At 30.5% G+C, this 72,089-nt stretch overlaps 5 protein-coding genes and 1 long non-coding RNA gene across 7 annotated transcripts; 5 read left to right on the forward strand and 1 right to left on the reverse strand.

Annotated features, from left to right (window-relative positions):
• The first annotated feature begins 1,427 nt into the window (after window positions 1-1,427).
• LOC100266592 (probable glutathione S-transferase) lies at window positions 1,428-2,459 on the forward strand. The gene is made up of 2 exons (XM_003631967.4): window positions 1,428-1,778; window positions 1,903-2,459. Exons 1-2 carry the CDS (start codon window positions 1,464-1,466, stop codon window positions 2,269-2,271), a joined length of 684 nt encoding a protein of 227 aa, XP_003632015.1. The 5' UTR covers window positions 1,428-1,463; the 3' UTR covers window positions 2,272-2,459.
• Window positions 2,460-15,502: 13,043 nt separating this feature from the next.
• Window positions 15,503-35,525, forward strand: LOC100256292 (glutathione transferase GST 23). Of its 2 annotated transcripts, none has more exons than XM_059736905.1 (2): window positions 15,503-15,843; window positions 34,996-35,525. In XM_059736905.1, exons 1-2 carry the CDS (start codon window positions 15,529-15,531, stop codon window positions 35,362-35,364), a joined length of 684 nt encoding a protein of 227 aa, XP_059592888.1. In that variant the 5' UTR covers window positions 15,503-15,528; the 3' UTR covers window positions 35,365-35,525. The 2 variants fall into 2 exon arrangements, with proteins under 2 accessions (XP_059592888.1, XP_002285212.1); XM_002285176.5 differs by lacking the exon at window positions 15,503-15,843 and adding an exon at window positions 34,448-34,871.
• Window positions 17,087-20,099, reverse strand: LOC132253714 (uncharacterized). Its single transcript, XR_009465598.1, has 2 exons — window positions 19,727-20,099; window positions 17,087-17,238 (listed from the first exon to the last, which is right to left on the reverse strand). It is a non-coding gene; the product is annotated as an uncharacterized LOC132253714 (long non-coding RNA).
• An 8,448-nt stretch (window positions 35,526-43,973) lies between the features above and the next one.
• LOC100251134 (glutathione transferase GST 23) lies at window positions 43,974-44,950 on the forward strand. Its single transcript, XM_002285178.5, has 2 exons — window positions 43,974-44,326; window positions 44,451-44,950. Exons 1-2 carry the CDS (start codon window positions 44,012-44,014, stop codon window positions 44,817-44,819), a joined length of 684 nt encoding a protein of 227 aa, XP_002285214.1. The 5' UTR covers window positions 43,974-44,011; the 3' UTR covers window positions 44,820-44,950.
• Window positions 44,951-56,014: 11,064 nt separating this feature from the next.
• On the forward strand, window positions 56,015-56,774 carry LOC109122546 (uncharacterized). The gene is made up of 2 exons (XM_019219700.2): window positions 56,015-56,314; window positions 56,402-56,774. Exons 1-2 carry the CDS (start codon window positions 56,102-56,104, stop codon window positions 56,528-56,530), a joined length of 342 nt encoding a protein of 113 aa, XP_019075245.2. The 5' UTR covers window positions 56,015-56,101; the 3' UTR covers window positions 56,531-56,774.
• Window positions 56,775-68,420: 11,646 nt separating this feature from the next.
• Window positions 68,421-69,583, forward strand: LOC100245995 (glutathione transferase GST 23). Its single transcript, XM_002285184.5, has 2 exons — window positions 68,421-68,844; window positions 68,970-69,583. Exons 1-2 carry the CDS (start codon window positions 68,530-68,532, stop codon window positions 69,336-69,338), a joined length of 684 nt encoding a protein of 227 aa, XP_002285220.1. The 5' UTR covers window positions 68,421-68,529; the 3' UTR covers window positions 69,339-69,583.
• Window positions 69,584-72,089: the final 2,506 nt, after the last annotated feature.

Raw genomic sequence — 72,089 nt, forward strand, 5'->3', positions numbered from 1 at the left:
CAAATGAATACTTATTAATAAAATTAAGCAAGTAGATTCAACTATTGAAGATCCTAAATTTTCTCAAAATTAACATTACAAGTTGTTGAATTTATTAGAATAATAAAAAAAAAATTGAGTGGTGGTTTGGATATATGCACTTTTGTTTTTTATTTTTATTTAAAATTAATAATAAATTTTATATAAAAATATAATAATTATTATATAAAAAAAATAGTTATATTGTATATTTAAAAAAATTAAATTTTTTAAAATTTGAGATAATAAGTCATTTTTAAAAGTATTGAAAAGTAAGTTTGAAAGAATGTTTACACTTTATAAACGGTTTATTATTATCATCATTTTTATTTTTAAAATAGAAAATAAAAATTGTATTTAAACAAAACCTAAAAAAAATATATTATATTTATTTTTTGTGAAAAATTAGAACAAGAAGGGAGGCATATTACATGCGTAAGCCATTGCGTAAGTGGTGGTCACCATTCATTCATAACACGGACTTTTAACCCTGCTTTTTTTCCCTCTGTCAATCAATCATGCTTCCATTTTTTTCCTCTTCAGAGTCATCACAGCCGTCGTGGAACTGTGGAAGATATAAAAAGCCTCCGACCATGGGAATTTGCCTGCAAGATAATTAGTTTTAAATGAATAATGGATAATTGTAATTAAACAAACAATTTTGGGTTTATATGAAAAAAGAAAATAAAATCGGATAAAAATAAAAATGAAATCAGTATAAAATTTGTAAAACATATTTATTATAACGATATTGTTTTATTTTTAACAAATTATTAAAAATTAAATTCACTAAATTTGTAAGCTCCCTTATGAATATTGATTTTTACGGATATAAAAATAAATATGATAATATTTTAATATAAGATGAATATTTGTATTATATTTGACATTTTAATTATAGCTTAAACAAAGGTATTATGTAATTGGATCATGACCAATTATAAAAAAAATTGGTTAATTATATGAAATTAAAACTATGTTACATTTAAATCCTGATATATTTTATATAACGTTAATTATAATATATTTGAATATAATTATAAAAAGTATATACACTCAATTTCGTTGATTTTAGTATGACTTTCAAACGATATTGTTACTTTTATTTCCAGAATGTGAGATTGAATAATAAATTTTTTTTTGGGATTAGAATAATTATATTAAAAAAATCAAAAGCTAGGCTTCCAATCTCATAATATTATTTTGATATTACCGCCCCAAACACAAGTTTCCAAATTTGATAAGTTGTTTCTAATTTTTTAATGACTCTTGACGAGTCATTTTATTATTGGGCAAAAGTGGTTAAGTACCCCAAAATAAATAGTGCAAGGGAAAAATGAAAAAGAAAGGGTGGAACGGTCCCTCCAATCCAAAGAGTCAAAAATGGCGTCTGGTGGTAATAAATATATTTCATTGTTGGCAGTGAGAGCAGCCAGAATCATCTTATGGCGCAGCAGGAAGTAAAGCTTTTGGGGTTCTGGGCTAGCCCGTTTGCCTACCGGGTGATATGGGCATTGAAGCTGAAGGGGGTCGATTACGAGTACATTGAAGAAGATATCTTCAACAAGAGCCCTCTTCTCCTGCAACTCAACCCCCTTCATAAGAGGGTCCCAGTGCTCATTCATGGCCACAGAGTCATCTGCGAGTCATATGTTATCGTCCAGTATATCGATGAGACCTGGCCTCAGTACCCATTACTCCCACAACACCCTTATGAACGAGCCATGGCGAGGTTCTGGGCTGAGTTTGCTGAAAGCAAGGTAACTTCTACTGCAACTCCCCTAATTTATATTGTTTTCCATCTTTCTAATAGTTTTCAGGAGGTTGATTTTCAATAGAAATTTCGAGTATGTACTGAATGATTTTTGTTGGTGAATGGGATAGCTGTTGGAGACTGCATGGATGGGCATATGCTCTCGAGGAGAGGAGCGAGAACGGGCAGCGAAGTTGGCGATAGAGGCTGTTGCAAAGATAGAGGAATTGGTGAAAGGGAAGAAGCTGTTTGGGGGAGAGAGCATAGGGTATCTGGACATTTGTTTGGGATGGATCTCTTACTGGCTGCCTATTTGGGAGGAAGTTGGGTGCATGCAGATCATAGACCCCATTAAGTTTCCTGCTACCAGTTCATGGATCGACACAGTTCTTCATCACCCAGTGATCAGGGACAACTTACCTGCCCGCGAAGCCATGATCGTGTATGTCCAGAAACGCAGCAAAGACATATATGAATCACGCACTGGTTTAAGGGTTTAATCCGTCTGCATCTTCCCAACCTGAATAATGTGGTTTTGTTTGATAAATCGGATAAAATTTTATGTAGCAGACAGACTCATGTTCCGCCCATACAAATAATATCTTAGTGGGGCCTGAATTTTCAATTTCAAGGGGTGAAAATATGTGATTTGGTGTTGGAATTGCGGGTGTATTCCTGTTTTCTTTCATCTTCGGGCATTTTAATTTTTAGTGTGAGCTTACTGTGTTGAAATCTTTCCTTCGAATTCTGGGCCTGGTTTTAGGAGAGAGTGTTGGTTATCTTGCCCATTAGAATATACATTTTTAGGGTGTTTTCAAAATCAAACCAGTGATCAGTTCACAGTTATACGGTCTGATTGATAGTTTCACCGCATAAATATATAATTTATGTATTATATAAAATTTAAAATAATTATAACAAGTTAAAAATATATATAATTACAAATTTTAATAATATTTAATTTTTATATTTGATATATCATAAATGTATTGATATTATAAATTTTATTAAATAGAACATATATAATATTTAAGTATAAAGATATATTTAAAATGAAAAGAAATTTATAATATTTAATTTTATTTATATATCTTTATATTTTACTATTTTAAAAATCTTATATTAATTAATTTATATTATTTTTATAATTATTATAAAAATAAATGCCAAAGGGTTTTATACAATAAAAATTTGAAGAAAAAAAAATTCTTATAATGAAAATGTTTTATAGCTTAACAGTTTAACTTCAATTTTTTTAATTGAAGGTCCCAACTCAAGCCCTCTAGCATGCAATTTTTTTTTTCCTCACTAACTAAATCCCACATTGAAGATGGATAAAAAATATGTAGGGAGTATGAGGTATAAAAGGCATGCAAGAATCTTTGACTTGCAAGGCCAATAGGCTTAATGACAAATAGTCTAAATGAGCTCCTCACATGGAATGATCCTTAGGGTTTTGGGTTTGGCTAGTTCGAAAGGAGCCAATCAATTTGAATAGTCCGACAACCAATCATTAGTCCGAACGATTCAATACTTCTAATTGGTTGGACTGACTAGTCCAATTCAATTTTTAAAATACTGCATTTTTATGATCTCGTCTCGAAACATTTTGGGTTGTTTGGTTAAAAGGGTAATTGAAACCCAAATTTTGAAATTTAATTTTTCATTTTTTTGTCTCATTTTAATAAAAATGTTCTTATATATATATATATATATATATATAGATATATATAAAATGATAAATAAAATTTATGTTCAAAGTGGGTTACTTTTCAAGTAAAGATATGAGAAGGGATAAATTCACACATTGGGGATTATTTCATCCATGTGAACTAATTAATTCAAACATTTATTTTATCTATCTTAAAATTGTGATTTTAGTATAACTTTAAAAATCTTAATTTTGAAATTTTGAATATATATTTAAAATTTATATTTACAACCTATGATTTTTAATTTACATAGAAATCCTATTTTCAAAATACCATTTCAAACTAATTTTAAAGAATAAAAATAAAAAAAGATTATTTTGAACAATAATTTTAAAATATATTTGAAATTTACATTATCCTTTTTTACCTTTTGCTTATTTATTTTTGTTCACATATTATTATTAAATTTTAAGAGAAATAAAAAACAAATTTGTACAAAACCCAAAGCTATCTTTTTAAATTTGAAGTGACAAGAAATGATAAAGTGATGAGAAAGGTATGTTTTAAGCTGGTAATATGGAAAATATGAGAAATGGGAAATCGCCTTTTAGGTTTTCAAGATAACTATGCTAATCCCAAAAATAATTTGGGATGTATGCACTCTCAACTTAGTTATTATTTTATACTCAATATGCCTTTCTCTTTCCTCCTATTAAACTTCCATGTCTAAAAAAACCAAAAAAAAAAAAGAAAAAACTTGAAGAACACCCTCACTTTTCTCTCTCTACTCGACACTAGTACTGAACACAAGACTCCATCATCCATTTGTTTCATCTCCCTCTCCAAACCCAAAAATCTAGAGACCTTAACACCTTCCACGTCTTGATCTCAATATGAAAAATTCAAATCCTTGCAAGTTTGAACAAAATGTGAGAAACTTCAACAGTGATTGTTTCCGCTAGAGTAATGCATCTCGCATTTTTCAACTTAAGAAGTAGCTTATTGCATTGCAGCAAGGAGCCCTCGATATTAATGCTTATTATACATGATTCAAGATCATTTGGGAAAAGCTTAAGAATTTTCACCCCCTACTTGTTTGCTATTGTGGTGGAATGCAAGCTTGGTCAAGCTATCAACAATAAGAATATGTGATCTATTTTAATGGGGTTAAATGATTCTTATGCCTAGACTCGGGATCAAATTTTGATGACGGAGCCTCTTTTGCACATTTTTCAAAGGTTTCTGCACTTGTGATTTGAAAGAAATGACAACAAAATATCAATTATGGATCCTCATCTTTTGGGGATCCTCTAGTTTTGGGTGATTCCAATTCAACTTCAACAAATGTTTATACTAGTAGTGTTTTTTCTAAAGGGAAGCAAGAGTTTCCTTAATGTGTCCATAGTGGTCTTCAAGGACAAATAATCGACAAGTGCTACAACCTTCATAGCTATCCCCCTAGATACAAACCTCAATCGAAGGATTCAATGGGTCAAGCTTAAGCCCATCAATCTACTTTAATTATATCCGGGGATACGAGCCCTGCTTCATTAGATGTGACATAGGGAGCTCTTTCCTCCAGCCAATGTCAACCACTTATTGTTTTGTTGAGTTTATAGTTGCATCAAAGCATGACTGCCATTCTGAAATCGCAAGAGCAAGGAGCCTCTTCAGTCTCAAATTTTTTTGGTAAATATTCTTTCTCATCTTCCTATTCTCATGATTTGATTCCTCCCAATTCTTAGGTATTGAATACTGGTGCTACACATCACATGTGCACTTCCTTGCACCTGTTTAAAACCTTTCTCCCTTCATAAAATTCTAATGTCACTTTGTCGAACGGTCACTCTATTCATATCACTTGAATTGGGTATTTTGAATTGTTTAGTGATCTTTTTGTTGATAATGTTCTATATGTGCCTCAATTTCAATTTAATCTTCTTTCCATTAGTGCTCTCACCCAATTTCACTGTTGTTTAGTGCACTTTCTCTTTGAATCTTGTCTTATTCAGGACCATACGTAGGGGAAGATGATTGGGATGGGTAGCTGCCTTGGAAACCTTCATATCTTGGATCCTACCAACCTTTTCCCTATGTTTTCTCACATCTCAACTATTTGTAATAATGCCACAAAGTCTAATTGTTAGCTTTGGCATAGCCATTTAAGACACCTCTTGTCTGTGTTTGTGAGGCTTAACACTTTGAGAAATGTATAGAAACTCAAGGATTTAGTTATCCATTCTTCTCATTGTAAAGTTTGTCATTTGGCAAAACAAAAACAATTACCATTTCTTGTTTTTAATGTAGTTGCACATTCTCCTTTTGAGTTGATTCATCTTGATAATTGGGAACCTTTTCATCATCTTACACATGAAGGATACCATTATCTTCTTACTATTGTGGATGATTTTTCGCATTTTATTTGGGTTTATATGTTGTGTGCCAAATTTGATGTCATTAGCATCTTTCCTGATTTTTACAAGTTGATTCAAACTCAATTTGGTGTGGATATCAAATTTGTTCGTAGTGACAATGCACCTAAGTTATCTTTTTTTGATTTTTTCCGAGGTAAGGGAGTAATGTCTTTCCATTCGTGTGTTGATACACCTCAATAGAATTATGTAGTTGAACGAAAACATCAACATCTTCTTAATGTTGCATGTGCACTCTTGTTTTAGTTTAGCATTCCATTAGACTATTGGAGTGGTTGTATTCTTATTGTCACATATCTCATTAATTGCATTCCACCTCCAGTTTTGTTTAATAAAACAGCTTTTGACATTCTTTATAATAAGATTCCCTCCTATTCTCATTTACATGTTTTTGATTGTTTGTGCTATGGTTCAACTTTTGATCACCATCGCACTAAGTTCTCTCCTAGAGCTATTCTCTTTATTTTTCTTGGTTACCCGTCTAGTTATAAGGGATATAAAAACTCTTAAACTTGTCAACCAATGTCATTTACATTAGTTGGGATGTTATCTTTCATGGATCAATATTTCATTTCCAATCCACCAATTCCACTCTTGCTTCTAGGAATTTTTTGTTTGAGCTTGTGCTTCCATCTTCATTTCCTCATACTTTTCATCAACCCTTTTCACCATCTCATAACCTTATATCCCCTTCTCTCGAAACTTCTGCACTTTCTCCTTCATCTCACTTTCGCCTTGTTCGTGTGACCCGACCTCCCTCATATCTCAAGGATTTCTACTACTATTCCACTACTTCTCACTCTTCCTCTCTACTTATCCATTCTTTGATGTTCTTAGATATGCTAAACTCTTTTCATCTCATCATGCCATCATCAATGTCGTTTCTTTTCATGTTGAGCCTACTTTCTCTTCACAAGCTGTTGTTTTTCCCAAGTGGTGCCAAGCAATGCAAGTTGAACTTTCGGCTCTTGAACAAAATAAAACTTGGTCTTGCACTACTTTCCCACCCAGTAAACATCCCATAGGCTGCAAGTGGGTATATAATCTTAATTTCCAAGCTGATGGCTCTCTTGAGCAACACAAAACTCAGTTTTTTGCTAAAGGTTATATTTAGCAAGAGGGTGTTGATTATCTTGATACTTTCTCTCACATGGCGAAGCTAGTCATAGTTAAGATTCTTTTAGTCTTGGCTACCATCAATGGTTGGTTTCTTGTTCAATTAGATGCAAACAACGTTTTTCTTCACAATGACCTGGCTAAGGAGGTTTATATGTGTTTACCTCTTAGATATTGATTCGTGCCCAATTGGTGTCTCAGCTGATTCGTGTCCAGTTGGTGCTCCTTGATTGAGGGAGTAATCAACAAAATTTATTACCTATAACACCATACACTAGGGTAGCAAAGAAAAAGCTACTATAGTATAGTGGCTCTAGAGTCGTTCACTGGGAATGATTAACAAGCAATCAATGATACCAATTCCAAGTGAATTGGTCTTGTTTCATTTCAAGGTTAGCTTAAGAAGTAAAACACAAACTTTGATTGGTAAAGGTTTAGACTTAAACTAACTAACATAATAGAAGTTTGGAATAATTTAGGAAGAAAAGCATTCCCTGGAGATTTAGGTTCACTGGGGTGGTTCCTCATGCAAAAGACATAGCTCCGGTCAGTTGGTTTATTTCCTCGCATTAGAGATTCAACCTATAGTCAAGTCTCTAACCGGTGTTGTACAGAGACTCCTTCAATTAGATTTCACTTTAATTCTCTCACTGATGCACTTTGCAATGGTTTAAGCCTCTCACTAAGCCTTAACCATTCAAGGTGATCTTTAACCTTGGATTACCCGTCAAAAGCTCGCAAGAGATAACTAATGGATGTCTCCTAGGAGTCCAAAAGCTTACCAAGTGTTGGCTATTCTAGAAAATCCTACCTTGAAGTCACCTCCCAGAGGCTCGCAAGGGGTAAACTAGTGCATTTCCATGGTTGGAAATCACTTGCCTTACCAAGTGTTGGCCCAGGTGACTTTAAGGTGTTTTAAGTTAACTAAAAACATAGAAATCATTAAAGGATTTCACTTCCTCTTCATTAATAGCTAAAACCACAAAGCTTTGCATTCTTGCACTTGGAACCTTCCCCGACAACCTTAGCTCCAAGGAATTAGAGGTTTAGTTACTCATTCTCTAGGGAAAACTTCTCAGAGAATTCATAACTTAGAAATGAAATAAAAATACAAAGTGAGAAGGTAAGGCAGTAGAAAGAAAATAGACTTTACTTGCTTACCCAAACATTTACAGAAGGAACTCCTCTCCGAGAACAGGCTCCCGAGAGGTATATATATGAACATAATATAAAACTAATTATTACATAGATATTTAGTCTTTTTACTAACTTAAAAACTAAGGAATCATGTAATTGGTGGTTTACAAGGAGTATTTTGGGATTTAGACAACAAAAATCTAATGGAAAATATCTCCCAATGTCGGTAGCAAATATCGGGAGGCTTCAGGAACCATTTTGCAGGAGAAAAATGGTGTCTGCGAGATTTCGCAGACACTCAAGAGGGCTGCGAAATAATTTCGCAACACCAAGCTATCTTCACAGGGCTGCGAAGTTTGCTTCCACCTTGAGGTTCCAAGCTTCCTTCTCGCGACATAAATCGGGCATCGTCAGAAGGAGAAACACCTTACTGTACAAAAATGCTGCGAAATCACTTCTCAACAAAAGGGTGATTTCGCAGCACTTTGCAAAATGCTTCCTTCAACTCGGAGTGATTGGCTTGTAATGGCTGCAACTTCTTCGTTTCAACTCTGAATTGCACACCGTTTGAAGCATTGGATTGTTGACTTCTTGAGCTTTGAAATGGTATATAACATGCATCATTTGGACTTCAGAAAGTACTCCAAAAGTGGCTGCTACGACTGTCATCAAGAATATGCTTTATGGCAGATTCTCTTTGCTTTTTCTCCTTGCAATCCGGATTCACTCTTGGCAAATGACTTCTAAGCTTTGCCCAAGATTCCTCATAATTCTCCTCAATCTTGACTTGATTTGGTGATCAAATTACTAACAAAAACACCAAAACTTGCACAAAGTGATTAAAATTGCTTTAAAGGGTCCTTAACATGCCAATTGAGTTAAAAGGCCTAAACTACTACTCAAAAGTGTTTAAAAGGATTAATTATAGGCTATCAAATAGCACTTTTTGAGTAGTAATCAGATATCACCATGAGAAGTAACAACTCACGTCTAACACTATTTGTCGATTATGTAAATCAATCTATGGGCTTAAGCAAGCCTCTAGACAGTGGTTTGCCAAATTTTTAGGTGTGATATTGGAAAAAAGGTTCACACAATTTGCTATGGATCATTCCTTATTCATAAAACATGAAGGTAATTCCTTTCTTGCGTTACTATTATATGTTGATGACATTGTCATTACTAGTAATAATGCAAAACTGGTTGAAGATCTCAAAACATTCCTTGATGGTAGATTCAAACTCAAAGATCTTAGACAACTCAAGTAATTTCTTGGCCTTGTGGTTGCTAGGTCGAGTAAAGGGATTTCAGTTAGCCAAAGGCATTATGCTCTTCAAATATTGTTTGACATATGGTTCTTGGCTTGTAAACCTGCAAGCACACCTATGGAAGCTAATGTTAAGCTTTGACAAGATGATGGGGAATTGCTTGAAGACCCAGGATTGTATAAACAATTGATTGGTAAGTTTCTTTACCTTATAATCACTTGGCCGAATCTCTCATACTCATCAATCGTCTCAGCTAGTTCCTTGTCAATCCAAGATCTAGTCATCTTCAAGCTGTTTATCGAGTTCTGCAATATATTATAGGATCAATGGGATAGGGTCTCCACTATTCTTCCTCTTCAACAACTCAACTCAAGGCCTTTGCCAATGTGGATTGGGCAGCTTGTAAGGATTTGAGACGATCTATTAGTAGATTTTGCATCTTTCTTGAGAACGCTCTAGTTTCATGGAAATCCAAGAAGCAAAATATAGTATCACGATCATCAGTTGAGGTCGAATATAGAGCAATGACAAATGTGACTTGTGAACTTGTGTGGTTATTATCTCTTCTTCGAGACTTTAGCATTGAACACAAGAAACCAACAATTTTATATTGTGATAATGAAGTAACCCTTCACATTGCAACCAATCTGGTGTTTCATGAGCGGACCAAGCACATTGAGATAGATTGCCATTTTTTCAGAGAAAAGTTACAAGCAGGTTGTCTCAAAACACTCCATGTCTCTTCTCAAAACCAGATTACAAATTTTCTCACCAAGCCACTTTTTTCAAACTAGTTCAAGTTTTTTTCTTCGCAAGATTGAAATTCACAATATCCATTCTCCATTTTGAGGGGGGTATTAAGGTAGCATGTTATTTTTTTTGTAATAACTTGGTCCTTACATAACAAATTACCCTTTGTGAATTTTTTATTTTTTTTTGATACGTTGAACTGTATATATAGTTGGTTAGGAGAAAGTTTCAAAACTCATATAGCTCCTTTTGTACTCTGTGTATTTCTTCGATTCAATCAATGAGAAGTCTGGGTGAAACCAGTAATAGATATGCAAATAAATAAATAAATAATTCAAAATTAAGAATAAGTTAATTATTTTAATTTAATATTTAAAATTATTTTTAAATTTAAGTTGATATTAAGTTATTTTGTCAAACATATTTAATCTATTTAATAATTTAAATTAAATTATATTAAATCATTAAGTTGATTCACTAAGCATTCTTTTATAATATATTTTTTATTTTTAAAATAAAAAGTTTTTGGATAAAAATACAACATCACATACAAGTATTATAAATTCACTTTATATCTTCAAAAATCACTTTAAAAATTTTAAAATTTGAGATGATACAATTCTTTTGTTACATATTTTTATATTTTTTAAAATTATTAATTTTTAATATAAGATTAGTTATCATGTTTTATATAAAATTTATTATTATCATTTTATTTTAAAATTAGAAATAAAAAAATGTATTCAAATGAATACTTATTAATAAAATTAAGCAAGTAGATTTAACTATCCAAGATCCTAAGTTTTCTCAAAATTAACATTACAAGTTGTTGAATTTATTAGAATAAAAAAAATATATTAAGTGGTGGTTTGGATATATGCACTTTTGTTTTTTATTTTTAAAAGCAAAACTAATAATAAATTTTATATAAAAATATAATAATTATTATATATAAAAATAGAGTTCTATTATATTTAAAAAAAATTAAATTTTTTAAAATTTGAGATAATAAGTCATTTTTAAAAGTATTGAAAAGTAAGTTCGAAAGAATGTTTACACTTTATAAATGGTTTATTATTATCTTATTTTTATTTTTAAAATAGAAAATAAAAATTGTATTTAAACAAAACCTAAAAATATATATTATATTTATTTTTTATGTGGAAAATTAGAACAAGAAGGGAAGCATATTACATGCGTAAGCCATTGCGTAAGGGCTGCTCACCAACACCATTCATAACATGGACTTTTAACCCTGATTTTTCCCCTCTGTCAATCAAATCATGCTCTACTGTTCTATTTACTTAACGGAAAATTCTACCGTACCAAAATATTTCCAAGCCGTTGGATTTCCAAGATTAGGTCTTGGGCATCCATTTTAAATTTGAAAAAAAGAATAACAAGATAACCTGTCAAAGGAGTAACCGGTTCTCCCATTCTCTTTTTCCTCCGTCCTTTCTCCCTCGTGACATTTTGTCGTAGCAGCCGTGGAAGATATCAAAAACCTACGACCATGGGAATTTGGCGGCAAAGATGAGATAATTAGTTTTAAATGGATAATGGATAATTGTATTTAAACAAACAATTTTGCGTTTATATGAAAAAAAATAGAATCGGATAAAAATAAAAATGAAATCGATATAAAATTTGTAAAGCACATTTATTATTATGACATTGTTTTATTTTTAACAAATTATTAAAAATTTAATTTCACTAAATTTATAAGGTCCCTTATGAATATTGATTTTTACTTATATAAAAATGAATATGATAATGTTTTAATATGAGATGAATATTTATATTATATTCGATATTTTGATCATAGGTTAAACAAAGGTACTACGTAATTGGATCATGACCAATTATAAAAAATTTGATTAATTATATGAAATTAAAACTACATTACAATCAAATTTCGATATATTTTATATAACAATAATTATAATATATTCAGAATATAATTATAAAAAGCATATCGCTTAATTTTGTTGTTTTTAGCATGACTCATCAAACAAATATTGTTACTCTTATTTCCGGAATGTGAGATTGAATCATAAAAGAATGTGTGGATCCCACATTTTGGCTCAATACATTTCCCACTCGATGGCGAGCTCGATTTTTATTTGAAAATGATTTTTATTTGTTAAAAAGAAATGACTTGGAGTCGCCACTTATTTTTGTTTTATTTTTAAAAGGGTAAACAAAATAAGAAAGAAAAACTCTAAGTGTGACTCCTTATTTGGAAAAGGTGATCTACGAAAAACCGGATCAGGTTCGAGGGTCAGGTTACTTATCGGGAAGGTACGGTAAAGACCGTAACACCCCTTTAAGTCCCTAAAGTCGGGTCTCTACTAATAAAATGAAGCAATCATGACAATTGATGAGGGAATCAATGAATACTCAGAGTGATCATGCACATGTGAGAATCTAAACATGCATATAGAAAAAGACTTGAGCGGGTGTGGATGTGTACCTGGGCAGTGATCCATAAAGTGCTATCAAGAAATGAGGTTAGCGCACAATTAAGGAATAATTTCGAGCATGTCATAGAGCAGAATAAAATCGATCATGCATGGCAATTAAATCAAACAAACAATCAATCAATCATGAGGAAATCACATGTGTTGGGCCCCCATCAAAACCCGTTTGATCTTGCATGAATTAATCTCACAAATTCCATTATTTTGGAATTATGAAAATTCATTATTCTTGCTTATGTAAAACCAAGAAAAACATAAGGTTTGAGAATCGGAGTAGAATTAAAATTGTTCAAGTGAAAATTGGATTTTTGGAATTTATTTGAATTGGGGCTTTGGGAATTAAATTTGAAAATTGGAATTTTGGAAATTAAATTTAAGAATTGGAATTTTGGGAATTAAATTTGAAAGAAATTAGAATTTTGGGAATTAAATTTGAAATAAATTAGAATTTTGGAAATTGGAAATTAAGTTCGAAAATTGAAATTTTGAGAAAAAAATGTTTAAAATGGAATTTTAAGATAAATGAGTAAATAGAATAATAATAATCATAACAAAAAATAGTAATGATGAAATAAACGAATGTGAATATTAAAATTTTGGAATTGTTTAAAATGAAATTTTAGAATAAATAAATAAAATAATAATAATTAATAGATTAATGTGAATGTTGGAATTTTGGAATTAGCGGAAGTGGAAATTTTAATGAATTGTTTAAAATGGAATTTTAGAATAAATAAATAAAATAATAATAATTAAATAAATTAATGTGAATATTGGAATTTTTGGAATTAAAATTGGAAGTCAAAAATTTTATTGAATTGTTTAAAACGGAACGAAAATAATGATTAAATAAATAAACGTGAATTTTGGAATTTTTGAAATCGGAAGTTTTAAAGAATAGATTAAAAATGGACTTTTAAAATAAATGATTGAAATATTAGTGATTAAATAAATTAAAGTGAGTATGGGAATTTTCGGAATTTAATTCGGTAATCGGGAATTTTAAAGAATAAATTAAAAATGGAGTTTTAAAATAAATGAATAAAATATTTATGATTAAATAAATTAAAGCGAGTATGAGAATTCGGAAATTGGAATTAAACGTTAAAAATCTGAATTTTGAGGTGTCATTTGAAGATTGAATTTTTGTAAGTTGGGCTTGGAAATTAGAAATTGGAGAGTTTATTGAGAAATGAGTGATTTAGAGAAAGTGAACTATATAGTGGAAATAATCAGATGGGCCAGCTTGAAATGAGTATGGGCCAATCTTAAAGTGGATAGACAAATCATGGGGGCCTTCCATCATCAAGCTTGGATTTGAGCTTCATCCCAAGCCCACATCCATTAGCAAAAGGACCCAAGCCCTTTCACCATCATATTTGGGTTTGGGGCTTCATCTCAGGCCCAAATCCACTAGCATGGTGGCCCAAACCTCCAAGACCAATAGCAGCTACAGGCACCTCTCCATGCGAGCTTGCAGCTTGTCATCCTCCTCGTCGCCGCCGGCGAGGAGCTCCGGCTCAACGTCACTAGTGGCGGTCGCTTCCGAGATTTGAAGCAAATATAATATGAATGGGAGAATCATGTGCAAGGGTGTTAAAAAAACTATAAAATGTTCTTTATTGGCATTTCATCAAACAGTTCATGTGCATCAATCCTCATCCCGTATTTTATTTGCATCAACAAGAACTTGTTCCCCAAATACTCATCTGGACCAAACCCACTACTGATCATATAATTAGACATCTTTTCCACCCCTTTAATTGATCTCAATCCAATACACACACTCTCTAACGCATCATATGTCTAGCTATCCATATAATAAGCACCAAGCAGGAACCGAAATTAACAAGAAATAGAGTAAAGCAAACTGAAATGAAGTATGTAAAATATGCAGAAATCTTACCTGAACTGAAGCTTCAAGCTCCTCCTCAACTCAGCTTGAGACGCCCATTTCCACTCTCTTCCCAGCCTACAGGCCCGTGTTTCTCCACAGCTTCGGACCCCAAAAAAAATTCCGACGCCCCCCCTCTCCCACTCTTTCTTTTTCCCGCTCTTTTCATTCCCAACCCTCACCTACTCTCTGCATTGCCGTCCTATCTGGCTGCCCCCCATCAGCTTAATTCCTGGGGTGGTCAGAAGAATAATCATGATAGAAAATCACCCTCAACTCCTCCCCGGGAGGGGGTCTACAGAATGATATAGCTATTAATGCTTTATAATAAAAATCATAAAATTGTTATATTTTGATCATTTTTATGATTTATATTTTTACTTCAAATAACAATAAAACAATTTTATTGAGTCAAGAATGATGGAATATTCAAAGAAAAAAATTAAATTGAAAAGGATATAATTTATACCCTCCTCACATTTTTCTTCAAAATTTATATTTAAATAAAAATTATCAAATATCACTTTTGACACTTGACATCCTTCAATCTTTTTCATGAAATGCAAAATTTTTTATTTTCTTTTTCAAAAAGTTTCGAATTTGATTTTCGAATTTGATTTATCAAAACACATCCTATGTATTTTCTAATATTGTAATTGAAACTATTTAATTTTTATATTAAATTAGTATTTTTTTGTTTATATATTTAAATAATGAAAGTATAAGAGTAATTGATAAGATTTTCAATGTTAATAAATTATATTTAATATTTAATAATAAATTATAATAAAGTTGTAATGCTTACGTATGTATGACAGTACGATTATTTCACACCAATTTTAATGACACGCACTCTACACGAGTCATTTTTAAGTACCCCAAAATAAATAGTGCAAGGGAAAAATGAAAAAGAAATGGGTGGACCATTGGTTCACCTAACGGTCCGTCCAATCCAAAGAGTCAAAAATGGCGTTTGGTGGTAATAAATATATTTCATTGTTGGCAGTGAGAGCAGCCAGAATCATCTTATGGCGCAGCAGGAAGTAAAGCTTTTGGGGTTCTGGGCTAGCCCGTTTGCCTACCGGGTGATATGGGCATTGAAGCTGAAGGGGGTCGATTACGAGTACATTGAAGAAGATATCTTCAACAAGAGCCCTCTTTTCCTGCAACTCAACCCCCTTCATAAGAGGGTCCCAGTGCTCATTCATGGCCACAGAGTCATCTGCGAGTCATATGTTATCGTCCAGTATATCGATGAGACCTGGCCTCAGTACCCATTACTCCCACAACACCCTTATGAACGAGCCATGGCGAGGTTCTGGGCTGAGTTTGCTGAAAGCAAGGTAACTTCTACTGCAACTCCCCTAATTTATATTGTTTTCCATCTAACTGCATGGATGGGCATATGCTCTCGAGGAGAGGAGCGAGAACGGGCAGCGAAGTTGGCGATGGAGGCTATTGAAAAGATAGAGGAATTGGTGAAAGGGAAGAAGCTGTTTGGGGGAGAGAGCATCGGGTATCTGGACATTTGTTTGGGATGGATCTCTTATTGGCTGCCTATTTGGGAGGAAGTTGGGTGCATGCAAATGATAGACCCCATTAAGTTTCCTGCTACCAGTTCATGGATCGACACAGTTCTTCATCACCCAGTGATCAGGGACAACTTACCTGCCCGCGAAGCCATGATCGTGTATTTCCAGAAACGCAGCAAAGACATATATGAATCACGCACTGGTTTAAGGGTTTAATCCGTCTGCATCTTCCCAACCTGAATAATGTGGTTTTGTTTGATAAATCGGATAAAATTTTATGTATCAGACAGGCTCATGTTCCGTTCATACGAATAATATCTCAGTGGGGCCTGAATTTTCAATTTCAATGGGTGAAAATATGTGATTTGGTGTTGGAACTGCGGGTGTAATATACTACAAGGAAAAAGATATATGGTGACATTTATAATAAGTCACTATAAATATAGGGTGTCACTACAACATAGCGTCACCTTATCCACTGACACCATAGAGGGTATTAATTGGTGACGTATTTGGAAACGACATCAAAGTAGATGAATGGTGACATATTCAGAAGAGACACCATATATTTTTAGTGATGCTTAATTTGATATAGAGTTGTATGAGATGTATAAGGTGTCATATTAAATGCATCATCTTTGAGTTATGGTGTCACGTTAAATGTATCACCTTTAATTTATGGTGTCACATCATTGTAAATGATTATGAAAGATATGGTTGTTTTTTGTTAATTAGTTTGTAGATTTTTGTAATGCTTATTAATAAATAAGACTAACCTGTGTAAATTGTCCATAAATATAATAATCATATTACATTTAACTTATATTTTCATAATGCTTATGAATTAATTTGTAACATATTACATCATCCAATAATATTTGTATATCAAATGTTCACAAAATGATAGTACATCAAACACATCAAACCCACCAAAACTAAAAAAGAAAAGTGAATGCACATTAAAACATGATTTAGAAATGTTAAGCTTCCTAACATTCATGTATACTTGCATTTCATATGCATAAAACCGGCTAACCATAAAATGACACAAGAGTTGCATCCAAAAACCCAAAATTCTCAATTCCAAATAAAGTAACATTTATGTCCTATAATGTATGACATAAGAGTCATATCTAAAAACCTAAATCTTGTTGCCTCTTTCTCCTTTCTTTTTATTCTTCATATTGTCCTCCCAAGAGTGTATACCTGCATTTCATAATTTAATGAGTTTTAGAGTTTTTATTGAAAATAAAAATGTGATGTTATAAACAATAAACAAATCTAAGTACTAATGTTTTCTTTTTCTTTTTCCTTTTTCTCATTTTGGTATAAAAATAGTTCGTAAAGAATAAGTAATGTTATACAATATCAATGGAAAATTCAATCATATAACAACTAAGGAACTTACCATGAATGATCACGATACATCAATATGATTCATGATTAGTTATAACACAAAAGTAATCTATTTTTCTCTAATTTCATCAAATTCTACTTGAGAATATGTTTTATTTGTCATCAAACGGAAATCAAATGAGAATAACATTAATATCACAATAATTGAAAGTATGAAATTATGTACAATTCATTAAACGAGTAAAACCTTTGATGCAATAACTGTAAAATCAACAATTATTTCTTTAATGAATCTCATAACAAAGTAGTCATATTTGAACTCAGTATTATTTTTTTACTATTAAATTATTTTTAAACAAAATAACAATTATTAATATATTGGTTCATTTTTAAATACTTTCATAAGAATATATTTTAACTACAAGTTATTTTAATTTATCAAAAGATTTTTAGGAAATGAGCTATTATCCATTTATTATTTTCTTATTTTTCAAAAAATATTTTCAGTCATTTCATACACGTTTTCAACTACTAAAATTATTGTTTTTATATAATAAACAAAGAAGCATACACTTCTCCTCCACTCACTAAGTCAACTATTACAATCACCATAATATTTTATTCACCTACCAATATCTCATTCCATTTAGATAACTCTCTCAACAAAATCATTTCTACAATACTTTTTACTCTCCTATGATATTGAATATTTTATTCCATTTAAGTGACTCTCAACACAAAGAAAAGTAGGAATGTCTTCTTAGGTTAACTAAACAAAGACTTTTTTTTTTACTTTACAATATGTATAAAAAAAAACAATTATTTATTACAAGGAATGTGGTAGAAAGGTCATTTCATTTTTAAAGAATTTTTTAGAATTTCTTAAACATTTACAAAAAATAGAATCTAACAATTTTATTTCTAAAAAAATTGATCAATTCAAAAAAGAAAGAAGAATGTTATTTTTTAAGAAAAGTTAATAAACCACTTTATTCTTGAATTATCTAAACAAAACTTACTAAAAAATATTTTATCCCAAATTTATTTTCAAAACTTTCTTATTGAAAACTATCCCATATATAAATTATTTTATTATATAGAGAAATTCTTATTTTATTCTTTTTTTAGAGAAAAATTCACTTGTTTATTAAATATCAAAGAAGTTTATTTTTATGTCTATTATATATATATAATAAATTCTCTTATTTTCATACAAGAAATTTCCATTTATGCCTAAAATACTTTTAGAAAAATCATTGCCAACAAAATTTTATTTTTAAAATTATTTTCAACATTCTTATTTAAAAAAATTATCATTGGATTATTTTCAAAAAGGACAGTCCTAAAAAAAATTAACCATTTATAACCCAATTTAAACTCAAAAATTATCCCCAATGTTATTTTATATTCCTAAATTATTTTCAAACAAAATAACAATTATTAATATTTTGATTCATTTTTAAATACTTTCACAAAAATATATTTTAACCACATATTATTTTAATTTATCAAAATATTTTTAGGAAATGAGTTATTTTCCATTTATTACTATCCTATTTTTCAAAACATATTTTCAGGCATTTCATTCACATTTTAAAATTTCAAATACTAAAATTATTGTTTTTATAAAACAACAAAGCATGTAAATTTCAACTACTAAAATTATTGTTTTTATAGAATAAACAAAGCAACATACACTTATCTTCCATTTACTAATTCAACTATTACAATCACCCCAATATTTTATTCACCTACCAATAATTCATTCCATGTAGGTGACTCTAAAAAAAAAAGTCATATTTATAATACCCTTTACGACTCTGATACCCAATATTCTATTCTATTTAGGTGACTCAATACAAAGAAAGTGGGAATGTTTTCTTAGGTTAACCGAAGAAAACCCTAAATAACTTAAGTGCTTTTGGATTAATTGAGTATCATCTTGTAGTAGATGTCAATCTCTATTGTTAGACTTCACCAAAAAGCTCCTAGCACGGTGGAAAAAAGTATCAAATATAGTCAAGTCTTCAATAAAATACTATTTCATGCGAAAAATTACTACAAACTAGTGTATCTCTCATTCTCAATTAGACAAAATTTTAAAAAATAATTCATTTTTCTTGTTTTCATTTGTTTTGGGGCTTATTAGCAATGAAACAAAAAATATGTTAGAATGTTAAACCTAGTTTTTACTTCCTTGGAACTCGATAAAAAAAACCATTTACAAAACCCACATCATAGATATACTAAATCAAGAGATATAAAACAATTATACTAACAAAGTTTTTTGCATTAATAAAAAAAAAATGAAGATGGTAGATAAGAGATTTTGACTTACCCGAGATTTTACGAAGCAAAGAATATCAATTATGGGTGTGTCGACAATGGGTGTGAGAAGAAGGAGAAGAAAACGATGGTTAGGGTTAAGCAATAAGATCTTTTATATTAGTTAATGTATATATGGAAACAATGGACTTTTCATAAATTGTTCCTACTCACTATTTTTAAAAAGGGCCCATTGAGTTATAAAATTTAAAACTTTTTATTTCATATGGTGTCACTTCCAAAAAATGACACCGTAAATCTAAAATTAGCATCATCTAACTATCCTAATTGAAGATTTTTTATATGATGTGTCACCTTTATAAATTTTAAGTTCAATGGTGTCATTATTTTAAATGCGACACCATAAATAGTGACATCATATATTATTTTTGTAGTAGTAATCCTGTTTTCTTTCATCTTCGGGCTTTTTTAATTATTAGTGTGAGCTTACTGTGTTGAAATCTTTCCTTCGAATTCTGGGCCTAGTTTTAGGAGAGAGTGTCGGTTATCTTGCCCATTAGAATATACATTTCTAGGGTGTTTTCAAAATCAAACCAGTGATCAGTTCACAGTTATATGGTTTGATTGATAGTTTCATAGCATAAATATAAAATCTATGTATAAATATAAAATTTAAAATAATTATAACAAGTTAAAAATATATATAATTACAAATTTTAATAGTATTTAATTTTATATTTGATATATTATAAATGTATTAATATTATAAATTTTATTAAATAGAACATATATAATATTTAAGTATGGAGATATATTTAAAATGAAAAGAAACTTGTAATATTTAATTTTATTTACACATCTTTATATTTTATTATTTTAAAAATATTATATTAATTAATTTATATTATTTTTATAATTATTATAAAAATAAATGCCAAAGGGTTTTATACAATAAAAATTTGAAAAAAAAAAAAATCTTATAATGAAAATGTTTTATAGCTTAACAGTTTAACCTCAATTTTTTTAATTGAAGGTCCCAACTCAAGCCCCCTGGCATGCAATTTTTTTTTCCTCACTAACTAAATCCCACATTGAAAATGGATAAAAAATATGTAGGGAGTATGAGGTATAAAAGGCATGCAAGAATCTTTGACTTGCAAGACCAATAGGCTTAATGACAAATAGTCTAAATGAGCTCCTGACATGGAATGATCCTTAGGGTTTTGGAATAATCTTTGACTTGTAAGATCAATAGGCTTAATGACAAATGAGTTGGATGGGCTCCTCACATGGAATGACCCTTAGGGTTTTGGGCTTGGTTAGTTCGAAAAGAGTCAATCAATTTGAATAGTTCAACAACCAATCGTTAGTCCAAACGATTCAATACTTCTAATTGGTTGGACTGGCTAGTCCAATTTAATTTTTAAAACACTGCATTTTTATGATCTAAACATTTTGGGTTGTTTGGTTAAAAGGGTAATTGAAAACCCAAAATTTGAAATTTAAAATTTCATTTTTTTGTCTCATTTTAATAAAAATGTTCTTATATATATAATGATAAATGAAATTTATGTTCAAAGTGGGTTACTTTTCAAGTAAAGATATGAGAAGAGATAAATTCACACATTGGGGATTATTTCATTCATGTGAACTAATTAATTCAAACATTTATTTTATCTATCTTAAAATTGTGATTTTAGTATAAATCTAAAAATCTTAATTTTGAAAATTTTAATATATATATTTAAAAATTATATTTACAAACTATGATTTTTAATTTACATAGAAATCCTATTTTCAAAATACCATTTCAAACTAATTTTAAAGAATAAAAATAAAAAAAGATTATTTTGAACAATAATTTTAAAATATATTTGAAATTTACATTATCATTTTTTACCTTTTGCTTATTTATTTTTGTTCACATATTATTAATAAATTTTAAGAGAAATAAAAAACAAATTTGTACAAAACCCAAAGCTGTCTTTTTAAATTTGAAGTGACAAGAAATGATAAAGTGACAGGAAAGGTATGTTTCAAGCTGGTAATGTGGAAAATATGAGAAATTGGAAATCGCCTTTTAGGTTTTCAAGATAACTATGTTGATCCCAAAAATAATTTGTGATGTATGCACTCTCAACTTAGTTGTTATTTTATACTCAATATGCCTTTCTCTTTCCTCCGATTCAACTTCCATGTCTAAAAAAACCAAAAAAAAAAAAGAACCTGAAAAACACCCTCACTTTTCTCTCCCTACTCAACACTAGTACTGAACACAAGACTCTATCCTCCATTTGCTTCATCTCCCTCTCCAAACCCAAAAATCTAGAGACCTTAACACCTTCCACGTCTTGATCTCAATTTGAAAAATTCAAATCTTTGCAAGTTTGAATAAAATGTGAGAAACTCCAACAATGATTGATGAGGAAATATCATTTACAACCACACTTATCCAATGTAATTTCAAGACCTCAACTAGTAAACCTCCCTAAAACCATTTCCAGATGATTAGGGTTTTTGAATGCAGACTAGAAACTATCCATTTTTTGCAAGCTACTAGTATACCTCTTTGGCACTCACAATCCTTTAACTTGCATTTACTTGCTTCTTATTAATGTTGTCATCGGTTTTTATAATATTTGTTCACCATCTCAAAGGAAAACTTAACTTCATTAAAATTCCTTATAAATGAAACTTAACTATAATATATTTCAAATTGTGACTGAAAATTTAACCTTATTTAGGTTTTTATTAAATCAAACTTAACTCCTATGCAGCTGAAGTGAATATCTTTAATGAAAAAATGATCTTAGTAAAAGAAGTGAATTGAAAAAATAAACATATTATAATAAAAAGAAATGAAACAAAAAAATGGGAATGTGATGTTTTTGAAGGCAAACAAAGTAAAAAATGGTACAATAGTTTAAAGAGAGTCATTTTTTAACAAAATTAAAGGAAGATGTTATCTTTACAATTTCATAGTTATTTTGGGTCATGCGTCCAAATCACCTTTCTTCCATCAAAGGTTAAAGATCACTTCCAAGAGTCTTCCATCTTTCCTTCTTCTTCGAAATCATTACATTCTCCATTTTTTTCCTTTTTTTTTTTTTTTTGTTGAGGATTTTTGTAGTTTTTTTTAGTTAGGATTTTTGCATTTATTTTTTGTTAGGGTTTGTTATTGTTGTCAGTAGGGTTTTTTGGGTAGTTTTTTTGTTAGGGCTTTCTATTATTATTATTATTATTGGTTTTTTGGACAATTTTCGGTTAGGGTTTTTTATGGTTAGGGATTTTTTACTGTTTTTTTTGTTGTTGGAAACTTTTGGTTTTATTTCTTAGGATTTCAACTAGAGTTTTTTTTTTTTTTTTTGCTATTGTTTTTATTAGAGTTTTTTTGTAGTTGAGTTTTATTAGGTTTCAAATTTTTGTTAGACATTTTTCTCTTTTTTTTTTTAGGAATTTCGATTAGAGTTTTTTTGCAGTTATTTTATGTTAGGGTTTTATTGCAAGTTGGGTTTTGAATTTTTATTGGAGATTTTTTTTTCTTTTAAAATTTAGATTGGATTTTTTTTATTGTAGTTAGGTAGATTAAATAGATGACCATTCTAATAAAGATTTATAGATAAAATAAGAACTTAACCTATTTAAGCTCTTCTTAAATGAAATTTAACCACGATACGATTCAGGTCATTTGATTAGAGCTAAAATATGTGTTCTAATGACATATATTCAACATGATTTGAGCATCAAATGACACTCAAATCATCCAACTTGACCTAATCAATGTTAAGGATCTAGCCATGAATTTAACTTATATTTTGAAGATTTATCTTAGATTCAAAGGAAGCAAATGGTGCAAGTTAAATTACGTTAGGTTTTGAAAGATCAAGAAATAATTAAATGAGAAAATGAGTGAGTCAAGACTTATAGATTGAGAAAAGGCAAGACGAGGATATTATGAGTTTGGGAGATGGGGAATGACCATTATGAAGTAAGAAAGAAGGCACACAAACATGGACAATGAGGCATGAAACAAATTCATCAAGTTGTATGGAAATTTAGAACCCAAAATTTGGTGGCATCATGTACTCTAACTTTGAAGTGAAATTTGGAGCATTTCATGAAGTCTATTTTGGGCAAGCTATATATCATTTCGAATCTCTAGAAGTCAAGAATCCAACACTTTAAACAGTATACAAATCAAAGATGAAATGTGAAAGTTATGTGCATTTGAAGCAAATTGGTTAGAGAAGAATTCCGAGTTCGAAATTTACTGTGCATTTCAAACTTAGCCCTTTGATTTCGAATTGGACCTCCTTCCACTTATGACTTCAAAATTGACCTGTAGCTCATCCAAATTTTAAACTCAACCACTGATGATCGAGTTTAAGCCCCGAGACACGTCGAAATGAGCTCCAAATGCCTCCATTCAATTAGAAATGCATTGTATTAATTTAGAACTCATAATTTTGGAACTTTTTAGGTTCTTTATAACTTTTCCTTGTAATATAAGTAGCAAATGAGAGTGTGCCACATATTAGGTCATTTATGATGCTATCTAAACAAACTCTCTTAGTTCTAAGGTTTGGGGATCTTCCGAGAGTTTGACATTTTTGTGGAGAAGAAGACGAGAACTTTGGTTTGTTTCTTTTATTCTTTATTGAATATATTATTTTTAATTTCTTTTTATTCAAATTATGGATTTGTACCCTATTATAGATTGTGAATGTGATATCACCCTCATGAGAGACTAAAAAGTCAACATGGGGCTTGAAGTATGAAACCTTAGGGCTTGAAGTATAAAACCCTAGGGCTAGAAATTCATAGGAACAATGGGTAAATTATTATAACAATGAGATTAATTATTTGTTAGGTTGCAATTTATCAATTTTTTATTCTATCCTTGTGAGTTAGTTTAGGGAATGATACAATAAATTATTACCTTATACTAGTGATTCTTGGTAACTTTTGATCATTAGTTACCTAGTTTTCTCTATCATTATTTGTCTCAAAACAAAGCTATAAAGAGTAGAAAGGGTTTAAAAGTCAAATCTTAAATCAATTATCAATTTCATTCACTTGATGGTTTTATGAATATATTTTAAAAAAGAAAAATTAGATTTCGAATGCAATTCTGAGTTATAGAGCTTAAGTTAATTGCGAACAGCTAAGGATCTTAAAAGTTTAAGATCACTCTACTTCAGAAACCTTTGTTCTCTTTGTTTCTATACCTTAAGTTGGATTGTGGAAATCCTTAGACTTGAATCAATTGAATTAAAAATCAATATTTGTTTTGTTATTAATTTAGTTCTTTTACTTAGTTTCACTTCATTCATATATTATTTTTCATTTTAGGATTCAATAAAGGTGATTCATTTATCCTAATATTGACAAATTTCATAAGTCAGTCCATGAGGATGACACCCGAAATATTACAAAATTCATAGTGACTTTTTCTTTAATTTTTATTGACTAAAGTTGCTATGTAAATAGGCTTAGTATTTTGGATAATAGAGTTGATCGATCATCATTATAATCAACTTTTCTATAGATGAAAGAGAAATTTAACCTTAGTGAAATATTTTATAAATGAAACTTAACCATAGTTTCATTCTAATCAAATTTTTTTGTAGATGAAAGGGAAACTTAGCTTTAATGAAGTTTTTTATTTATTTATAAATAACACTTAACTATGGTATAGTTCATATCATGACTGAAAACTTAACCTTATTTACATTTTTTTTAAAAACCAAACTTAACTCCTAGGTGAATATCTTTAATGAGAAATTAATTTTAATAACAAAAGTTCATTTTAGTTAAAGAAGTGAACTGAAAAAATAAATGTATTATAAAAAAAAATGAAAAAATAGAAGTATTATAAACAAAATGATGAAATGAGTATAATGAAAAAAAAAAGTGGGAATGTGATGTTTTTTTAAAGAAAATAAAGTAAAAAGGAGTAAAAGAGTTCAAAGAAAGTCTTTCTTCAACAAAATTAAAGGAAAATGTTGTCTTTACAATTTCATAGTTATTTTGAGTCATGCATCCGAATCACCTTTTATTAAATATGTTTTTTTTATCTTTATTTTTATTTTAAAATATTTTAATATATTTATAATTAATGAAATAAAGAATTCTAGTATAAAAATATATCCAATTATACTAATCTACTAAATAAACAAATATTTCATACTTTCAAGATAAAAATATTATTAATATTTTTTGTATGTGCAATATTTTGGTCACATGAGGTTTTTCTTATGCTATTTATTTATTACTAATAAGATAATATTATTAATTTTTTTTAATAAAAATTAGAAAAAGGGGATTAGGAATGAATCACAAAGGAAATGATGAGGGCTAATATCTATACTATATATAAAAGTCATAATGTGAACAATTTTGTTGTGACCATTTTTTAGTCCTATTTTGATCAATCAATATAATCAGCATATCAATATCTCAAACGAATATGGAAATGAAGTACAGAGAAAATAGCTATCTCAGAATCCTCTAATCAAGATAATCGACCAATACAATCAATCATGTCAATGTCCCAAGTGAAAACTCGGGAACCCTCAATGTGCAATCAAGAAGTGAGTATCCACTAATTGACTCATCTTTCCTTCATATATTTACCCGTTTGCCATTTATTCACACCACAAGAATTTCTTATTCCTTCTTGCTATTAGGGTTTTTCTTCTTCCTTCATGTTAAAAGGCTTGATATTAGGGTTTCTCCTTCTTTGCTAGGGTTTTGGTTTGTTGATGCCCTAGAGTTGAAGAAAATAAGATTTTTTTAATTAATTTTGATAATCACAATGATTCTTTTTCTCTCAATTAATTCTCATTCTCGGTTTTATTCTCGGGAAACCCAAGTTAGAAATTTGTTTGACCCTATTTTTGGTTTTGGTTGTTCTTTGTTTAATATGATTGATTGCTAAGAAGATGGTGATGTTAAGGATTTGAATTTTGGAGTTTTCCCCCAATTTTCTTGGCAACCAAACAGAGGTCAGTACAAAACACAACAATAAATTTAGGCTTGAAAATTTCAACAAAGTAAACAAAGTTGCGTAAAAACACCACAACAATGAATTTGGGGTTGCAGATTTCAACAACTTTTTTTCCTACATTTTCTAGGGAAACAAACAGAAAAAAGATAGATGAAAAAATGAAGAAGAGAAAATCTAATTCGTAACTCTAAAAATCTCATCCTCTGCATGAGAGTGAGGATCAGACTTCAAATAAGTGCACAAAAATCTCTCTAAAATTGCTCATTTCTCTTCGACAACTGTTTTCTCTCTCTACTATTCTGTTTGTGACTCTCCATTTTCTCTTCTCAGTTTTACTCATTGAGAGAGAGTAGTGGGAACGTGAAATTGAATAATTGAAATTGAAAAATGGGCCATTGAGATTGTGCATGACTGCATTTTCTTATCAACAAGGCATCCCAATTTTTAAATCTAATGGCAAAAAAAATGCATAAAAATGAGGTCAATTATAATGTGGCATGTGTAAAATTTAGTTTGGGTATTTTATACCCAACTTACATGGCATCATCTTACATCTTAGTCTATTTTTATACCTAATCTCAATTATTTGCATCTTTATATTAATGATATTTTTAATATTTGTGAGATTTATTGGTGTTGTAATCTTAAACATTGTAGTCATGAATTCTATTAATACATTCTTTAGAATAAAGAATTAATTCTTTTATTTTATCTCTTATTTCTATGTAAATATAATAAAATTATAAAAATTTTATCTAATTATTTTTTCCTTCTTTTTCTATAAATAATTTATTTATTTATATACAATTATGAATAAAGATAAATTAGTTTTAAATTCTAAGTAATTATTTTAATTTAAAATTTAATTTTTATAAATTCAAGATTTAGTTATTTTATAATTATGATAATGTCATAAAAGTGGGATTTACCTTTTTCAGCATTTATAAATATCAATTAAAATATAACCTCTTTATTTTAATTTAATAACAGTTTTAGTTTTCTACAAATTTATGAAAAGATAATTGAAATACTTTTTATTTAATTATAATTAAATAAAATGACATAATTAATTTATTGATTATAATTAGTTAATTTAATAAAACATAATTAATTACTTTTTATTTGATATTAAAATTTTCCATCCAAAAACAATAAAAATATAAAAAATAAATATATATTATATTAATTTATTATAAAACTTATTTCTAATTTTAATATAAATAGTACATTTTTGAATTATAATTTGAAATATTATTTTTTTTAAATAATATTTAATTTTAGCTTCTCTCCAAAAAACAATATGATTTGATCTATTAATATAATCATTTAATAAATATAAATATTTTAAAATAAAATATATTCAAATAAAATTCTAAAATAGATGAACATTAAATTTTTAAATAATTCAATTTAAATTTAAATTAAAAAAAATGCTATTAGACATTTCACATGTTTTACCCATGAAACAAGCCTAGTAATAAGTAGGGAGAATTATGTTTTGGGTCTAACTAGACCCAAAAATTAATATTTGATCCGTATAACTTCCATAATTGTTGAAAATGATATAAGATGTTAAAAGACCAATATATCCTTTAAATTTCTATATATTACCTTTTAAAGATATAAAATAGTGATGGACTAAAATACCTGATAACTTTTCACATAAGTTTTTTTTGTCTTTATTGCACCACTATTCATGCAACCATAATAATTCTATTTTAACGATTTGGATTTTTCATTGTTCTTAATTTTTTTATATAAATATTTGAAAGTCAACCTTATTTTCTATTTTAAATTATAAATAAAGAAAAATTATGTTCAAAACTATTTTAAAAAATACTTTCTAAAAAAATGGTAATATGAAACGCGTTTGAGCATGGGATTAATGCTCTGGACACTGCAGAAGCTGTAAGTGGGTTTCATTTTCGACTTCCATTATAGGCCCCAAATATTTGGTTTTTTTTTTTCTCTCCTTTGTATAATGTATGGTATCTGATTTCAGTTGCTATCATAAGGCCATTGCAGTGAACATTTTTATTTTTATTTTTTGTATTTTATTCGGGTATCTCTCTGAGTGAAGATATCTTGTGTTTTCAGTTTGGAATACTTCACCCATATATACCTTCTTAAAATTAAAGGGAGACTATACTCTCTCCCAGTGGGTGGAGTAAGGGTAATTGCTTCATCAAAAGATGCAATTCGATTCCTTTTGTTTGGGGAGAATAGCATACTCCCAAATTATTGATATATGAACTAGTACTTCCTTCTTTTTGTTTCTTTTTTCCTTTTGGTTCTTTCTGCAATTTTGATCTATGGGGAACTGAGATGCTTCTTTAGGATTTATTCTGGATTTCCATGATGAAATTGGATCAGTTTACAAAAAAAAATTGTTATTTTTTATGATGAATAATAAAATATAATCATGTAGTGACAATTCCGATTTAATAAAAAAAAACCACCTCACCTAAGCCTTTCAAAACAATACACCAAACAGAGCCTAGGAGTACTTAGCTATCTCTATTATTTTTATTATAGTAAGTACTATTATCATTATTATTATTATTAGAAAAAAAGGAAGTTTAGTGGAATACTTTCAAACAAAATATTCTGGACTGTCTTGTCCAAAAGGGCCCTCAAGCTCTTTGATTTATTTGTTACTCCTGTGAATGATGGCATTGTTTTCTCTTGGAAGCATATACTGATTGAAGACATATATGTCTCTGATATTGTGAAGTTGATAATATCCTCTCCATTGGCCTTTCTTTTTCTTTCATTTGTTTCTTCCCACTGGAATGAATACTTCATTTGTTTTCATTCAACCCTTGGCATCAATGGAGGAACATAGGGGACAGATCTGCATGTGTTCCACTAATCCACATACAATATTTTTTACCTTTTTCTTTTATTTATTTATTTATTTTTTTGTCCAACTCTGTAGATGACAGAAAAGTCTTGATGATTGAATTGGAGAGCTAGATTATTATTTAGAGAAATAGGGATCCTTTGGAAATTGGAAACTATTTTTTGTTTATTTTTATTTTTTTAGAATAAAAGAGTTTGATAAATTTTTATATTAATAAATTTAAAGTATTTTTGAGTGTTTTCTATAAAAAAAAATTAAAAATATAAAAAATTAGGTTGAAGACTTTTGTATTGTATACAAGAAGGTAAATCACCAAATAAACCATAAAGTAAAAAATTATTAAGAGAAATATCCATTCAAGCTTTGCATAGGATAATGATGAAGTCTTTTTCTATTAGCTCCACTTGCATTATCACTTAAGCAATGACAAATGTGACTTGTGAACTTGTGTGGTTATTATCTCTTCTTCTAGACTTTGGCATTGAACACAAGCAACCAACAATTTTATATTGTGATAATGAAGTAGCCCTTCACATTGCAACCAATCCGGTGTTTCATGAGCGACCAAGCACATTGAGATAGATTGCCATTTTTTCAGAGAAAAGATACAAATAAGTTGTCTCAAAACACTCCATGTCTCTTCTCAAAACCAGATTGCAAATTTTCTCATCAAGCCACTTTTTTCAAACCAGTTCAAGTTTTTTTTCTTCACAAGATTGGAATTCACAATATTCATTCTCCATTTTGAGGGGGAATATTAAGGTAGCATGGTATTTTTTTTTGTAATAACTTGGTCCTTACATAACAAATTACCCTTTGTGATTTTTTTTCTTATATGTTGAACTGTATATATGGTTGGTTAGGAGAAAGTTTCAAAACTCATATAGCTCCTTTTGTACTCTATGTATTTCTTCGATTCAATCAATGAGAAGTCTGGGTGAAACCAGTAATAGATATGCAAATAAACAAATAAATAATTCAAAATTAAGAATAAGTTAATTATTTTAATTTAATATTTAAAATTATTTTAAACTTTAAGTTGATATTAAGTTATTTTGTCAAACATATTCAACCTATTTAATAATTTAAATTAAATTATATTAAATCATTAAGTTGATTCACTAAGCATTCTCTTAGAATATATTTTTTATTTTTAAAATAAAAAGTTTTTGGATAAAAATACAACATCTCGTAGTATTATAAATTCATTTTATATCTTCAAAAATCACTTTAAAAATTTTAAAATCTGAGATGATACAATTCTTTTGTTACATATTTTTATATTTTTAAAAATTATTTATTTTTAATATAAGATTAGTTATCATGTTTTATATAAAATTTATTATTATCATTTTATTTTAAAATTAGAAATAAAAAAATGTATTCAAATGAATACTTATTAATAAAATTAAGCAAGTAGATTCAACTATCCAAGATCCTAAATTTTCTCAAAATTAACATTACAAGTTATTGAATTTATTAGAATAAAAAAAAAATTAAGTGGTGGTTTGGATATATGCACTTTTGTTTTTTATTTTTAAAAGCAAAAATTATAATAAATTTTACATAAAAATATAATAATTATTATATAAAAAAAATAGAGTTCTATTATATTTAAAAAAAATTCACACAGCTTAGATTTATCAAAGTGATAATATAATTAGTGAAAAGACCAAGCCAATAAAATAATAAACGAAAGTGAATAGTGAAATTTTTTAGGTTGAAAATTAATTTCGGAAAAAATTGTAGCTTCGGAAATCAGATTAAAATCTTGAATCTTGAAAATTAACTCTAGAAGTTGAGAGTTCTTTAAAAAGAAAACATCCCAAAATAGAAACTTTAAAAAATTGGATTTCAGAAAAGAAACTCGAGAAATCAAACTTTCAAAATGAAAATTAAAACGGAGGATTAAACCTTGATGTTGAGAATGAAGACTTTGTATAAATAAATAAATATATAAATAAATAACACACTCCAAAGCATGTATGCATGAAAATGAATAAACAAAAGGAGCAAGTGGGCTTTGGAAACGGGCTTAGGAGGGTGGCCATGCAAAATGGGGCCAAAGATAGAGAGAATGAAGCCCAAAGATAGAAGGAAGCTGGCAGGAACGAGAGCTCCAGCCCATCTCCTTTGCTCGTGCCATGTGAGAATCCAAACTTCCTTGAAATCACAAGACCCAGACCCTCCATCCTTCTTGCTGGTAAACGTAGGCGAGACTGCACTTGCCACAATAGTGTTTATTCAGAGTGGCTGGCCATGAAGATACCTGATCCCCTCGGGCTTGGCATGGGTCTTCTTCTCGCGCTTCTTGGATCCTTCAGATTCCACGGGTCTCCATGAAAACTGGCACGGGTTTAGGCACATCAACATATCTATGCCGCTTAGCCTCATCAAAGTCCAACATCCCGCCTGTCTCTTCTTCACTTTCAATCAAACCATGTCCCTGTACCATTTAGTGGGGTTGTATCTCATCACATGCCTGTACAACATATACCCAACTTTGGCCATGCCGAGAGGCATTCCCGGGCGCCCAGCCTTGGCGGTGTACATGGCGTACACGATCAGCATCCTAACATTATCCACGCATCGCATGTCAACCTATTCCTGGAAGAATTCGTTGTCTTCTTCATCATCTGCGTCCAAGTCTTGGCTGGATAGCTGGGGTTGGAATGAGATATGGGTTTAATAGTGGTGATAATGGATATTGAAGGATGAGATGGTGAATGAGTTGATGAGAGAAGAAGGGGTTCGGTGGTGGTGAGTATGAAGGAAGACATGAATGAGGAATGGGTTTAGATGGATATTAAAAAAAGAATGGGTTTACCATGAGCGTGGTGTAGAGAATGGGATGGATGAAAGACGAATTGGATTAGTGGATAGGCTTGATGGATATGTGCATGAGGGGTGTGGGATGCTGTTGATTGAACAGATAAGGAAGGGTGATGGAAGAAATGCTTAATGGGTATGAGAAAGTTTAAAGAGAGAAATGGGCTTAGTGGGGTGGTTTGATGGGTATAGTGGTGGATACGGCCTTGGATATGGTGAAGTATGGGGTTTGAAAGGTGATGAGAGGACATAGGTGTATGATCAGTGATGTGGAAAGAGTGAAAATGGGTGTGGAGGTAGAGCGGACTGGTGGATATTGGAATAAAGGCTGGCCATGCATCCAATGAGCCCCTTTGTATCATGGTTGGATTAAAAAATGAAGGGGTGGTGAACAATAAAAGATGGGGAAAATGGTGGAATGAGTGGTGGTGAGGAATTATATCATACTTTCTGGGCAACTATTCCTTCCCCATGGGCAGTTAACTTCGTGCTCAGCATCCAGTTGCTTTCCAAAGGCTTTACCAGGGTTATCAACTTCAGCAGGTATCCTAGACGGTAATGAGACAAAACTTAGATATGCACCGCATGATTCACACATAATCTCATCAATATCGACATTTATCCAACCTCTCTAAACGCAAACCAAATGAGCTGGCAGCCTTTGGTTTTCCAAACCAATTTGAGAGCTTAGAGGTAAGCCAAACGCCTTAGCAAATCCCTTCTCTCCAGGGCGTGCATGAAGTTCATTATGATCCAAGAGAAGAACCGCTAGTACTGGTGCTTAAGGAAACCCCATGCCATTGGGAACCAATGCAAGACAGAGGAATAACTCTGGAGACATGACCATGATATTTTCTACAACACCCTTCAAATAATCAGTTTTCTGTGCAAACGGCGACATCAGGAAGGATCTCCTTTGTTTCTGTAACAAGCATCTCATCAATACATCTTACCTCCTCGGCATGCTCATTGAATTTATCATTTCTTTAGCTACCCATTTTGAAAGTCTTGTGCTGATTAAACCAATGAAGTATCATTTGGGAACTAATTCGAGACTGTTCTGCTCATTACATCCAGAAAAATTGAAGTATTCATAATACCGATTTCCATCCATAAGCCCCAACTGAGGTACCTCTTCACAACTTATGTAACGGATTGTTGGCCTAGGGGAACATGACGCTCAATTTCTTTTGGGTGTTGCTTCCACAGGATTAAAGACCACCACGTGCTCACCATTAGCAGAAACTAACTGTCTCTTGCATTCCCTCATATTCAATGGATTTGAAACGCTGACCCTGCAGCATAGATGAACAGAGAAAGGAAAAAAAAAACAAGCAAAAACAGAGCATGTCCACAGGAAAACGAACGGGCTTTTGAACCAGATCCTGCTTCATGTATTAATCGGAGGACCCAGAATGGGTGGGAGAAACATAAAGTGATAATATAATTAATGAAAAGACCGAGCCAATAAAATAACAAATCGACACAAAAGTTATTTATCAAAGGAATCCAAGAATCCGGGAGAGAATCGAAACAGAGTAATCAAGGAAACTCAGATTTCACACAGCTCATTGTGCCATAAAATAAAACAATGATACTCAAATAGCAGGGTGAAATGATCAAAAGCAGCAACAATGAAGAAGTGGGAGTAAAGAATAGGCAAAGAAACCATGCCTGAACTGTTCCTTTGATCCTCCAAAGATTGGTAAGTTTTCTTCTTCTTCGATACTCTTAGCTCAGTTATTACATTTCCTTCTACTCTGCTTCTCCAGAAACGTATCTCCTCCCCTCTCTGTTTTTTTTCAGATCCCCCAGCACGCCCTCCAGAACCCCTTATTTCTGTCTTCCTTAGCAAGCCACTACCCGTTCCCCTGTTCACCGGTCAGCCAACTTGTCATCTCCAACAACCAGCATGGCCGGCCATGCTCCCTGCCATGTCCATGCAGCTGGTCTCATGCGTCGGGAAGGAGTCCCCCACTTGTCTAGGGTGCTGCCAGCTCCTCCAGGTGGTGAGAAAGCATCCTTCCAATGCTATAAAAATCCCTCAAAAAAACTAATGAAAAAGAAATGGGTGGACCATTGGTTCACCTAACGGTCCGTCCAATCCAAAGAGTCAAAAATGGCGTCTGGTGGCCCTAAATATATTTCATTGTTGGCAGTGAGAGCAGCCAGAATCATCTCATGGCGCAGCAGGAAGTAAAGCTTTTGGGGTTCTGGGCTAGCCCGTTTGCCTACCGGGTGATATGGGCATTGAAGCTGAAGGGGGTCGATTACGAGTACATTGAAGAAGATGTCTTCAACAAGAGCCCTCTTCTCCTGCAACTCAACCCCCTTCATAAGAGCGTCCCAGTACTCATTCATGGCCACAGAGTCATCTGCGAGTCATTTGTTATCGTCCAGTATATCGATGAGACCTGGCCTCAGTACCCATTACTCCCACAACACCCTTATGAACGAGCCATGGCGAGGTTCTGGGCGGAGTTTGCTGAAAGCAAGGTAACTTCTACTGCAACTCCCCCAATTTATATTGTTTTCCATCTTTCTAATAGTTTTCAGGAGGTTGATTTTCAATAGAAATTTCGAGTATGTACTGAATGATTTTGGTTGGTGAATGGGATAGCTGATGGAGAGTGCATGGATGGGCCAATGCTCTCGAGGAGAGGAGCGAGAACGGGCAGCGAAGTTGGCGATGGAGACTGTTGAAAAGATAGAGGAATTGGTGAAAGGGAAGAAGCTGTTTGGGGGAGAGAGCATCGGGTATCTGGACATTTGTTTGGGATGGCTCTCTTACTGGCTGCCTATTTGGGAGGAAGTTGGGTGCATGCAGATCATAGACCCCATTAAGTTTCCTGCTACCAGTTCATGGATCGACACAGTTCTTCATCACCCAGTGATCAGGGACAACTTACCTGCCCGCGAAGCCATGATCGTGTATTTCCAGAAACGCCGCAAAGACATATATGAATCACGCACTGGTTTAAGGGTTTAATCCGTCTGCATCTTCCCAACCTGAATAATGTGGTTTTGTTTGATAAATCGGATAAAATTTTATGTAGCAGACAGACTCATGTTCCGTCCATACAAATAATATCTTAGTAGGGCCTGAATTTTCAATTTCAATGGGTGAAAATATGTGATTTGGTGTTGGAATTGCGGGTGTATTCCTGTTTTCTTTCATCTTCGGGCTTTTTAATTTTTAGTGTGAGCTTACTGTGTTGAAATCATTCCTTCGAATTCTGGGCCTGGTTTTAGGAGAGAGTGTTGGTTATCTTGCCCATTAGAATATACATTTTTAGGGTGTTTTCAAAATCAAATCAGTGATCAGTTCACGGTTATATGATCTGATTGATAGTTTCACAGCATAAATATATAATTTATGTATTATATAAAATTTAAAATAATTATAACAAGTTAAAAATATATGTAATTACAAATTTTAATAGTATTTAATTTTTACATTTGATATATCATAAATGTATTGATATTATAAATTTTATTAAATAGAACATATATAATATTTAAGTATGGACATATATTTAAAATGAAAAGAAACTTATACTATTTTATTTTATTTACATATCTTTATATTTTATTATTTTACAAATATTATATTAATTAATTTATATTATTTTTATAATTATTATAAAAATAAATGCCAAAGGGTTTTATACAATAAAAATTTGAAAAAAAAAATTCTTATAATGAAAATGTTAGCTTAACAGTTTAACCTCAATTTTTTTAATTGAAGGTCCCAACTCAAGCCCTCTAGCATGCAATTTGGAATAATCTTAGGGTTTTGGAATAATCTTGACTTGCAAGATCAATAGGCTTAATGACAAATGCGTTGGATGGGCTCCTCACATGGAATGATCCTTAGGGTTTTGGGCTTGGCTAGTTCGAAAGAAGCCAATCAATTTGAATAGTTTGACAACCAATCGTTAGTCCAAACGATTCAATACTTCTAATTGGTTGGACTGGCTAGTCCAATTCAATTTTTAAAACACTGCATTTTTATGATCTTGTCTCGAAACATTTTGGGTTGTTTGGTTAAAAGAGTAATTGAAAACCCAAATTTTGAAATTTAATTTTTCATTTTTTTGTCTCATTTTAATAAAAATGTTCTTATATATATATATATATATATAATAATAATAATAAATGAAATTTATGTTCAAAGTGGGTTACTTTTCAAGTAAAGATATGAGAAGGGATAAATTCACACATTGGGGATTATTTCATCCATGTGAACTAATTAATTCAAACATTTATTTTATCTATCTTAAAATTGTGATTTTAGTATAAATTTAAAAATCTTAATTTTGAAATTTTGAATATATATTTAAAAATTATATTTACAAACTATGATTTTTAATTTACATAGAAATCCTATTTTAAAAATACCATCTCAAACTAATTTTAAAGAACAAAAATAAAAATAAAAAGATTATTTTGAACAATAATTTTAAAATATATTTGAAATTTACATTATCCTTTTTTACCTTTTGCTTATTTATTTTTGTTCACATATTATTATTAAATTTTAAGAGAAATAAAAAACAAATTTGTACAAAACCCAAAGCTATCTTTTTAAATTTGAAGTGACAAGAAATGGTAAAGTGATGGGAAAGATATGTTTTAAGCTGGTAATGTGGAAAATATGAGAAATTGGAAATCGCCTTTTAGGTTTTCAAGATAACTATGTTGATCCCAAAAATAATTTGGGATATGTGCACTCTCAACTTAGTTGTTATTTTATACTCAATATGCCTTTCTCTTTCCTCTAATTCAACTTCCATGTCTAAAAAAATCAAAAAAAGAAAACCTGAAAAACACCCTCACTTTTCTCTCCCTACTCGACACTAGTACTGAACACAAGAATCCATCCTCCATTTGCTTCATCTCCCTCTCCAAACCCAAAAATCTAGAGACCTTAACACCTTCCATGTCTTGATCTCAATCTGAAAAATTCAAATCCTTGCAAGTTTGAACAAAATGTGAGAAACTCTAACAATGATTGTTTCCACTAGAGTAATGCATCTCGCATTTTTCAACTTAAGAAGTAGCTTATTGCATTGCAGCAAGGAGCCCTCGATATTAATGCTTATTATACATGATTCAAGATCCTTTGGGAAAAGCTTAATAATTTTCACCCCCTACTTGTTTGCTATTGTGGTGGAATGCAAGCTTGGTCAAACTATCAACAATAAGAATATGTGATCTATTTTAATGGGGTTAAATGATTCTTATGCCTAGACTCGGGGTCAAATTTTGATGATGGAGCCTTTTTTGCTCATTTTTCAAAGGTTTTTGCACTTGTGATTCAAAAGAAATGACAACGAAATATCAATTATGGGTCCTCATCTTTTGGGGATCCTCTAGCTCTGGGTGATTCCAATTTGACTTCAGCAAATGTTTATACTAGTAGTGTTTCTTCTAAAGGGAAGCAAGAGTGTTCTTAATGTGTCCATAGTGGTCTTCAAGGACATAGAATCGACAAGTGCTACAAGCTTCATAGCTGTCCCCCTAGATACAAACCTCAATTGAAGGATTCAATGGGTCAAGCTTAAGCCCATCAATCTACTTTAATTATATCCGGGGATACGAGCCCTGCTTCATTAGATGTGACATTGGGAGCTCTTTCCTCCAGCCAGTGTCAACCACTTATTGCTTTGTTGAGTTCATAGTTGCATTAAAGCATGAATACCATTCTGAAATCGCAAGAGCAAAAAGCCTCTTCAGTTTCAAATTTTTTTGGTAAATATTCTTTCTCATCTTCCTATTCTCATGATTTGATTCCTCCCAATTCTTAGGTATTGAATACTGGTGCTACACATCACATGTGCACTTCTTTGCACCTGTTTAAAACATTTCTCCCTTCATAACATTCTAATGTCACTTTGTCGAACGGTCACTCTATTCATATCACTTGAATTGGGTATGTTGAATTGTTTAGTGATCTTGTTGTTGATAATGTTTTATATGTGCCTCAATTTCAATTTAATCTTCTTTCCATTAGTGCTCTTACCCAATTTCACCATTGTTTAGTGCACTTTCTCTTTGAATCTTGTCTTATTCAGGACCATACGTAGGGGAAGATAATTGGGATGGGTAGCTGCTTTGGAAACCTCTATATCTTTTATCCTATCAACCTTTTCCCTATGTTTTCTCGCATCTTAGCTATTTGTAATAATGCCACAAAGTCTAATTGTTAGCTTTGGCATAGCCATTTAGGACATCTCTTGTTTGTTAGGCTTAACATTTTGAGAAATGTATTGAAACTCAAGGATTTAGTTATCCATCCTTCTCATTGTAAAGTTTGTCATTTGGCAAAACAAAAATGATTACCATTTCTTGTTTTTAATATAGTTGCACATTCTCCTTTTGAGTTGATTCATCTTGATAATTGGGAACCTTTTCATTATCTTACACATGAAGGATACCATTATTTTCTTACTATTGTGGATGATTTTTTGAGTTTTATTTGGGTTTATATGTTGCGTGCCAAATTTGATGTCATTAGCATCTTTCCTTATTTTTACAAGTTGATTCAAACTCAATTTGGTGTGGATATCAAATTTGTTTGTAGTGACAATGCACCTAAGTTATCTTTTTTTTTTTTTTTTTCCGAGGTAAGGGAGTAATGTCTTTCCATTTGTGTGTTGATACACCTCAATAGAATTATGTAGTTGAACGAAAACATCAACATCTTCTTGGTGTTGCATGTGCACTCTTGTTTCAGTTTAGCATTCCATTAGACTATTGGAGTGGTTGTATTCTCATTGCCACATATCTCATTAATTGGATTCCATCTCCAGTTTTGTTTAATAAAACACCTTTTGATATTCTTTATAATAAGATTCCCTCCTATTCTCATTTACATGCTTTTGATTGTTTGTGTTATGGTTCAACTTTTGATCACCATCGCACTAAGTTCTCTCTTAGAGCTATTCTTTCTATTTTTCTTGGTTACCCGTCTGGTTATAAGGGATAAAAAAACTCTTGAACTTGTCAACCAATGTCATTTACATTAGTTGGGATGTTATCTTTCATGGATCAATATTTCATTTCCAGTCCACCAATTCCACTCTTACTTCTAGGAATTTTTTGTTTGAGCTTGTGCTTCCATCTTCATTTCCTCATACTTTTCATCAACTCTTTTCACCATCTCATAACCTTATATCCCCTTATCTCGAAACTCCCACATTTTCTCCATCTCACTCTCGCCTTGTTCGTGTGACCCGACCTCCCTCATATCTCAAGGATTTCTACTACTATTCCACTACTTCTCACTCTTCTTCTCCTACTTATCCATTCTTTGATGTTCTTAGATATGCTAAACTCTTTTCATCTCATCATGCCATCATCAATGTCATTTCTTTTCATGTTGAGCCTACTTTCTCTTCACAAGCTGTTGTTATTCCCAAGTGGTGCCAAGCAATGCAAGTTGAACTTTCGGCTCTTGAACAAAATAAAACTTGGTCTTTCACTACTTTCCCACCTAGTAAACATCCCTTGGGCTGCAAGTGGGTATATAATCTCAAATCTGGAGCTAATGACTCTCTTGAGCAACACAAAGCTCTGTTTTTTGCTAAAGGTTATACTCAGCAAGAGGATGTTGATTATCTTGATACTTTCTCTCCCATGGCGAAGCTAGTCATAGTTAAGATTCTTTTATTCTTGGCTACCATCAATGGTTGGTTTCTTTTTCAATTAGATGCAAACAACGTTTTTCTTCACGATGACCTGGCTAAGGAGGTTTATATGTGTTTACCTCTTGGATATCACCATGAGAAGTAACAACTCACGTCTAACATTGTTTGTCGATTACATAAATCAATCTATGGGCTTAAGCAAGCCTCTAGACAGTGGTTTGCCAAATTTTCAAGTGTGATATTGGAAAAAAGGTTCACACAATTTGCTACGGATCATTCCTTATTCATAAAACATGAAGGTAATTTCTTTCTTGCGTTACTAGTATATGTTGATGACATTGTCATCACTAGTAATAATGCAAAACTGGTTGAAGATCTCAAAACATTCCTTGATGGTAGATTCAAACTCAAAGATCTTAGATAACTCAAGTAATTTCTTGGCCTTATGGTTGCTAGGTCGAGTAAAGGGATTTCAATTAGCCAAAGGCATTATGCTCTTCAAATATTGTTTGACATAGGGTTCTTGGCTTGTAAACCTGCAAGCACACCTATGGAAGCTAATGTTAAGCTTTGATAAGATGATGGGGAATTGCTTGAAGACCCAGGATTGTATAAACAACTGATCGGTAAGTTTCTTTACCTTACAATCACTTGGCCGAATCTCTCATACTCATCAATCATCTCAGCTAGTTCCTTGTCAATCCAAGATCTAGTCATCTTCAAGCTGCTTATCGAGTTTTGTAATATATTATAGGATCAATGGGATAGGGTCTCCACTATTTTTCCTCTTCAACAACTCAACTCAAGGCCTTTGCCAATGTGGATTGGGCAGCTTGTAAGGATTCAAGACGATCTATTAGTAGATTTTGCATCTTTCTTGAGAACTCTCTAGTTTCATGGAAATCCAAGAAGCAAAATATAGTATCACGATCATCAGTTGAGGTCAAATATAGAGCAATGACAAATGTGACTTGTGAACTTGTGTGGTTATTATCTCTTCTTTGAGACTTTGGCATTGAACACAAGCAACCAACAATTTTATATTGTGATAATGAAGTAGCCCTTCACATTGCAACCAATCCGATGTTTCATGAGTGGACCAAGCACATTGAGATAGATTGCCATTTTTTTAGAGAAAAGATACAAGCAGGTTGTCTCAAAAGACTCCATGTCTCTTCTCAAAACGAGATTGCAAATTTTCTCACCAAGCCACTTTTTTCAAACCAGTTCAAGTTTTTTTCTTCACAAGATTGGAATTCACAATATTCATTCTCCATTTTGAGGGGGAGTATTAAGGTAGCATGTTATTTTTTTTGTAATAACTCAATCCTTATACCCTTTGTGAATTATATATATATATATATATATATATGTTGAACTATATATATAGTTGGTTAGGAGAAAGTTTCAAAACTCATGTAGCTCCTTTTGTACAATGTGTATTTCTTCAATTCAATCAATGAGAAGTCTGGGTGAAACCAGTAATAGATATGCAAATAAATAAATAAATAATTAACAATTAAAAATAAGTTAATTATTTTAATTTAATATTTAAAATTATTTTTAACTTTAAGTTGATATTAAGTTATTTTGTAAAAACATATTTAATCTATTTAATAATTTAAATTAAATTATATTAAATCATTAAATTGATTCACTAAGCATTCTCTTAGAATGTATTTTTTATTTTTAAAATAAAAAGTTTTTGGATAAAAATACAACATCTCGTACAAGTATTATAAATTCACTTTATATCTTCAAAAATCACTTTAAAAATTTTAAAATTTGAGATGATACAATTCTTTTGTTACATATTTTTAAAAATTATTAATTTTTAATATAAGATTAGTTATCATGTTTTATATAAAATTTATTATTATCATTTTATTTTAAAAATAGAAATAAAAAAATGTATTCAAATGAATACTTATTAATAAAATTAAGCAAGTAGATTCAACTATCCAAGATCCTAAATTTTTTCAAAATTAACATTACAAGTTGTTGAATTTTTAGAATAATAAAAAAAATATTAAGTGGTGGTTTGGATATATGCACTTTTGTTTTTTATTTTTAAAAGAAAAAAATAATAATAAATTTTATATAAAAATATAATAATTATTATATATAAAAATAGAGTTCTATTATATTTAAAAAAAATTAAATTTTTTAAAATTTGAGATAATAAGTCATTTTTAAAAGTATTGAAAAGTAAGTTCGAAAGAATGTTTACACTTTATAAATGGTTTATTATTATCTTATTTTTATTTTTAAAATATAAAATAAAAATTGTATTTAAACAAAACCTAAAAATATATATTATATTTATTTTTTATGTGGAAAATTAGAACAAGAAGGGAAGCATATTACATGCGTAAGCCATTGCGTAAGGGCTGCTCACCAACACCATTCATAACATGGACTTTTAACCCTGATTTTTCCCCTCTGTCAATCAAATCATGCTCTACTGTTCTATTTACTTAACGGAAAATTCTACCGTACCAAAATATTTCCAAGCCGTTGGATTTCCAAGATTAGGTCTTGGGCATCCATTTTAAATTTGAAAAAAAGAATAACAAGATAACCTGTCAAAGGAGTAACCGGTTCTCCCATTCTCTTTTTCCTCCATCCTTTCTCCCTCGTGACATTTTGTCGTAGTAGCTGTGGAAGATATCAAAAACCTACGACCATGGGAATTTGGCGGCAAAGATGAGATAATTAGTTTTAAATGGATAATGGATAATTGTATTTAAACAAACAATTTTTGGTTTATATGAAAAAAAAATAGAATCGGATAAAAATAAAAATGAAAGCGGTATAAAATTTGTAAAGCACATTTATTATTACGACATTGTTTTATTTTTAACAAATTATTAAAAATTTAATTTCACTAAATTTATAAGCTCCCTTATGAATATTGATTTTTGCTTATATAAAAATGAATATGATAATGTTTTAATATAAGATGAATATTTGTATTATATTCGATATTTTGATCATAGGTTAAACAAAGGTACTACTAATTGGATCATGACCAATTATAAAAAATTTGATTAATTATATGAAATTAAAACTACATTACAATCAAATTTCGATATATTTTATATAACAATAATTATAATATATTCAGAATATAATTATAAAAAACATATCACTTAATTTTGTTGTTTTTAGCATGACTCATCAAACAAATATTATTACGATCTTATTTTCAGAATGTGAGATTGAATCATAAAAGAATGATATTGCTACTAATGCTTTATAATAAAAATCATAAAATTGTTACATTTTGATCATTTTTATGATTTATATTTTTACTTCAAATAACAATAAAACAATTTTATTGAGTCAAGAATGATGGAATATTCAAAGAAAAAAATTAAATTGAAAATGATATAATTTATACCCTCCTCACATTTTTCTTCAAAATTTATATTTAAATAAAAATTATCAAATATCACTTTTGACACTTGAAATCTTTCAATCTTTTTCATAAAATGCAAAATTTTTTATTTTCTTTCTCAAAAAGTTTTGAATTTGATTTTCGAATTTGATTTATCAAAACAAATCCTATGTATTTTTTAATATTGTAATTGAAATTATTTAATTTTTATATTAAATTAGTATTTTTTTTGTTTATATATTTAAATAATGAAAGTATAAGGGTAATGGATAAGATTTTCTCTTTTTTGATGAATGTTAATAAATTATATTTAATATTTAATAATAAATTATAATAAAGTTGTAATGCTTACGTATGTATGACAGTACGAGAATGTGATTATTTCACACTGACATCTTTACCTGACACGCACTCTACACGAGTCATTTTTAAGTAACCCAAAATAAATAGTGCAAGGGAAAGATGAAAAAGAAATGGGTGGACCATTGGTTCACCCAGCGGTCGGTCCAATCCAAAGAGTCAAAAATGGCGTCTGGTAGTAAATATATTTCATTGTTGGCAGTGAGAGCAGCCAGAATCATCTTATGGCGCAGCAGGAAGTAAAGCTTTTGGGGTTCTGGGCTAGCCCGTTTGCCTACCGGGTGATATGGGCATTGAAGCTGAAGGGGGTCGATTACGAGTACATTGAAGAAGATGTCTTCAACAAGAGCCCTCTTCTCCTGCAACTCAACCCCCTTCATAAGAGGGTCCCAGTGCTCATTCATGGCCACAGAGTCATCTGCGAGTCATATGTTATCGTCCAGTATATCGATGAGACCTGGCCTCAGTACCCATTACTCCCACAACACCCTTATGAACGAGCCATGGCGAGGTTCTGGGCTGAGTTTGCTGAAAGCAAGGTAACTTCTACTGCAACTCCCCTAATTTATATTGTTTTCCATCTTTCTAATAGTTTTCAGGAGGTTGATTTTCAATAGAAATTTCGAGTATGTACTGAATGATTTTGGTTGGTCAATGGGATAGCTGTTTGAGAGTGCATGGATGGCCTTATGCTCTCGAGGAGAGGAGCGAGAACGGGCAGCGAAGTTGGCGATGGAGGCTGTTGAAAAGATAGAGGAATTGGTGAAAGGAAAGAAGCTGTTTGGGGGAGAGAGCATCGGGTATCTGGACATTTGTTTGGGATGGATCTCTTACTGGCTGCCTATTTGGGAGGAAGTTGGGTGCATGCAGATCATAGACCCCATTAAGTTTCCTGCTACCAGTTCATGGATCGACACAGTTCTTCATCACCCAGTGATCAGGGACAACTTACCTGCCCGCGAAGCCATGATCGTGTATTTCCAGAAACGCAGCAAAGACATATATGAATCACGCACTGGTTTAAGGGTTTAATCCGTCTGCATCTTCCCAACCTGAATAATGTGGTTTTGTTTGATAAATCGGATAAAATTTTATGTATCAGACAGACTCATGTTCCGTTCATACAAATAATATCTCAGTGGGGCCTGAATTTTCAATTTCAATGGGTGAAAATATGTGATTTGGTGTTGGAATTGCGGGTGTATTCCTGTTTTCTTTCATCTTCGGGCTTTTTTATTTTTTAGTGTGAGCTTACTGTGTTGAAATCTTTCCTTCGAATTCTGGGCCTGGTTTTAGGAGAGAGTGTCGGTTATCTTGCCCATTAGAATATACATTTCTAGGGTGTTTTCAAAATCAAACCGGCCAGTGATCAGTTCACAGTTATATGGTCTGATCATTGATAGTTTCACAGCATAAATATAAAATTTATGTATAAATATAAAATTTAAAATAATTATAACAAGTTAAAAATATATATAATTACAAATTTTAATAGTATTTAATTTTTATATTTGATATATCATAAATGTATTAATATTATAAATTTTATTAAATAAAACATATATAATATTTAAGTATGGAGATATATTTAAAATGAAAAGAAACTTGTAATATTTAATTTTATTTACACATCTTTATATTTTATTATTTTAAAAATATTATATTAATTAATTTATATTATTTTTATAATTATTATAAAAATAAATGCCAAAGGGTTTTATACAATAAAAATTTGAAAAAAAAAAATCTTATAATGAAAATGTTTTATAGCTTAACAGTTTAACCTCAATTTTTTTAATTGAAGGTCCAACTCAAGCCCTCTAGCATGCAATTCTTTTTTCCTCACTAACTAAATCCCACATTGAAAATGGATAAAAAAAATATGTAGGGAGTATGAGGTATAAAAGGCTTTGACTTGCAAGGCCAATAGGCTTAATGACAAATAGTCTAAATGAGCTCCTCACATGGAATGATCCTTAGGGTTTTGGGCTTGGTTAGTTCGAAAGGAGCCAATCAATTTGAATAGTTCAACAACCAATAGTTAGTCCAAACGGTTCAATACTTTTAATTGGTTGGACTGGCTAGTCCAATTCAATTTTTAAAACACTGCATTTTTATGATCTCGTCTCATTTTAATAAAAATGTTCTTATATATATATATATATATATATATATATATATAAAATGATAAATGAAATTTATGTTCAAAGTGGGTTACTTTTCAAGTAAAGATATGAGAAGGGATAAATTCACACATTGGGGATCATCCATGTGAACTAATTAATTCAAACATTTATTTTATCTATCTTAAAATTGTGATTTTAGTATAAATTTAAAAATCTTAATTTTGAAAATTTAAAAATTTGAATATATATTTAAAAATTATATTTACAAATTATGATTTTTAATTTACATAGAAATCCTATTTTCAAAATACCATTTCAAACTAATTTTAAAGAATAAAAAAAAAAAGATTATTTTGAACAATAATTTTAAAATATATTTGAAATTTACATTATCATTTTTTACCTTTTGCTTATTTATTTTTGTTCACATATTATTAATAAATTTTAAGAGAAATAAAAAACAAATTTGTACAAAACCCAAAGCTGTCTTTTTAAATTTGAAGTGACAAGAAATGATAAAGTGATGGGAAAGGTATGTTTTAAGCTGGTAATGTGGAAAATATGAGAAATTGGAAATCACCTTTTAGGTTTTCAAGATAACTATGCTGATCCCAAAAATAATTTGTGATGTATGCACTCTCAACTTAGTTGTTATTTTATACTCAATATGCCTTTCTCTTTCCTCCGATTCACCTTCCATGTCTAAAAAAACCAAAAAAAAAAAAAAAAACCTTGAAAAACACCCTCACTTTTCTCTCCCTACTCGACACTAGTACTAAACACAAGATTCCATCCTCCATTTGCTTCATCTCCCTCTCCAAACCCAAAAATCTAGAGACCTTAAAACCTTCCACGTCTTGATCTCAATTTGAAAAATTCAAATCCTAAGTTTGAATAAAGTGTGAGAAACTCCAACAATGATTGATGAGGAAATATCATTTACAACCACACTTATCCAAAGTAATTTCAAGACCTCAACTAGTAAACCTCCCTCAAACCATTTCCAGATGATTAGGGTTTTTGAATGCAGACTAGAAACTATCCATTTTTTGCAAGCTACTAGTATACCTCTTTGGCACTCACAATCCTTTAACTTGCATTTACTTGCTTCTTATTAATGTTGTCATCGGTTTTTATAATACTTGTTCACCATCTCAAAGGAAAACTTAACTTCATTAAAATTCCTTATAAATGAAACTTAACTATAATATATTTCAAATTGTGACTGAAAATTTAACCTTATTTAGGTTTTTATTAAATCAAACCTAACTCCTATGCAGCTGAAGTGAATATCTTTAATGAAAAATTGATCTTAGTAAAAGAAGTGAATTGAAAAAATAAACGTATTATAATAAAAAAAATGAAAAAAAAAATGGGAATGTGATGTTTTTGAAGGCAAACAAAGTAAAAAATGGTACAATAGTTTAAAGAGAGTCATTTTTTAATCAAATTAAAGGAAAATGTTATCTTTACAATTTCATAGTTATTTTGGGTCATGCGTCCAAATCACCTTTCTTCCATCAAAGGTTAAAGATCACTTCCAAGAGTCTTCCATCTTTCTTTCTTCTTCAAAATCGTCACATTCTCCATTCTTTTCCTTTTTTTTTTTGTTGAGGATTTTTGTAGTTATTTTTAGTTAGGATTTTTGTATTTATTTTTTGTTAGGGTTTGTTATTGTTGTCAGTAGGGTTTTTTGGGTAGTTTTTTTGTTAGGGCTTTCTATTATTATTATTATTATTATTATTATTGGTTTTTTGGACAATTTTCGGTTAAGGTTTTTTATGGTTATGGATTTTTTACTGTTTTTTTTGTTGGAAACTTTTGGTTTTATTTCTTGGGATTTCGACTAGAGTTTTTTTTTTTGCTATTATTTTTATTAGAGTTTTTTTGCAGTTATTTTATGTTAGGGTTTTATTGCAAGTTGGGTTCTGAATTTTTATTGGAGATTTTTTTTTTCTTTTAAGATTTAAATTGGATTTTTTTTTATTGTAGTTAGGTAGATTAAATAGATGACCATTCTAATAAAGATTTATAGATAAAATAAGAACTTAACCTATTTAAGCTCTTCTTAAATGAAATTTAACCACAATACGATTCAAGTCATTTGATTGGAACTAAAATATGTGTTCTAATGACATATATTCAACATGATTTGAGCATTAAATGACACTCAAATCACCCAACTTGACCAAATCGATGTTAAGGATCTAGCCATGAATTTAAATTATATTTTGAAGATTTATCTTAGGTTCAAAGGAAGAAAATGGTGCAAGTTAAATTACGTTAGGTTTTGAAAGATCAAGAAATAATTAAATGAGAAAATGAGTGAGTCAAGACTTACAGATTGAGAAAAGGCAAGACGAGGATATTATGAGTTTAGAAGATGGGGAATGACCATTATGAAGTAAGAAAGAAGGCACACAAACATGGAAAATGAGGCATGAAACAAATTCATCAAGCTGTATGGAAATTTAGAACTGAAAATTTGGTGGCATCATGTACTCTAACTTTGAAGTGAAATTTGGAGCACTTCATGAAGTCTATTTTGGGCAAGCTATATATCATTTCGAATCTCTAGAAGTTAGGAATCCAACACTTCAAACAGTATACAAATCAAAGATGAAATGTGAAAGTTATGTGCATTTGAAGCAAATTGGTTAGAGAAGAATTCTGAGTTCGAAATTTACTATGCATTTCAAACTTAGCCCTTTGATTTCGAATTGGACCTCCTTCTTCCACTAATGAGTTCAAAATTGACTTGTAGCTCATCCAAATTTCAAGCTCAACCACTGATGATCGAGTTTAAGCCCCGAGACACGTCGAAATGAGCTTCAAATGCCTCCATCCAATTAGAAATGCATTGTATTCATTTAGAACTCATAATTTTTGAAACTTTTTAGGTTCTTTATAACTTTTCCTTGTAATATAAGTAGCAAATGAGAGTGTGTCACATATTAGGTCATTTATGATGCTATCTAAACAAACTCTCTTAGTTCTAAGGTTTGGGGATCTTCCGAGAGTTTGACATTTTTGTGGAGAAGAAGACGAGAACTTTGGTTTGTTTCTTTTCTTCTATATCGAATATATTATTTTTAATTTCTTTTTATTCAAATTATGGATTTGTACCCTATTATAAATTGTGAATGTGATATCACCCTCATGAGAGACTAAAAAGCCAACATGGGGCTTGAAGTATGAAACCTTAGGGCTAGAAACTCATAGGAACAATGGGTAAATTATTATAACAATGAGATTAATTATTTGTTAAGTTGCAATTTATCAAATTTTTATTCTATCCTTGTGAGTTAGTTTAGGGAATGATACAATAAATTATTACCTTATACTAGTGATTCTTGGTAACTTTTGATCATTAGTTATCCTAGTTTTCCTTATCATTATTTGTCCCAAAACAAAGCTATAAAGAGTAGAAAGGGTTAAAAAGTCAAACCTTAAATCAATTATCAATTTCATTCACTTGATGGTTTTAGGAATCTGTTTTAAAAAAGAAAAATTAGGTTTCGAATGCAATTCTTAGTTATAGAGCTTAAGTTGATTGCGAGCGACTAAGGATCCTAAAAGTCTAAGATCACTCTACTTCAGAAACCTTTGTTCTCTTTGCTTCTATACCTTAAGTTGGATTGTGGAAAGCCTTAGACTTGAATAAATTGAATTAAAAATCAATATTTGTTTTGTTATTAATTTAGTTCTTTTACTTAGTTTCACTTCATTCATATATTATTTTTCATTTTAGGATTCAAATAAAGGTGATTCATTTATCCTAGTATTGACAAATTTCATAAGTCAGTCCATGAGGATGACACCCGAAATACTACAAAAGTCGTAGTGACTTTTTCTTTAATTTTTCTTGACTAAAGTTGCTACGTAAATAGACTTAGTATTTTGGATAATAGAGTTGATCGATCATCATTATAATCAACTTTTCTATAGATGAAAGAGAAACTTAACCTTAGTGAAATATTTTATAAATGAAACTTAACCATAGTTTCATTATAATCAAAGTTTTTTGTAGATGAAAGGGAAACTTAACTTTAGATTTTTTGTAGATGAAAGGGAAACTTAGCTTTAATGAAGTTTTTTTATTTTATTTTATATAAATAACACTTAACTATGGTATAGTTCATATCATGACTGAAAACTTAACCTTATTTACATTTTTTTTTAAAACCAAACTTAACTCTTAGGTGAATATCTTTACTGAGAAATTAATTTTAATAACAAAAGTTCATTTTAGTTAAAGAAGTGAACTGAAAAAATAAATGTATTATAAAAAAAAATGAAAAAATAGAAGTATTATAAAAAAATGATGAAATGAGTATAATGAAAAACAATGTGGGAATGTGATGTTTTTTAAAGCAAATAAAGTAAAAGGGGGTAAAAGAGTTCAAAGAAAGTCATTCTTCAACAAAATTAAAGGAAAATGTTGTCTTTACAATTTCATAGTTATTTTGAGTCATGCATCCGAATCACCTTTTATTAAATATGTTTTTTTTATCTTTATTATTATTTTAAAATATTTTAATATATTTATAATTAATGAAATAAAGAATTCTAGTATAAAAATATATCCAATTATACTAATCTACTAATTAAATAAACAAATATTTCATACTTTCAAGATAAAAATATTATTAATATTTTTTGTATGTGTAATATTTTGGTCACATGAGGTTTTTCTTATGCCATTTATTTATTACTAATAAGATAATATTATTTATGTTTTTTTAATAAAAATTAGAAAAATGGGATTAGGAATGAATCACAAAGGAAATGATTAGGGCTAATATCTATACTATATATAAAAGTCAGAATGTGAACAATTTTGTTGTGACTGTTTTTTAGTCCTATTTCCTTCATATATTTACCCGTTTGCCATTTTTTCACACCACAAGAATTTCTTATTCCTTCGTGTTAGAAGGCTTGATATTAGGGTTTCTCCTTCTTCGCTAGGGTTTTGGTTTGTTGATGCCCTTGAGTTGAAGAAAATAAGATTATTTGAATTAATTTTGATAATCACAATGATTCTTTTTCTCTCAATTAATTCCCGTTCTCGGTTTTATTCTAGGGAAACCCAAGTTAGAAATTTGTTTGACCCTATTTTTGGTTTTGGTTGTTCTTTGTTTAATATGATTGATTGCTAAGAAGATGGTGATGTTAAGGATTTGAATTTTGGAGTTTTCCCCCAATTTTCTTGGCAACCAAACAGAGGTAACTACAAAACACAACAATAAATTTAGGCTTGAAAATTTCAACAAAGTAAACAAAGTTGCGTAAAAACACCACAACAATGAATTTGGGGTTGCAGATTTCAACAACTTTTTTTCCCTACATTTTCTAGGGAAACAAATAGAAAAAAGATAGATGAAAAAAAGAAGAGAAAATATAATTCGTAACTCTAAAAATCTCATCCTCTGCATGAGAGTGAGGATCATACTTCAAATAAGTGCACAAAAATCTCTCTAAAACTGCTCATTTCTCTTTGACAACTATTTTCTCTCTCTACTATTCTGTTTGTGACTCTCCATTTTCTCTTCTCAGTTTTATTCATGGAGAGAGAGGAGTGGGAACGTAAAATTGAATAATTGAAATTGAAAAATGGGCCATTGAGATTGTGCATGACTGCATTTTCTTATCAACAAGGCATCCCAATTTTCAAATCTAATGGCAAAAAAAATGCATAAAAATGAGGTCAATTATAATGTGGCATGTGTAAAATTTAGTTTTGGTATTTTATGTCCAACTTACATGCCATTATCTTACATCTTAGTCTATTTTTATACCTAATCTCAATTATTTGCATCTTTATATTAATGATATTTTTAATATTTGTGAGATTTATTGGTGTCTATTAATACATTCTTTAGAATAAAGAATTAATTCTTTTATTTTATCTCTTATTTCTATGCAAATATAATAAAATTATAAAAATTTTATCTAATTATTTTTTCCTTCTTTTTATATAAATAATTTATTTATTTATATACAATTATGAATAAAGATAAATTAGTTTTATATTCTAAGTAATTATTTTAATTTAAAATTTAATTTTTATAAATTCAAGATTTAGTTATTTTATAATTATGATAATGTCATAAAAGTGGGATTTACCTTTCTCAGCATTTATAAATATCAATTAAAATATAACCTCTTTATTTTAATTTAATAACAGTTTTAGTTTTCTACAAATTTATGAAAAGATAATTGAAATACTTTTTATTTAATTATAATTAAATAAAATAACATAATTAATTTATTGATTATAATTAGTTAATTTAATAAAACATAATTAATTACTTTTTATTTGATATTAAAATTTTCCATCCAAAACAATAAAAATATAAAAAATAAATAAATATTATATTAATTTATTATAAAACTTATTTCTAATTTTAATATAAATAGTACATTTTTGAATTATAATTTGAAATATTATTTTTTTAAATAATATTTAATTTTAGCTTCTCTCCAAAAAACAATATGATTTGATCTATTAATATAATCATTTAATAAATATAAATATTTTAAAATAAAATATATTCAAATAAAATTCTAAAATAGATGAACATTAAATTTTTAAATAATTCAATTTAAATTTAAATTAAAAAAAATTCTATTAGACATTTCACATGTTTTACCCGTGAAACAAGCCTAGTAATAAGTAGGGAGAATTATGTTTTGGGTCTAACTAGGCCCAAAAATTAATATTTGATCCGTATAACTTCCATAATTGTTGGAAATGATATAAGATGTTAAAAGACCAATATATCCTTCAAATTTCTATATATTACCTTTTAAAGATATAAAATAGTGATGGACTAAAATACTTGATAACCTTTCACATAAGTTTTTTTTGTCTTTATTGCACCACTATTCATGCAACCATAATAATTCTATTTGAGCGATTTGGATTTTTCATTGTTCTTAATTTTTTTATATAAATATTTGAAAATCAACCTTATTTTCTATTTTAAATTATAAATAAAGAAAAATTATGTTCAAAACTATTTTAAAAAATACTTTCTAAAAAAATGGTAATATATTTTATATTTTTTATATTTTCTTTTTGAAAAAACATTTAATTAAAAAATGAAAACTATTTTTAAAAATAAAAATTGAAAACCTTGTTTAGTAATATTTTTTATATGAAAATAATAAAAAGAATTAAATTTCATTACTTGATTATCCATTTTTATTTTTTTTCCATTAGTTATTTTAATAATAAAATAAAATAAAATATAGTATGTTTACAATTAAACAAAGAAATTGATCAATTATGTGTTTTTTGTGGGACTATCTTTTACATGAAAAATAATTAAATAACTAAATTAAATATATTTATTACTCTTTTTAATTTTATTTTCTTTATTTATTTTGTGTCTAATAGAAAATTTTAATATATCCATAATTAACAAAGTAATAAATCAATTGTGCACATTTTGATCTATTAAAATAAATTACTTTCTAATTTAAATAAATAAAATAAAATAAGTAAATAAATTTGGGGTTATTTCTATTTTTTAACATATCTTATATCAATATTTTTTATGGTTAAATAAATTATTTATTTATTTTTTCTTTAATTCCAAAAATAAAATGAAATAAATAAATAAATTTGGTATTTTCTAACTGATCTTATATTCATATTTCCTATGGTTAAATAAATTTTTTATTCTTTTTTCTTTATTTCAAAAAATAAAAGGAAATAAATAAATAAACTTGGCTTAAATAATAGTTTTTAAGTAATTTCTTTGTCTTATTTTTAATTACATTTTGCATTGAAAATAAAATAAAATAATGTTTTATTTGTTTTAATTATTTTAAATGTCAAACTATTGGGAACATAGTTTACACACTCATGTGGATATAATTTATACATATATATGAAATTTATACCATTATACAAGGTTAGTATACAAATTGTACAAAGGGTGTACAAAACTGTACATTTTGAACAATTTTTTTTTTCTTGTCATCTAAGGATTATACGTTCGCCTACCACAAATTCTTTTATTTCATGTACTTTATTTAATTCGCATATAACAATTCAAATACTTACTTTAATAATGATGTTTAGAGAAAAATTTTGTTTTTACGTTTTGTATCTTTTTTTAAATCAAACCATTGGAAACATGGTTCACACATCATATGTGGCACATAATGTATGCATATGGATGAAATTTGCACCATTGTATAAGAGTGTTATACTAACTGTATAAGGTAAATATTCAATTGGATAAGGCAAATGTTCTAACTGTACAAGACAAATGTTCAACTATACAAGAGGTATACAAAGCTATCCTTTGTGAAAGATTTCAATCAAATTTGGACAACTTTTTTTTTTTGACTTGTCATCTAAGGATTGCACACTCTTAAGGTACACATTCCTCTATTACATACTCATCTTATGCACTTTATTTAACTCGCACATGATAATTCGAATACTTATCCTACTAATGATGTTTGAAAGAAAATTTTGTTTTTCCATCTTCCACTATTTTTTTAAACAAACAAATGAAAACATGGTTAATCTATCTATGGTTACACATTGAGTAGGGGGTATATGGAATTTGAGTCATTGTACAAGGTATTTACACTCAGTGTATATGACAAATACACTAACTGTACAAGGGAGTATAAAACTATTATTTGTGAAGGATTTTAAATGATTCTGAAAAATTTGTTTGTTTATTTCCCTTAACCGAAGATAAATGACATTCCTTACACACATTGGTTAAACATACATTCATTTTATACACTTTATTTAACTTGTATATGGTTATTTGAATAGGTACCTCAGTTATGATGATTGTAAAACAAAATTATACAACAATTTTTCTTCTTTTTTAAAACCAAACCAATGTAAACATGGTTAACCGACCTATTGTCAGATATTCATGAGATGATCTATGAAATTTGAGTTATTATACAAGGGTATTAAACTAACTGTACAAGACAAATTTACTAATTGTACAAGGGTGTACAAGACTACTTTTTATTAAGGATTTCAAGTGATTTTGAAAAACTCTCCCATTTTTTTCCACTCAAAGATTTTTTTCCCCACTCAAATTCTCTTACTCAAGAATTGTTTCGAATTTTATTTTTAAATTTCATCATCAAAATTTTATAATTAAATATTTTGTTTTTGTAGTTTTAGCAATGTTCTTTCTTTCCACTATTTTTTTGGGTGAAATTTTATCCAAATGAGTCTATATTTGAAATTATAATCATATTTATCAAATTTTTTTTTACTAAGATCATCTTTAATTATTTTAATATATTTATACTCATTTATTTAAAAAATGAAAACCTAATTTTTTTTTTTTTTTTGTAAACATGTTCTATTACCTTTAAAGTAAAAAAATTAGATATGTTTGAAAGTCAATAAAAAAATTTAAATACCATTTTCAATAATTTTAAGATAAAATTTTATATAATATATTTTATTTGAAATTTAATTTCTAAAGTTTAACTAAAAAATTGTATTGACAATTTTCTTGTTGTGAGTCAAAATACTTTACATTAGTCTATCTAGATAAGAAAAATTATTAATATAATATTAAAACTTTATATCTTAATTTTTTTTTAATAAATTTATTTTTTAAAAAATTTTAAAATAAAAATATTAAAAATTAAAAAGCTAAAAGGATATATATATAATAAAAGTGAAGTGATAGTCAATTTCTAAATTTTTTAAAATATGGTTAATGTAGAAAATATAAAAAATAATTAAAAATAAGAGAAAAATATAAATGAAAGGGTAATGTAAATTTAAAATAAAAATTGAAAATTAAACTAAAAGATAAATACAAAAAGATAAAAAATATTTGGATGAAAAATAGAAATATAGATTGGAAGAAAAAGAAAAAGAAAAGTTAGAAATGAGTAATACTTAATAGGGAATAGAAAAGGGAAAAAAAATAAAAACAAAAAATTGAAATTCACACTCACTTGTGCCTACGGTTAAAAGTATTTTAAGAATTAATTAAAGATAATATCCTTCAACTTAATTTTCATACTTTGTTTGGATCTTGAGCTTATATATGCATGATATATGTACCAAAACACAATTCTTCCAAGTATATGTGACTTATGAGCTTTCACGGCCGAGAGGTTTAGAGGTGGGTTGAGACTTGAGAGTAGAGATAAGGGCAGTGGTTTTGAGGTGAAGCCATGGTCTCCATCGCCACAATCCCTGCTTTTCCCTGCAACAACACCCGTTCCTTCTCTCGCCATTTCCTCACTCGCCGTTCCACACCACCCTCATTCAGTGCTGGAACATGGAGGAGCACAGCCATCACTTCCAAACTCAAAGAAAAGACTGCTTTGGAGTACAGGAAACTTGGGGACTCTGATCTTAATATCAGCGAGATTACTCTTGGAACGGTATTTCAGAAATGGGTTTTGTTTTTCTATAGCTGTTTTTTATTCTTCACATGTGGAAATTGAATTAAACTTTTGTATATGTTGCAGATGACATTTGGGGAACAGAATACTGAAAATGAGGCTCATGAGATACTCAGTTACGCGTTTGAGCATGTGATTAATGCTCTGGACACTGCAGAAGCTGTAAGTGGATTTCATTTTCGACTTCCATTATAGGTCCCAAATATTTATTTTTATTTTTTGTATTTTATTCGGGTATCTCTCTGAGTAAAGATATGTCGTGTTTTCAGTTTGGAATACTTCACCCCATATAGACCTTTTTAAAATTAAAGGGAGACTATACTCTCTCCCAGTGGGTGAAGTAAGGGTAATTGCTTCATCAAAAGATGCAATTCGATTCCTTTTGTTTGGGGAGAATAGCATACTCCCAAATTATTGATATATGAACTAGTACTTCCTTCTTTTTGTTTCTTTTTTCCTTTTGGTTCTTTCTGCAATTTTGATCTATGGGGAACTGAGATGCTTCTTTAGGATTTATTCTGGATTTCCATGATGAAATTGGATCAGTTTACAAAAAAAAATTGTTATTTTTTATGATGAATAATAAAATATAATTATGTAGTGACAATTCCGATTTAATAAAAAAAAACCACCTCACCTAAGCCTTTCAAAACAATACACCAAACAGAGCCTAGGAGTACTTAGCTATCTCTATTATTTTTATTATAGTAAGTACTATTGTCATTATTATTATTATTAGAAAAAAAGGAAGTTTAGTGGAATACTTCCAAACAAAATATTCTGGACTGTCTTGTCCAAAAGGGCCCTCAAGCTCTTTGATTTATTTGTTACTCCTGTGAATGATGGCATTGTTTTCTCTTGGAAGCATATACTGATTGAAGACATATATGTCTCTGATATTGTGAAGTTGATAATATCCTCTCCATTGGCCTTTCTTTTTCTTTCATTTGTTTCTTCCCACTGGAATGAATACGTCATTTGTTTTCATTCAACCCTTGGCATCAATGGAGGGACATAGGGGACAGATCTGCATGTGTTCCACTAATCCACATACAATATTTTTTACCTTTTTCTTTTATTTGTTTATTTATTTTTTTGTCCAACTCTGTAGATGACAGAAAAGTCTTGATGATTGAATTGGAGAGCTAGATTATTATTTAGAGAAATAGGGATCCTTTGGAAATTGGAAACTATTTTTTGTTTTTTTTTATTTTTTTTTAGAATAAAAGAGTTTGATAAATTTTTATATTAATAAATTTAAAGTATTTTTGAGTGTTTTCTATAAAAAAAATTAAAAATATAAAAAAATAGGTTGAAGACTTTTGTATTGTATACAAGAAGGTAAATCACCAAATAAACCATAAAGTAAAAAATTATTAAGAAAAATATCCATTCAAGCTTTGCATAGGATAATGATGATGTCTTTTTCTATTAGCTCCACTTGCATTATCACTTAAGCAATGACAAATATGACTTGTGAACTTGTGTGGTTATTATCTCTTCTTCCAGACTTTGGCATTGAACACAAGCAACCAACAATTTTATATTGTGATAATGAAGTAGCCCTTCACATTGCAACCAATCCGGTGTTTCATGAGCGACAAGCACATTGAGATAGATTGCCATTTTTTCAGAGAAAAGATACAAATAAGTTGTCTCAAAACACTCCATGTCTCTTCTCAAAACCAGATTGCAAATTTTCTCATCAAGCCACTTTTTTCAAACCAGTTCAAGTTTTTTTTCTTCACAAGATTGGAATTCACAATATTCATTCTCCATTTTGAGGGGGAATATCAAGGTAGCATGGTATTTTTTTTGTAATAACTTGGTCCTTACAAAACAAATTACCCTTTGTGATTTTATTTTTTTTATATATTGAACTGTATATATGGTTGGTTAGGAGAAAGTTTCAAAACTCATATAGCTCCTTTTGTACTCTATGTATTTCTTCGATTCAATTAATGAGAAGTCTGGGTGAAACCAGTAATAGATATGCAAATAAACAAATAAATAATTCAAAATTAAGAATAAGTTAATTATTTTAATTTAATATTTAAAATTATTTTAAACTTTAAATTGATATTAAGTTATTTTGTCAAACATATTTAACCTATTTAATAATTTAAATTAAATTATATTAAATCATTAAGTTGATTCACTAAGCATTCTCTTAGAATATATTTTTTATTTTTAAAATAAAATTTTTTTGGATAAAAATACAACATCTCGTACAAGTATTATAAATTCACTTTATATCTTCAAAAATCACTTTAAAATTTTTAAAATATGAGATGATACAATTCTTTTGTTACATATTTTTATTTTTAAAAATTATTAATTTTTAATATAAGATTAGTTATCATGTTTTATATAAAATTTATTATTATCATTTTATTTTAAAAATAGAAATAAAAAAAATGTATTCAAATGAATACTTATTAATAAAATTAAGCAAGTAGATTCAACTATCCAAGATCCTAAATTTTCTCAAAATTAACATTACAAGTTGTTGAATTTATTAGAATAAAAAAAAATATTAAGTGGTGGTTTGGATATATGCACTTTTGTTTTTTTATTTTTAAAAGCAAAAATAATAATAAATTTTATATAAAAATATAATAATTATTATATAAAAAAAATAGAGTTCTATTATATTTAAAAAAAATTAAATTTTTTAAAATTTGAGATAATAAGTCATTTTTAAAAGTATTGAAAAGTAAGTTCGAAAGAATGCTTACACTTTATAAATGGTTTATTATTATCATTATTTTTATTTTTAAAATATAAAATAAAAATTGTATTTAAACAAAACCTAAAAAAATATTGTGGACCTCGCATTTTGGTTCATGCACTTCCACTCGATGACAAACTCGATTTTTGATTTGAAAATGATTTTATTTATTAGAAAATGACTTGGAGTCGCCACTTATTTTTGTTTTATTTTTAAGAGGGTAAATAAAATAAGAAAGAAAACCTTAAGTGTGACTCCTTATTTTGGAAAAGATGGTCTGTGAAAAAACCGGATTGGGCTCAGGGGTTAGGTTACTTATCAGGAATGTACGGTAAAGACCGTAGCACCCCTCTAAGTCCCTAAAGTCGAGTCTCTACTATAAAATGAAGTTGACGTGGCAATCAATAGGAAAATCAAGGGATACTCAAATCGATCATGCACATATGAGAACCAAAATATGCATAAAAGAATGACTAGAAAGAGAGTGGATGCGTACCTGGGCCACGAACGAGCAACGCGGTATCATAAAAATGGGGTCAGTGTACAATAAAAAGCACAAAACATATCACATACATCACCAAACAGAAATTAAAACTGTTTGAGGGAAAACTGGATTTTTGAAGTTTTTTGGAGTCTTAGAGATTATTTGAAAATTGGATTTTTAAAAATTAAATGCAAGAATGAGAATTTTAGAAATTAAATTTGAAAGAGATTGAAATCTTGAAAATTATTTGAGAGCTCAAGATTTTTAAAAAATTAAGTTATGAAAATTGGGACCTTGGAAATTAAATTTTGAAGGAAACCAGAATTGAAAATCATTTGAGAAGTAGAAACTGTGAAAATTGAATTATAAAAGTTGGAAATCTTGGAAATCATTCAGAGGCAGAATTTTTATAAATGAATGAATAAAATGATAATAATAAATAAGTAATAGAATAAATGCAAGAATTGGAATATTAGATACTGATAATTAAGTTCGGAAATTGGAAAATTGGAGTTTTAGAGAACTAAATTTGGAAATCAGAATTTGGAAGAATTATTTAAAGACGAAATTTTAAATAAATGAATAAGTGAATAAATAAATGAATGAAATAATAATAATGATTGGATAAATAATTGTGGAAGTTAGGATTTCGAAAATTGGAAATTGAACTTAGGGATCGGAAATTTAAAGAATTATTTAGGGATGAAATTTTAAATAAATGAACAGAATAGCGAAAATATGGATAAATGATTACGAAGATGGGAATTTTGGAAATTGGAAATTGAATTTAGAGATTTGAAATTTTGAAGAATTATTTAGAGAGGGGATTTTAAATAAGTGGATAAGTGAATAAGTAAATAAATGGAATAATAACAATGACGTAATAATAAAGATTGGGTAAATAATTGTGAAAAATAAAATTTTAGAGATTGAAAATTTGAGAAATCATTTAGAGATGAGATTTTTAATATATGAATAAGTGAATAAATAAACGGATGGGATAATAATAATAATGAAAATAATCATTAAATAACTAAATGTGAATAATGAAGTTTTTGAAATTGGAAATTAAATTTGGAAGTCAGATTTTTGAATAATTAAACTTTAGTGATTGAAAATTTTAAATAAATAAATAGAGAATAATAATACTAATTAACGAAAATAATATTTAAACGAATAAAAGTGAATAGTGGAATTTTCTAGATTAAAAATTAATTTTAGAAGTCAGATTTTTAAAGAATTGAACTTTAATGATTGGAATTTTTTTTAAAAGAAATAAATAAATAAATGTGGAATAAAAATAATAGTAATGAAAATAATAATTAAGCGAATGAACATGAATAGTGAAAATTTTGAGATGGAAAATTAATTTTGGAAGTTAGATTTTTGAAGAATTGAACTTTAATTATTGGAATTTTTAAAATGAATGAATAAACAAATAAATGGAACTATAATAATGACCAAAATAATATTTAAACGAACGAAAGTGAATAGTGAAATTTTTTAGGTTGAAAATTAAATTCGGAACAAAATTGTAGCTTCGGAAATCAGATTAAAATCTTGAATCTTGAAAATTAACTCTGGAAGTTGAGAGTTCTTTAAAAAGAAAACATCCCAAAATAGAAACTTTAAAAAATTGGATTTAAGAAAAGAAACTCGAGAAATCAAACTTTGAAAATGAAAATTAAAACGGAGGATTAAACCTTAATGTTGAGAATGAAGACTTTGTATAAATAAATAAATATATAAATAAATAACACACTCCAAAGCATGCATGCATGAAAATGAATAAACAAAAGGAGCAAGTGGGCTTTGGAAACAGGCTTAGGAGGGTGGCCATGCAAAATGGGGCCAAAGATAGAGAGAATGAAGCCCAGAGATAGAAGGAAGCTGGCAGGAACGAGAGCTCCAGCCCATCTCCTTTGCTCGTGCCATGTGAGAATCCAAACTTCCTTGAAATCACAAGACCCAGACCCTCCATCATTCTTGCTGGTAAACGTAGGTGAGACTGCACTTGCCACAATAGTGTTTATTCAGAGTGGCTGGCCATGAAGATACCTCATCCCCTCGGGCTTGGCATGGGTCTTCTTCTCGCACTTCTTGGATCCTTCAGATACCACGGGTCTCCATGAAAACTGGCACGGGTTTAGGCACATCAACATATCTATGCCGCTTAGCCTCATCAAAGTCCAACATCCCGGTTGTCTCTTCTTCACTTTCAATCAAACCATGTCCCTGTACCATTTAGGATTTCTAGGGTTGTATCTCATCACATGCCTGTACAACATGTTGAGATATTAGGAATGTTTAGATATTAGGAAAGTTGAGATATTAGGAATATTGAGATATTATAAATATTGAGATATTAGAAATATTGAGATATTAGGAAAGTTGAGATATTAGGATATTAGTTGTTATTTCCTTATATTATTCTTTCCTTGTATCATTCTTTCCCATTCTTAGAATGGCGATTACCCTCTATATATACTCTATACATGAACGAATGAGAAAATTAATGAAAAAACTATCATTTATCAATTTGAAGATGGTATTAGAGCCATGGAATTAAAATCTTGGATATTTTGTCGCTATGGTAGTCCGACAGGGATCAACCATCCTAAGACAAGCCTTAATATTGATAAGTCAACCTTCAAATGCACTCACTGCAATAAGACTGATTCCACCAGTCTGGATATCCCACAATTTCAAAGCAACGACTCTTGGTATGACCAAGAAAACAATGAGGAACCGAGGGTTTAAACCATGGACCTTTAGATCATGTTTAGGCTATCACCACTTTGTTATTAATGATAATAATCATGATCAACGGAAGAAGGATTCCAGGAAAACCTCGATTGTAACTGTTGCCGAAATAAAAACAAAAGCTAATGTTGCTGAGAAAGCCTCTGCATTGGTAGCCGCTACAGATCATGGTGGTAAGTTTTTAAATACTTTTACACCTATTATTAATAGTGCATGGATAATTGATTCTGGTGCTACAAATCATATGACTTTTGATTCTAGACAGGTTTCACCCCTTAGACCTTCCTCACAAAAAATTGTTTCCACAGCCAATGGTAACACAACCCCAGTCATTGGAGAAGGATCCTTAACTCTTACTAATACTTTGAATTTGGATTCTGTTTTAGTTGTTTCATCTCTAGATTACAATCTTTTGTCAGTTTTTCAAATTACTGCAGTCTTATCTTGTATTATCATTTTTTTTGCCTGAATTTTGTGTGATTAAGGACATTCAAACAAGACAGACGATTGGTTATGGTATTAAGAGGGAAAAACTCTATTACTTGGACTTGCAGTCAAAGGATTCAAATAAGTTGCAACAAGCCTTGATGGTAGATGGATCTGAGGAGGAGAAGAAAAAGTCTGAAATTTGGTTGTGGCATCGACGTCTAGGACATGCTTCCTTTGGTTATTTAAAAAAATTGTTTACTTGTTTGTTTGCAAAGAGAGATATTTCTGGTTTCCGTTGTGATATTTGTGAATTGGCTAAAAGTCATTGTGCTTCGTTTCTGTTAATTTTGAATAAAAGTTCGCTTCCTTTTATGGTTATACATTCTGATGTTTGGGGCCCATCCAAAATCCCAACTTTGAGTGGCTCACGTTGGTTTGTTACTTTTATTTATGATTGTACTAGAATGACATGATTATGCTTGATGAAGACCAAAAATGAAGTGAACTTATTGTTTCAAAATTTTCATAAAATGATTGAAACTCAGTACAATGCAAAGGTTGGGGTTTTGCGTAGTGATAATGGTGGAGAATATCAGAGTTCTGATCTTCAAAAGTATTTGGAAGAACATGACATCATTCATCAGACTACTTGTTCCAATACACCCAGCAAAATGGAGTCGCTGAATGGAAAAATCAGCACTTGTTAGAGGTTGTTCGTGCTTCCTTGATAGCAGCAAAAATACCGATATCTTATTGGGGAAGCAATCACATCTGCCACGTACTTGATCAATCGGGTACCTTTTAGCCCAATTAACTTCCAAACACCTCTCCAAGCTCTTACTAATGTCATAGTTGTCCCAACCGTCCCAAATCTACCTCCTCGTGTTTTTGATTGCATGGCATTTGTGCATCTACACAAACACCAACGCACCAAGTTAACTTCCCATGCATTGCAATGTGTGTTTGTTGGATATGCATTGCACAAAAAGGGATATCGATGTTACCATCCTCCAACTCGACGAATGTTTATTACAATGGATGTGATGTTTCATGAAGATTCGATGTATTTTTCATCTGAGTCTGAACTTCAGGGAAAGTACCATAAGGAAATTCAGACTCTCGATTATGATTATCATATCTATGAGGAGGATGAATTTGGACAATCTGAACTAGTGAACCAGGAAGAGGGTGAGTTGGATATGAGTGGTCAACAATTTGGGTCCGAAGATGTCTTCACTGAAATACCAAACCAATCGTCGTCTGTTGAGGGTGTTCTTAATTTGGAACCTGATCCATTCATGAAACGGTTACCACACCGTCATAATAGAGGTATTCCTAAACCCACATATGAACCTGAATTGTCTACCAAAGTCAAATATCCCATGAGCAACTATGTGTCTAACCATCGTTTGTCTGAATCAAATAAGTCATTTGTAAATCAATTATCTACTATAGCTATTCCTAACAGTGTGCAGGAAGCTTTAACTGATCCAAGGTGGAAAGCAGCCATGAATGTAGAGATGAAATCATTGCAGAAGAATGAAACATGGGAACTCGTAGAATGTCCACTAGGAAAGAAGTCAGTTGGGTGTCGTTGGATCTATACTATGAAGTACAAGGCAGATGGTAGTATTGAACGATTTAAAGCAAGACTGGTAGCAAAAGGGTACATTCAAACTTATGGAATTGACTACATAGAGACATTTGCACCTGTAGCTAAGATCAACACAGTTCGAGTATTACTATCTTTAGCTGTAAACCTAGATTGGCCATTACAACAGTTCGATGTGAAAAATGTCTTTCTGCATGGCGAGTTATCTGAAGAAGTATACATGGATCTTCCACCAGGATGCATGGTGTCAAAAAAGCAATGTTAAAAGGTGTGCAAATTGAAGAAGTCATTGTATGGGTTGAAGCAATCCCCGAGAGCTTGGTTTGGAAGGTTCACAAAGTCAATGAGAGCTTTTGGCTATCGTCAAAGTAATTCAGATCATACTTTGTTCCTGAAAAAGCAACATGGTAAGATTACGACACTCATCGTATATGTGGATGACATGGTAGTTACAGAAAATGATCCTGAAGAAAGAAAAGTTCTGCAAAATTATCTATCTAGAGAATTCGAAATGAAAGATCTAGGTCCTCTGAAATACTTTCTTGGGATTGAAGTTTCTCGATCAAGTGAAGGAATTTTTCTGTCTCAAAGAAAGTATGCCTTAGATCTTTTACAGGAGACTGGAATGTTGGGATGTCAACCTGTTAATACTCCAATAGAAGAAGGTCTGAAATTATGTGTTGAGCCTATTCAAGTATCAACCGATAAGGGAAGATACCAGAGACTTATGGGGAGATTAATGTACTTAGCTCATACAAGACCAGATCTTGCTTATGCATTGAGTGTAGTGAGTCAATACATGCATAATCCTGGAGAGCAACATATGAATGCAGTCATGCGTATTTTGAGGTATTTGAAGAATGCTCCTGGGAAGGGAATTTTGTTCGCTAAAAATGTTGATCATCAAAGTATAGAAGTATATACTGATGCTGATTGAGCCGATGCAGTGGATGATAGGCGATCTACATCTGGTTACTTTACCTTTGTAGGTGGTAATCTTGTGATATGGAAAAGTAAGAAGTAGAATGTCATCACCTGTTCAAGTGCAGAAGCGGAATTTAAAGGTATGACTCTAGGACTTTGTGAGGCATTGTGGCTAAGACTCCTCTTACAGGATTTAGGTTACCTATTTAGTCAACCAATCCGATTGTTTTGTGACAATAAAGTCGCATGTGACATTGCTTATAATCCAGTACAACATGATTGTAAAAAGCATGTCGAGGTGGATAGATTCTTCATTAAGGAAAAGTTGAATGATAAGATTGTGGAATTGCCTAAGATTCGATCAGAAAATCAATTGGCCGATATCCTCACCAAAGCTGTTTCAAGTTAAGTGTTCTCAAAATTTTTAGATAAGTTGGGCATGTGTGACATCTATGCACCAACTTGAGGAAGAGTATTGAGATATTAGGAATGTTTAGATATTAGGAAAGTTGAGATATTAGGAATATTGATATATTATAAATTTTGAGATATTAGGAATATTGAGATATTAGGAAAGTTGACATATTAGGATATTAGTTGTTATTTCCTTATATTATTCTTTCCTTATATCATTCTTTCCCATTCTTAGAATGACGATTACCCTCTATATATACTCTATATATGAACGAATGAGAAAATTAATAAAAAAACTATCATTTATCAATTTGAAGACAACATATACCCAACTTTGGCCATGCCGAGAGGCATTCCCGAGCGCCCAGCCTTGGCGGTGTACATGGCGTACACGATCAGCATCCTAACATTATCCACGCATCGCATGTCAACCTATTCCTGAAAGAATTCGTTGTCTTCTTCATCATCTGCATCCAAGTCTTGGTTGGATAGCTAGGGTTGGAATGAGATATGGGTTTAATAGTGGTGATAATTGATATTGAAGGATGAGATGGTGAATGAGTTGATGAGAGAAGAAGGGGTTCGGTGGTGGTGAGTATGAAGGAAGACATGAATGAGGAATGGGTTTAGATGGATATTAAAAAAAGAATGGGTTTACCATGCGCGTGGTGTAGAGAATGGGATGGATGAAAGACGAATTGGATTAGTGGATAGGCTTGATGGATATGTGCATGAGGGGTGTGGGATGCTGTTGATTGAACAGATAAGGAAGGGTGATGGAAGAAATGCTTAATGGGTATGAGAAAGTTTAGAGAGAGAAATGGGCTTAGTGGGGTGGTTTGATGGGTATAGTGGTGGATACGGCCTTGGATATGGTGAAGTATGGGGTTTGAAAGGTGATGAGAGGACATAGGTGTATGATTAGTCATGTGGAAAGAGTGAAAATGGGTGTGGAGGTGGAGCGGACTGATGGATATTGGAATAAAGGCTGGCCATGCATCCAATGAGCCCCTTTGTATCATGGTTGGATAAAAAATGAAGGGGTGGTGAACAATAAAAGATGGGGAAAATGGTGGAACGAGTGGTGGTGAGGAACTATATCATACTTTCTGGGCAACTATTCCTTCCTCATGGGCAGTTAACTTCGTGCTCAGCATCCAGTTGCTTTCCAAAGGCTCTACCAGGGTTATCAACTTCAGCAGGTATCCTAGACGGTAATGAGACAAAACTTAGATATGCACCGCATGATTCACATATAATCTCATCAATATCGACATTTATCCAACCTCTCTGAACGCAAACCAAATGAGCTGGCAGCCTTTGGTTTTCCAAACCAATTTGAGAGCTTAGAGGTAAGCCAAACGCCTTAGCAAATCCCTTCTCTCCAGGGCCTGCATGAAGTTCATGATGATCCAAGAGAAGAACCGCTAGTACTGGTGCTTAAGGAAACCCCATGCCATTGGGAACCAATGCAAGACAGAGGAATAACTCTGGAGACATGACCATAATATTTTCTACAACACCCTTCAAATAATCAGTTTCTGTGCAAACGGCGACATCAGGAAGGATCTCCCTTGTTTCTGTAACAAGCATCTCATCAATACATCTTACCTCCTCGGCATGCTCATTGAATTTATCATTTCTTTAGCTACCCATTTTGAAAGTCTTGTGGTGATTAAACCAATGAAGTATCATTTGGGAACTAATTCGAGACTGTTCTGCTCATTATATCCAGAAAAATTGAAGTATTCATAATACTGATTTCCACACATAAGCCCCAACTGAAGTACCTCTTCACAACTTATGTAACGGATTGTTGGCCTAGGGGAACATGACGCTCAATTTCTTTTGGGTGTTGCTTCCACAGGATTAAAGGCCACCACGTGCTCACCATTAGCAGAAACTAACTGTCTCTTGCATTCCCTCATATTCAATGGATTTGAAATGCTGACCCTGCGGCATACATGAACAGAGAAAGGAAAAAAAAACAAGCAAAAACAGAGCATGTCCACAGGAAAACAAACGGGATTTTGAACCAGATCCTGCTTCATGTATTAATCGGAGGACCCAGAACGGGTGGGAGAAACATAAAGTGATAATATAATTAATGAAAAGACCGAGCCAATAAAATAACAAATCGACACAACAGTTATTTATCAAAGGAATCCAAGAATCCGGGAGAGAATCGAAACAGAGTAATCAAGGAAACTCAGATTTCACACAGCTCATTGTGCCATAAAATAAAACAATGATACTCAAATAGCAGGGTGAAATGATCAAAACCAGCAACAATGAAGAAGTGGGAGTAAAGAATAGGCAAAGAAACGATGCCTGAACTGTTCCTTGATCCTCCAAAGATCGGTAAGTTTTCTTCTTCTTCGATACTCTTAGCTCAGTTATTACATTTCCTTCTACTCTGCTTCTCCAAAAACGTATCTCCTCCCCACTCTGTTTTTTTGCAGATCCCCCAGCACTCCCTCCAGAACTCCTTATTTCTGTCTTCCTTAGCAAGCCACTACCCGTTCCCCTGTTCACCGATCAGCCAACATGTCATCTCCAACCACCACCATGGCCGGCCATGCTCCCTGCCATGTCCATGCAGCTGGTCTCATGCGTCGGGAAGGGGTCCCCCACTTGTCTAGGGTGCTGCCAGCTCCTCCAGGTGGTGAGAAAGCATCCTTCCAATCCTATAAAAATCCCTCAAAAAAACTAATGAAAAAGAAATGGGTGGACCATTGGTTCACCTAACGGTCCGTCCAATCCAAAGAGTCAAAAATGGCGTCTGGTAGCCCTAAATATATTTCATTGTTGGCAGTGAGAGCAGCCAGAATCATCTCATGGCGCAGCAGGAAGTAAAGCTTTTGGGGTTCTGGGCTAGCCCGTTTGCCTACCGGGTGATATGGGCATTGAAGCTGAAGGGGGTCGATTACGAGTACATTGAAGAAGATGTCTTCAACAAGAGCCCTCTTCTCCTGCAACTCAACCCCCTTCATAAGAGCGTCCCAGTGCTCATTCATGGCCACAGAGTCATCTGCGAGTCATTTGTTATCGTCCAGTATATCGATGAGACCTGGCCTCAGTACCCATTACTCCCACAAAACCCTTATGAACGAGCCATGGCGAGGTTCTGGGCTGAGTTTGCTGAAAGCAAGGTAACTTCTACTGCAACTCCCCCAATTTATATTGTTTTCCATCTTTCTAATAGTTTTCAGGAGGTTGATTTTCAATAGAAATTTTGAGTATGTACTGAATGATTTTTGGTTGGTGAATGGGATAGCTGATGGAGAGTGCATGGATGGGCCAATGCTCTCGAGGAGAGGAGCGAGAACGGGCAGCGAACTTGGCGATGGAGACTGTTGAAAAGATAGAGGAATTGGTGAAAGGGAAGAAGCTGTTTGGGGGAGAGAGCATCGGGTATCTGGACATTTGTTTGGGATGGCTCTCTTACTGGCTGCCTATTTGGGAGGAAGTTGGGTGCATGCAGATCATAGACCCCATTAAGTTTCCTGCTACCAGTTCATGGATCGACACAGTTCTTCATCACCCAGTGATCAGGGACAACTTACCTGCCCGCGAAGCCATGATCGTGTATTTCCAGAAACGCCGCAAAGACATTTATGAATCACGCACTGGTTTAAGGGTTTAATCCGTCTGCATCTTCCCAACCTGAATAATGTGGTTTTGTTTGATAAATCGAATAAAATTTTATGTAGCAGACAGACTCACGGTCCGTCCATACAAATAATATCTTAGTGGGGCCTGAATTTTCAATTTCAATGGGTGAAAATATGTGATTTGGCGTTGGAATCGCGGGTGTATTCCTGTTTTCTTTCAACTTGGGGCTTTTTAATTTGTAGTGTGAGCTTACTGTGTTGAAATCTTTCTTTCGAATTCTGGGCCTGGTTTTAGGAGAGAGTGTTGGTTATCTTGCCCATTAGAATATACATTTTTAGGGTGTTTTCAAAATCAAACCAGTGATCAGTTCACAGTTATATGGTCTGATTGATAGTTTCACAGCATAAATATATAACTTATGTATTATATAAAATTTAAAATAATTATAACAAGCTAAAAATATATATAATTACAAATTTTAATAGTATTTAATTTTAAATTTGATATATCATAAATGTATTGATATTATAAATTTTATTAAATATAACATATATAATATTTAAGTATGGAGATATATTTAAAATGAAAAGAAACTTATAATATTTAATTTTATTTACACATCTTTATATTTTATTATTTTTAAAATAATATATTAATTAATTTATATTATTTTTATCATTATTATAAAAATAAATGCCAAAGGGTTTTATACAATAAAAATTTGAAAAAAAAAATATTCTTATAATGAAAATGTTTTATAGCTTAACAGATTAACCTCAATTTTTTTAATTGAAGGTCCCAACTCAAGCCCTCTAGCATGCAATTTTTTTTTTCCTCACTAACTAAATCCCACATTGAAAATGGATAAAAAATATATAGGGAGTCTTAGGTATAAAAGGCATGCAAGAATCTTTGACTTGCAAGGCCAATAGGCCTAAGGACAAATAGTGTAAATAAGCTCCTCACATGGAATGATCCTTAGGGTTTTGGAATAATCTTTGACTTGCAAGATCAATAGGCTTAATGACAAATGAGTTGGATGGGCTCCTCACATGGAATGATCCTTAGGGTTTTGGGCTTGGCTAGTTCGAAAAGAGTCAATCAATTTGAATAGTTTGCCAACCAATCGTTAGTCCGAACAATTCAATACTTCTAATTGGTTGGACTGGCTAGTCCAATTCAATTTTTAAAACACTACATTTTTATGATCTCGTCATGAAATATTTTGGGTTGCTTGGTTAAAAGGGTAATTGAAAACCTAAAATTTGAAATTTAATTTTTCATTTTTTTGTCTCATTTTAATAAAAATGTTCTTATATACATATAAAATGATAAATGAAATTTATGTTCAAAGTAGGTTACTTTTCAAGTAAAGATATGAGAAGGGATAAATTCGGGATTATTTCATCCATGTGAACTAATTAATTCAAACATTTATTTTATCTATCTTAAAATTGTGATTTTAGTATAAATTTAAAAATCTTAATTTTGAAAATTTGAATATATATTTAAAAATTATATTTACAAACTATGATTTTTAATTTACATAGAAATCCTATTTTCAATATACCATTTCAAACTAATTTTAAAGAAAAAAAAAAAGATTATTTTGAACAATAATTTTAAAATATATTTGAAATTTACATTATCCTTTTTTACCTTTTGCTTATTTATTTTTGTTCACATATTATTATTAAATTTTAAGAGAAATAAAAAACAAATTTGTGCAAAACCCAAAGCTGTCTTTTTAAATTTGAAGTGACAAGAAATGATAAAGTGATGGGAAAAGTATGTTTTAAGCTAGTAATATGGAAAATATGAGAAATTGGTATCCAGCTTTTAGGTTTTCAAGATAGCTACGCTGATTCCAAAAATAATTTGGGATGTATGCACTCTCAACTTAGTTGTTATTTTATACACAATATGTCTTTCTCTTTCCTCAGGTTCAACTTCAATGTCTGAAAAACCAAAAAAAAAAAAAACTGAAAAACGCCCTCACTTTTCTCTCTCTACTTGACACTAGCGCTGAACACAAGACTCCATCCTCCATCTGCTTCATCTTCCTCTCCAAACCGAAAAATCTAAAGACCCTAACACCTTCCACGTCTTGATCTCAATCTGAAAAATTCAAATCCTTGCAAGTTTGTACAAAATGTGAGAAACTCCTCCAACAATGATTGCTGAGGAAATATCATTTACTTGCTTCTTATTAATGTTGTCATCGGTTTTCATAATACTTGTTCACCATCTCAAAGGAAAACTTAACTTCATTAAAATTCCTTATAAATGAAACTTAACTATAATATATTTCAAATCATGACTGAAAATTTAACCTTATTTAGGTTTTTATTAAATCAAACTTAACTCTTATGCAGCTGAAGTGAATATCTTTAATGAAAAATTGATCTTAGTAAAAGAAGTGAATTGAAAAAATAAACGTATTATAATAAAAATAATGAAATGAGTATAATGAAAAAAAAAATGGGAATGTGATGTTTTTGAAGGCAAAAAAAGTAAAAAATGGTACAATAGTTTAAAGAGAGTCATTTTTCAACAAAATTAAAGGAAGATGTTATCTTTACAATTTCATAGTTATTTTGGGTCATGCGTCCAAATCACCTTTCTTCCATCAAAGGTTAAAGATCAATTCTAAGAGTCTTCCATCTTTCTTTCTTCTTCAAAATCGTCACATTCTCCATTTTGTCCTAATTTTGTCCTCTCTTTTTTTTTTTTTTTTGAGGATTTTTATAGTTATTTTTAGTTAGGATTTTTGCATTTATTT

This window comes from Vitis vinifera, chromosome 5, assembly GCF_030704535.1.
Source record: "Vitis vinifera cultivar Pinot Noir 40024 chromosome 5, ASM3070453v1".
Classification (NCBI taxonomy): Eukaryota; Viridiplantae; Streptophyta; class Magnoliopsida; order Vitales; family Vitaceae; genus Vitis; species Vitis vinifera.

What these genes read in the sequence shown, in the direction of transcription:
- LOC100266592 (XM_003631967.4), top strand. Translation starts at nt 1,464, where the DNA reads ATGGCGCAGCAGGAAGTAAAGCTTTTGGGGTTCTGGGCTAGCCCGTTT. An exon ending in CTGAGTTTGCTGAAAGCAAG is followed by an intron (nt 1,779 to 1,902) that starts GTAACTTCTACT and finishes TGAATGGGATAG; the next exon opens with CTGTTGGAGACTGCATGGAT.
- LOC100256292 (XM_059736905.1), top strand. Translation starts at nt 15,529, where the DNA reads ATGGCGCAGCAGGAAGTAAAGCTTTTGGGGTTCTGGGCTAGCCCGTTT. An exon ending in CTGAGTTTGCTGAAAGCAAG is followed by an intron (nt 15,844 to 34,995) that starts GTAACTTCTACT and finishes TGAATGGGATAG; the next exon opens with CTGATGGAGAGTGCATGGAT.
- LOC100251134 (XM_002285178.5), top strand. Translation starts at nt 44,012, where the DNA reads ATGGCGCAGCAGGAAGTAAAGCTTTTGGGGTTCTGGGCTAGCCCGTTT. An exon ending in CTGAGTTTGCTGAAAGCAAG is followed by an intron (nt 44,327 to 44,450) that starts GTAACTTCTACT and finishes TCAATGGGATAG; the next exon opens with CTGTTTGAGAGTGCATGGAT.
- LOC109122546 (XM_019219700.2), top strand. Translation starts at nt 56,102, where the DNA reads ATGGTCTCCATCGCCACAATCCCTGCTTTTCCCTGCAACAACACCCGT. An exon ending in GCGAGATTACTCTTGGAACG is followed by an intron (nt 56,315 to 56,401) that starts GTATTTCAGAAA and finishes TATATGTTGCAG; the next exon opens with ATGACATTTGGGGAACAGAA.
- LOC100245995 (XM_002285184.5), top strand. Translation starts at nt 68,530, where the DNA reads ATGGCGCAGCAGGAAGTAAAGCTTTTGGGGTTCTGGGCTAGCCCGTTT. An exon ending in CTGAGTTTGCTGAAAGCAAG is followed by an intron (nt 68,845 to 68,969) that starts GTAACTTCTACT and finishes TGAATGGGATAG; the next exon opens with CTGATGGAGAGTGCATGGAT.